Source organism: Giraffa tippelskirchi, chromosome X (genome assembly GCF_054371585.1).
Source record: "Giraffa tippelskirchi isolate mGirTip1 chromosome X, T2T-mGirTip1v1.2.pri, whole genome shotgun sequence".
Classification (NCBI taxonomy): Eukaryota; Metazoa; Chordata; class Mammalia; order Artiodactyla; family Giraffidae; genus Giraffa; species Giraffa tippelskirchi.
The window spans coordinates 129322217-129394305 of record NC_137289.1 but is presented as its reverse complement, the minus strand read 5'-3'; positions in this window follow the sequence as shown (position 1 = coordinate 129394305).

Sequence of the window (72089 nt, the reverse complement as noted above, 5' to 3'; positions counted from 1 at the left end):
CCTAAGATGTGAGTACAGATTCAAATTAAAAGAGGTCCATGGACTGCATCTTTCAGGATAAAATAAGACAATCTGGAAACTCCAGCACAAAAGAGAAACATCATCATTGGTTGAGTTAACCACTAGGTCCTTCCCATAACAGATCAATTTCTCAGTTTCCCTCTTAATGCAATCAGGATAAAATCCTCTCTTCCTGACTGCCAATCACAGTGGTACAATTTCTGAACAGATATTAATTTAGTCCTTACTGTGTTCCAGGTCTCTGTGAAGATCACAGGACGGTCACAGAAACCGATGACTAGAAAAGAATCCCATACTAAAGGGTGTTTTTGGGACTTCCCTGGTAGTCCAGTGGTTAAGAATCTGCCTTCCAATGCAGGGGAAGTGAGTTTGATCCCTGGTTGGGGAACTAAGAGCCCACAGGCCTCAGGGCAAGTAAGCCTGCCACAACTAGAGAGCAGCCTGAGCGGCAAGAAGGCCCAGTACAGCCAAAAGTTGAAAAGAAAACTTTTAAAATGGTGTTAATGGTTCTAAAGGAGCAAGGCTAGAGGAGAGGGGGGAAATAGAGAGCAATATAGGGAGATAGATGAACACACTAAACCCCAAGCAACCGTCAATGGTTCCCCATTCTGAGGGTGCCAGGGCCCAGTAACGAAGAAGTAATTAATCATGTTAAAAAAAAAATCTTCGGAGCAATTGCTTTTCTGTAAATATAATAACACATATAAAACAGGATTTTTGTAAGTTTGCTTAATCATGTTAGAAATTAGAAATAGGATTAAAAAAAAAAAACAATCTCTTAGGTGGTATTTAAATCTCCAATTGCTGCCTACCTTTCTAAAGAAGCAAAAGGGAATTTCAAAGAGGCAAGTGAATCTAGAAAGCAAAGGATCGCAAAACAGGTTAGCAATGGCTAGAGTTCATGATTATTTTTCTAAAAATGGCGACTTGTATTTTAGAAATACACAAAGGGCAACTTAAGAGGCTTTTTTAAAAATAATAAAATACATGTCAAGCCCACATTGCAAACCAGATTTAAACTCAGTGAAGTGATCTTTCATACATTATACAGTGGCAATTACCATGTAAATAGATTTTAAATAAAGTGATGTATTATTTAAAACCTCAGTGTTATATAAAGCAAGCATGGGGAAATGCTTGATGTCTATTTTATTTTCAAATCAGCAACCCCTTTCTACATACAGAGAAGGGGCAACAATTGCACTACATAATTTTAATTATATTTCTCATAATAAAGTTCTGTAGCCCCTATGATTATAGATTTCCCCAGCATTTGTGGGAAACATGATAATATCCCCTATATAATCATAAGTCTGACATTTTTCCCATTTGAGGGCATTCTCCTTTCAGAAAATTTTTAATGAGAACTCCTAAAGAACACATTTAATTCAGACTGTTATAAATGACCTAAAATAATAAAAATCATGATGAATGAGAGCAAAAATTTCCTCCCATATTAGAGAAATTTTTCAAGGTGTCCTTGCAGGAGCCAGTTGGAACAACGGAGAGGAAGGGAAGGGAAAGGACTTAGGGAGGGTTGCATGGGCTCTACAGAGGAGTCTGGATCAGAGAGACCAAGGCCAGGGTCAGAGTCTGCTGAAAACCAGGCCTCCTGCCAAATGGGTACCATTTGTACCAGCATCTGAGAGTCACATGGGAGTTGCGTAAGTTACATTCAGGCTCACCAGGTCTCTACCTAAGTAGGAGCTGTGCATGCATTCTTCTCTCCCCGCACCTCTTCCTCTGTGTTCCTGACTCTGGGCTCATTACCCATTGGCCTTACCCCATTTAGGCCACGCCCATAAATGGAGAGCGAGAGAAGGTGGGGACAGATGGGTCCCTAAACACCAACTGAGTTGACAGTGATGTGGGAGGGAGGATTCCCACGCTTTCCCTGAGGATACCTAGCTTGAGATTCACCTCTTCTACTCACTTCCCCTCACTCGAGAGTCAGAGCCAAGGAAAAACACATTCTGGAACATATTGTACATTTCTCAACTCAATGATCTCGTCCTGTCAAAGCAAAAAATACTCTACTTATTACTTGGAAATTGGGAACATAAGTCTCTAAGATGTGTTCAATTGATATTTATCTTCTAATAACTCCCGAATTCTCCTTGTCTCTTTCTTTTCCTACTCATCATCTAAATTTTCAATTGGATTACATCTGTTTTTGTTCCCAATGGTACCCTCCTGTCCATTTTGTATCAGATTACTTTAATAGCCCACTATCCATTTCCCTGATACCAAATGGCCTTTTGCTCAACAAACATATCTGAGCTCCTCCTATGGAGATCTTGCAGAATGAAGAAGATGGAGTAGGATCGTATTCTCAGAGTTTCTCATAGTTTTCATCCCTGCATATATGACCAAAGTTCTAATCCATCTTCCTAATGTCATCTTTCAACTTAGTTTAACTCTACAGTGCTTTTTAAAGAACAGATACCTGTATATGTATAACTGAATCACTTTGCTGTACACCTGAAACTAACAGTAACATTGTTAATCAAGTGCACCCCAATATAAAATAAAATTTTTTCAATATATAAGTAGATCAAATGGAAACACTTCATCCTTGGCAATCAAATCATCATGTCCTTATCTCTATCTCTAAACACTAGCAAATTGTAGTTCAGTTTAAAGAGTGTCAGACCAGGGTATGAATTCACACTGTTGCCCTGGACACAGGACTTAACTTCTCTGTGATTCAGTTTCCCAATTTCTAAACTGGAGGTAACAATTCCTCCTTTACAAAATTTTTGAAAAACTGCATGCCGTGATGTCAATAAAAATTATTTTGCAATGGTAAAGGGCCATATCAAGATAAGTTATTATTTTAAACTATCTTTCACATTTAATGTTCCCTACCAACACCAGACCTAAACTGTATTGGAACTATGACTGCGTGCCCTTTTCTTTCTACCCAATCTAATGCAATCTAGTGTAAATTTAATGATAGCTTCAAAGTCTATTTCAAGTTCTATTCCTCAGCATTTACAACAGCAATAATAGATTATCCCTACTGCAAGTTTACTACGTGCTATAAATAAAGGACTTGTAATGTATTATCTTATTTCTTCTTTTTAACAACCTTAGGAGGTGATACTATTAGAATCACCATTGTATATGAAGAGAGTGAGCATTAGCTAACTTCAGGAACTTGATCACAGCAGCACAACTAAAATACAATAGACTCATGAGTCAAGTGAGTCGGAGTCTTTAAGAGTCCAGTATCATAGCCAGTACATTATATTTTACTTCTATGGCCTTCTATCAAATCCCTCTCTTGTACTTCATACTTTTCCACTTCTGGATTTCCATAGCAAAGACTTTTTATTCAATTTTTCACTTTATACAGCCTGTATATAGTCAGCTTTATTTCTCTATAATAGTTATCAACTCCTAAAGGAAAGGGGCCATGGATTCACTTTCATTGATGTTTTGCTCCACAGATCCTATTATATCCCTGCATGGAAAGCAAAAAAATTAATAAATAGTCCATGCCTTTACTTGACATTATAAAGAGACTAGATAAAAGAGAGAAAGATGTATACAATAAAGAATAATGAAATAACAACACCTAATATTGAAATAATTTAAGAATTAAAATCCAAAGACTTTTTAGTTTATTTTCCTTTACTCATTTATGGTTGAGGATTTCTTTATATTTGAAAGATATCACCCTGCAAATAAGCCAGGTCTCCAGTAGTGTATGTTTTTTGCCTCTTCTGGCTTGCATAAGCAGTATACCTTTTGAGTTTGTTGGTAGTGGCCCACTTAAGCTAAAATCCTTTTTAGTGTCATGTTAAGGAGACTTGATGAGTACTTGTTGAATATGTTAGTGAAGTTATAATCTGTCACGCCGTTTAAATGCCTGATTTTGTAGTGTGTGTTTGCATGTTTGTGTGTGACAATGATCTATGTGAAGTTGTTCAAAATTGAGTTAGTTATCACTGAAGAAAGGATTACTGGTACCCTTGAGGAAAAGCAGGGAAATAATTTTGATTGTTTTCTTCATTAGGCCTGGGAGATTTAGTAAGAAACATCTGTTTGTTTGATGTGAATGTTATACTCATAAAAGGAAAATTTTGCATAATATATTTATTTCTAAGTCTTCTTGAACACATATTTATTTAGATACAAACATACACATAGCAACTTTATCTCTTAATTAAAAGATGTGTGCAATCTAACCAAGCACAATAAATGAAAGAAAGCACCCTATTATGCATACCTTAACCTCTCTGTCAATATTCTCAACTTTAAAAAGTAGATGTTAAATTCCACCTCACAAGACCATCACAAGAATTCTGTGAGATAAGAAAACACAATGATTGGCATGCATTAAACATTCAGTAAATGTGAATTTCTCAGTTCCTATGACCAATCCTCTCCCACAACATAAAACTGTTTTTAAATCTCTCATATCATGACAAATGATGAAAATCACACATAACAATTACTTCCCCCTAGAAAAGTGAAGAACAAGGAAAGAAATTAATACACACATACATGACCTTTACCAGTAATCTTCCATGAAAATATGGCTATCCTTCACAATCTAGCAGTCATTGATGACCTCTCTAGGGAACAGATGGGAAAGACGGTGTTTAATGGAGCAAACCAAAGGGAACAACCTATAAGATGAGATCCTTAGAGTCAGCAGATAGGTTCTCTGTTCATTTGACTTTATTCCTTCTCCTTTGTCCCACCATGAATCATGAGAAGTAAATACTAGGAATGGACACTCAGAATCAAAATACACACATAAAGACCAACATACATATTACAAATGTCACTATGTGATCATTTTTACTTATCAAATTTTCTTAGTCTCCAGGCTATGACTAAGAAAGTGGGGCATTAACTAATAGTCAAAAGACCTTTTCAGTGAGTACTTGACCTGTATTAATAATCACCCTAAGCACTGTGAGGCATAGAGAAGGATAAGCCAGAGTTAAACCCAACAAATTTCCACTCAGCTCAACGTACATGCAGGGAGACAGTTGTAAAGTATTCCACAGGAGATCCAAAGATAAACCAAGACATTGCCCTTGGCCTCAAGAAGTATTTGGCCCAATAATGGATTATAGGAATGCTATTTGGCATACATTATAAGGGTTACAGATTTTGAAAAGAGAAAACTAACACTGAGTTCAAATGGGATTTTGCAATATTTCATTACGTAAATGATAATTTAGTTTTATCTTGAAAGATGGTATCATTTGAATGGATGAAGTAGACATAGGGCATGGTAATAGGTCATCATGGAAGAGTGGACAAGAAGAAAGGATTTGCTGGGACCTTCCTAACTGCTGACAACTCTTTCCAGAAAGATTGTATGGGAATGCTTAGTGATTTGATAGAAATTGTGAACCATGAGGTGGTTGTCTTTTAGTAGCTAGATCCCAGGGGCCAAAGAGTAGTGTTTGTCCACAATTGCCATGAAGACCTGTGGTTAGACAATCTAAGTATCTATAAAAGAAAACTACCTATATGTTCCAATATCTGAGTCCAGAGATGACTCTTTATCAGAGGATTTATCACTTAAATTGGTCATCCATCTTTCAGAATACAACCACGTAGATGAGTTAAAATGCCTACAGTTGAGCCTGGAACAACATGGGTTTGAACTGTACGGGTTCATTTATATTTGGATATTTTTCAGTAATAAATACTACAATACTACATCGTCCATGGTTAGTTGAATCTGCAGATGTGGAGGGAACCCCAAATACAGATGGCTAGGCAGCCTACTATAAATTTTACCCAGATTAACCCCCATCTTATTCAAAGATCAAATGTATATGATTTACGGACAATGGCCAGTTTTCAAGGCCGCAGAAAAAAATATGGCTTTAATGTTTGATTATATATGTGCATATTCTGACTCTCACTTCTCTACAACCATTTACAGAGAAATATTTTGCTTTCATAGGAAAGCACAGTGCAGATTTTAAACAACCATAAATACAGACGATCTCTATATTTACTCTTAATTATATTTTCAAACAGGGCAAGTTCTTGGCAAATCTTTCAATAGTGAACAATAAAAGGCTGGATATAAAGAACTTGACACTATAATTATAAACTCAAATTTCTTGTAGACATTTTTAATGCAGGTCATGTGGGAAGTACCAAGAGATCTGTCCCCAAAAAAGGGACAGTCACATGGAAACAGATGAAGACCACCCAGAGGAGAATAAGTAAACATTATTTATTCAGAGCTTGCTCTATCAAGGGAATTAGCTCAAATCATTTGGATTTGGCAGAATCCAAGGCAAGCAGTGGAGTGGGAAAGCTTTATAGTGGAAAAAATGGAAGTCTTTAGGTATCCCCTGATTGTGGCTAATAACATGGGGAAATTGGAGATGAGCTAACTAAGCAGGACATTTTTGGAGATAGGACATGGGAACATATTTAGCATTCTCTGCTTGGTTCTAAGTGGGGACAAAAATTAGGGAAGCAAGTGGTTACTGACCAAGTCCTGACCATTTGGGGCCAATTGCTGCAGATGTTGTGATTTTGCTTCTTGGACTGCTTGCTCTATAGATTGTGGGTCAGAGATCTGTATTTATACATGGTCTGGCCATAGTCCTTTTGAATATCCAGCCTCTCAACCATTAGTCTCCAATTATTTGGACTTAATGTTATAAAACAGGCTTTTACTTGGGTGAAAAAAAAAGTGTGACAACTCATCATGACACAAATTTCTTCTTCTTTTATTCAATAAATTCAACAGTTATAAGCCCATACCTCGTGAAAGGTAAATCTAAATAGTTACTAAACCTTCCCAGGTGGCTCAGTGATAATCTGCCTGCCAGTGCAGGAGACGCAAGAGACATGGGTTTATCCCTGGGTTGGGAAGATACCCTGGAGGAGGGCCTGGCAACCCACTCCTGTTTTCTTACCTGGGAAACCCTATGGACAGAGGAACCCAGTGGGCTACAGTCCATGGGGTTGCAAAGAGTTGGACATGACTTAGCGACTGAGCAAACACACAGAGAGAAGGGGAATGAGGGATTAAGAATACAGAGAAGTTTTGGAAGAGGTAAGTCTACATAATCAAAATCAATCAAAACTTTTCACAGAGGGCTTTTTCAAGAAATATCTTATTCCAAGTCTGAATCAAAGAAAAAAAAACCATCTAGAATACTTTTTGTGGCAGAGTGTAAGACAATTATCAAAGAATGATGAGAATAAGTCAAAAAGAAGCTACCCATTTTTCTAAAATATATTATAAAAGTGGTCAGTATTCTTTTTTATTGAACTACAGTTGGTTTACAATACTGTGTTAGTTTCAAGTATATAGCAGTGATTAAGTTATATACAATTTTCTATTATAGTCTATTATAAAATATTGCATATAGTTCTGCGTTCTATACAGTAGATCTTTGTTGTTTATTTTATATACAGTGGTGTATATCTGTTAATTTGTCACTTGGGAAGCAAAGAGATCAAACCAGTCAATCTTAAAGGAAGTCAACCTTGACTCTTCATTGGAAAGACTGATGAAGCTGAAGCTTCAATACTTTGGCCACCTAATGCAAACAACTGACTCATTGGAAAAGACCCTGATGCTGGGAAAGATGAAGGCAGAAGGAGAAGAGGGTAACAGAGGATAAGACAGTGGGATGGCATCACCAATTCACTAGACATGAACTTGGGCTAACTCTAGGAGATGGTGAGAAACAGAGAAGCCTGGCTTGCTTCAGTCCATGGGGTCACAAAGAGTCTAACATGACTTGGTGACGACAACAACAACAACATCTGTTAATCCCACACTCCTAACTTATCTTACCCTCTCTTTCCCCTTTGGCAACTGTAAGTTTGTTTTCTATGTTTGTGAATCTGTTTATGTTTTATAAATAAGCTCACTTGTATTATTTTTAGATTCCACACATAAGTGTTATCATATAATATTTACACTTCTTTGTCTGGCTTACCTCACTCAATATGATAAACTTTAGGTCCATCATCTTGCCTCAGTTCGGTTCAGTCACTCAGTCATGTCCGACTCTTTGCGACCCCACGAATCGCAGCACACCAGGCCTCCCTGTCCATCACCAACTCCTGGAGTTTACTTAAACCCATGTCCATCGAGTCGGTGATGCCATCCAACCATCTCATCCTCTGTCGTCCCCTTCTCCTCCTGCCCCCAATTCTTCCCAGCATTAGGGTCTTTTCCAATGAGTCAGCTCTTCGCATGAGGTGGCCAAAGTATTGGAGTTTCAGCTTCAACATCAGTCCTTCCAATGAACACCCAGGACTGATCTCCTTTAGGATGGACTGGTTGGATCTTCTTGCAGTCCAAGGGACTCTCAAGAGTCGTCTCCAACACCACAGTTCAAAAGCATCAGTTCTTCGGTGCTCAGCTTTCTTCACCATCCAACTCTCACATCCATACATGACCACTGGAAAAACCATAGCCTTGACTAGACAGACCTTTGTTGGCAAAGTAATGTCTCTGCTTTTAAATATGCTATCTAGGTTGGTCATAACCTTCCTTCCAAGGAGTAAGCATCTTTTACTTTCATGGCTGCAATCACCATCTGCAGTGATTTTGGAGCCCAAAAAAATAAAGTCTGACACTGTTTCCACTGTTTCCCCATCTATTTCCCATGAAGTAATGGGACCAGATGCCATGATCTTAGTCTTCTGAACGTTGAGCTTTAAGCCAACTTTTTCACTCTCCTCTTTCACTTTCATCAAGAGGCTCTTTAGTTCTTCTTCACTTTCTGCCGTAAGGTGGTGTCATCTGCATATCTGAGGTTATTGATATTTCTCTCGGCAATCTTGATTCCAGCTTGTGTTTCTTCCAGCCCAGCGTTTCTCATGATGTACTCTGCATATAAGTTAAATAAGCAGGGTGACGATATACAGCCTTGACATACTCCTTTTCCTATTTGGAACCAGTCTGTTGTTCCATGTCCAGTTCTAACTGTTGCTTCCTGACCTGCATACACGTTTCTCAAGAGACAGGTCAGATGGTCTGGTATTCCCATCTCTTTCAGAATTTTCCACAGTTTATTGCGATCCACACAGTCAATAGCAATATTTCAATTATTTTGTATAGCTGAATGATATTCCATTCTGTGTGTGTATATGTATACACACAATTTAGCATTATTAATAATAAAGATCCAACAACAACACGAATATATTATAACATTTTATTTTTAAAATTAAAAAAAAATGCTTTTGGCCACACTCTGTGGCATGTGGAATCTAGTTCCTTGACCAGGGATCAAACCGGCACACTCTGCATTGGGAGTATGGAGTTTTAACTACTGGACTACAAAGGGAAGTCGCTATAATCTTTTTAATAAAATAAGTAGTTATGGGTCTATAATTATAGTAGAGAGAGAAAGAAAGGTACAGCACCTCCTTATGTCAGAATATCAACTAATAAGTATATGAGGAATGATGGAGTAAAAGTTAATATTTGGGGGCAGTTTTAAGTATTCAATATTCAACTAAAATATCAATGGATGCTAAAATTAATGAATGAAATTTTGAGAGATAACAGGACACACAGATATCTTTAAAAGTCTCTCCCATATTACTTAGTAACTACAAATGAGGAAACAGTAACAATATCATAGAGAAACCTGGCAGGAATCACCATATTTAAGTGATCAAAATCAACATGAGCAGTAATTAAACCAATATCATGTGCCTCCTCATATAATGCACTAGCAAAACACAACTCACATATAGTATGCCTGTCAAAAATCCAGATTCTAAATATAATCAGGAGGAAAATTTAGACAACTGAATATTGAAGGACACTCTACAAAATACCTGGTCTTAACTCTGCAAAATGTCAGTATCATGAAAGATAAAGTAAGCCTTAGGAACTGTGCAAATTAAAAGAACCAAAGAAACATGACAATTGAATACAAAATCTGATCTAGGATTGGATAGTGGACAGGAGAAAAAAAAGCTGTTATAAAGGACATTATTGAAACAATTGGGGTAATTTTAATATGAATGCAGTTAGATGACAGGACAGTATCAGTGTTATATATCCCAATTTTGATCATTATACTGTGATTATATAAGATGATATTTTTGTTTATAGTGAAATGTGAAATGTTTAGGGAAAATGAGGAATGATGTCTATAAACAGCAAATCATTATCCATATACAGATATAAAGACACAGAGAGAGACAGAGGGAGAGAGGAAGCATGAGTGGCAAATGATTGATAGTGAACCTGGGTGAAGATGAGGTATAGATAAGAGTTATTTGTACTAATATTACCACTTTTAAATTGCTTGAAATTATTTCAATTTTAAAACATTAAAAGTTGGAGTAATAACAAAGTTGCAAGATAAAAACTTTTTCACAGCCAAGTTAATCTGCTAGTAGAGCTCCTGAATCTTATTAAGCTAAAAAAGTTTTTCCCCCTTCTCCAACCATAAGATTGTTTAAAAATGGAGTCTTTCTTTCAAACCATTGCTATCCTGTGGATTCTAAAGACTTGGGAGAGATGTCAGTTAGTCAGTTCAGTCGCTCAGTTGTGTCTGACTCTTTGCGACCCCATGGACTGCAGCACGCCAGGTCTCCCTGTTCACCACCAACTCCCGGAGTTTACTCAAACTCATGTCCATTGAGTCGGTGATGCCATCCAACTATCTCATCCTCTGCCGTCCCCTTCTCCTCCTGCCTTCAATCTTTCCCAGATGCAGGGTCTTTTCCAATGAGTCAGTTTTTCACATCAGGTGGCCAAAGTATTGGAGTTTCAGCTTCAGCATCAGTCCTTCCAATGAATATTCAGGACTGATTTCCTGGGAGAGATGACTGGATCCTAAAGTGATGCACAGAAACATTCTCCAAGATCTCTATTTGTAAACAGATTAACAAGAAAACTGCACTACTCTTTTCTTCTACCAGAGGGACACAGCACTGGGGTTAGTGAACTAGGCCAATAATGGTAATTTACCTGAGCTATAATTAACTTATTTTCCTACCACTCTGAGAGCTAGTCCTCTAAACCAGGAGTCTCCAACCTCCAAGATCTAATGCCTGATGATCTGAGGTGGAGTTGAAATAAAGTTCACAGTAAATGCAATGCTCTTGAATCATCCCAAAACCATTCTCCAATCCCAGTCCATGGAAAAATTGTCTTCCGCGAAACTGCTCCCTCGTGCCAAAAAGCTTGGGGACCACTGCTCTAAACTCATGATTCTCTCTTTCATATCTATTAGTATGTATTTCCTGTGTATCTAATCTTAATGATTGGACATTCATCATTTCATCTCTTTCTCAGACACATCTCACATGAAAAACAGACCAAAATCATCTTGGTCATTCAGCAAGCATAAGGGTGCTTTATTCAACTTCCTTACTACTTCCATACTATCTGATATAACAATAAAATCAAGTCTTAGAACTAATGTTGCTCTTGGTACAAAACTTTACTTACAAGCAGGCATGGGGTCTGTTTTGTAGCTAAGAAAAGGCCCACTCCTCTGGACAGTAGCTCAAACTGATGGCATTAGGATAGTGCACTGACTATAATCTCATTGTTTTCATAAAAGGGTGTTGACCTGTGTAATATTGCCAACTACCAACCACCTATCTTGAACTATTTCTCTCTTTCTCTCTCTCAAACATACACACACACACACACACACCTATATATCTGTGTATAGTGGGAGAAGGGGAGGGAAGGAAGTGGTTCTTAGAAAACAAAACCAAAAAAAAAAAAAACTAGGTTAAAACATTTGGGACTTCCCTGGCAGTACAGTAGCTAAGACTCCACACTCCCAATGCAGGGGGCACAGGTTTGATCCCTGGCCAGGGAACTGAGATAAGCACATGCTGCACAGCATGACCAAATAAATAAATAAATATTTTAAAACCACAAAAAACATTCAACAGTGATGCAGTGATGCAGATTGCTCCCTCTGGGCCCAGGCCAGCACTTATATTTCCCCTTAGAGCAGCGCTGTGCAAACGTTTTCTGGAAAGGATCAGAGAGTAAATAGTTTAGGTTTCATGGGTCCTCTGGCTTTTGTTGCTACAACTCAACTCTTGCCCCTGCAGTGCAAAAGCAGCCATAGACAATACAGAAACAAAAATGGCAGGGCTATACTCCAGAAAAACTGCATTTATAAAACAGGCAGCAGGCTCCAGCTTGCTGTCCCCTGTACTGGCGTAATAAAGCAAATTCATACACTGTGAAAATTTTAGTGATGGCCTGAAATACCATGGGTTTCCTCACAGTTTTCTCTCAGGCTCCTCATCTTTTTTAAACTTATCCTATTGTGCCTTTTCTATTTGTTTTTTCTTTCTTAATCTTAAAAAAAAAAAAACAACAAACTTCTTTATTTGGCTGCACCAGGTCTTAGTTGCAGCACACAGGATCATTAGTTGCAGCATGCAAACTCTTAGTTGCAGCATGTGGTATCTACTTCCCTGGCCAGGGATTGAACCCTGGCCCCTTGCATTGGGAGCACAGAGTGTTAGCCACTGGACCACTAGGGAAGTCCCTATCTCACTGTGCTTTTGCCTTTTCTTGCTTTTCTGTTCTTGTAAATGTCATGTCCCCTCTCCAAAACTAAACCATAACAGAGCACTTCAGAATGCACAGGGAGGGACATGCAAGTAGGCGATCTACAGAAATGAATTTGCTTTCCTTCCCTAGCCTGATCAAAAAGGTTGCTCTTGTCTATAGACTGTGTATTGAATAAATTATCCCCTTCCTTATCAGAGTTAAATATTGATAGAGTCTCTTTACAAAATAGAAAACACCTTTATGTGTAAGCTATTTTTATTGAGGCCCACAGCTTAACTTCCTTAATAATTGAAATGCTGCCAATATGTATATTTCACAGTTGGCAAAGTTTTTTTTTTTTCCCCACACACATAACAACTTTGTGTGGTAGACAAGGTTGGTACCATTGTTCTTTAAAAGATTAGAAAATTGAGGCCTGCAGACATTCAGAAATCTGCCCAGTCTCTAAAATTAGAAACCTATCCTGTCTTCAGCTGTTTCTGCTATAACATAGAGCACTGCAAAGCTCACTCCAGGGACTAAAGATAAGCTCAACAGAAATTCAAAAGTTTAGAACCTTTCATTCTCCAGAACCATGATGAAATCGGAAGTCAGAAGAGAAAATGTCAAAGACCAAGCCTGGGAAGAGTTGAAGACACAAAGTCTAATTGTTGTTCCTTATTTGCAAAAACATAACTTGCCTTCCGTCATTCAAGGCAACAGCTCCAGAGTTTTGCTCATGAAAAATATTCCCCTTAGAAAAGAACAGGATACTGTGCTCATGAAAAGTCTCAATCCTTATTCCCCAAAGAAAAGAATTAATACAAAAGAGAAACTGAGTTAAAAACCAAAAAAGAAGCAAACAGTTACTGCTGCTGTGATGGTAATATTCCAAATGCTACTAAAAAGTTGAAAGACAAAAGAGATATCACTGTAGTTTAGCTAAGAAAAAATAAGTTTGAAGGAAAATATTTTATAATTTGCTTCAATAATGCAGTGATACTCTTCAAAGATCATAGGGATTCAACTGTTCTCTTCCAAAAAAATGTTTATAAAGTAAGTAAGTCAGAAAGATATTCAAGAATTTAGTTTCTATACATCTATTAGGGCCTAAAGAGATTCAAGCCAGTAAACCACAGATTTGCAATTCATTAATAAAATCTCAAACTGTATTCATTAAAGGAGTAGTGTTCACTACAGGAAGGTGATCTTTATTCAACTATTTTCCATTTAAAGAATTTAATTAAAAATGCTATATAAAAGGTTATCCTTCCATCATCCAGAAAATGTATTATTATTGTAGATCTCATTAACTAAGCATATCAAGTATCTTCAGCCAACAGCTCACTTGGTTCACTATTCGTATCACTCAAAGATTGGAAACTATCAATTAGCAGACATTTTGACAATTAGATGTACACATTCATTCTCTCAATAAGTCAGATCATTACTCTCATGTTTTTCTTCAGCTTTCTTACCAAATTTTCTTTATGAATTTATTGCACTTGTGTTGGGTTCTTACTCAGATAACCTGGATTTCAGTCTAGCACAAACATTGCTCTTTGCTTCATTGGTAACATACTATATTTCTTGACTTGATAATCTGTTTAGGACTGAAATGCATGGATTCCAGCTGGGAATTTTGGCACAATGGTTTATTTTCCCCAACACGAACTTGCATTGGATCAAGATTTTTTAAAGAAAGAAGTATCATAAAAGCCATAAGAGGTCAAAAATTCCTTCCATTCAATTTTAGATAGATCTCTTACCTTTTAGCTGCAATAAAGGCATTTTAAACAAAAGAAAGACAAAAAAGTGGACTGTCATAAAGAAAAACTGTGAATTTTATCTAGTAAAAAAAAAGTTTCTCAAAATAACCTTTATGAGCCACATCACCTAAAAAGTATATTTCATTCAAATACTTGAGTGTCTTATGATTTACAACTGTTTTATCTACATTTTCTCATTTGACTCTTGCAGCAACCCTGTACTGTTAGATTCTTTTACCAAGTGAGAAACTGAGGTTCAGAATGGTAAAAACTATCTCTGAGAGAAAAACAAAATTAGCAAAGCCCTGAGCTGAAATTGGATGGTGGAAGATCCATTTAGCTTGAGTTGTGTGGTTAAATTGAACATGAAAAAGGTCAGGCATATTAAAGCTGCCTGAAAAGCAAGAGCAACAAGCAGGTTAATTCTGATGTGCTAACTCTGATTGAATCATGGTAGCTCTCCAGACCTGGGGTCAACAAGCGGTGGCCTAAAGGCTGGCCACCAGGTTCTCTAAATATTTTATTTTATTGGAATGCAGTCATGCCCATTTGTTCATAAAGTGTCTATGTCTGCATTTGTGCTACAAAATGCACTACGATGGCAGAGATGAGGAGTTCCAACAGATACTGTGCTGTCCACCAACATAAAATATACACTATGTGACCATTTAACAAAACGTTTGCTGTTCTAGATCATCCTGGTAAGAAGAATTCCAAAGTTGTACTTAGTTTTCATGACTGATTATCGTTGTCCACCATGGACAAGGGAAGAAAGAAATTGCCTGTTATCTTTAAACTTTTAGCTACTGTGAATAATGCTGCTATGAACATGGGTATACAAATATATTTTTGAGCTCCTGTTTTCAGTTCTTTGAAATACATATTCAGAAGTGGAATTGCTGGCTCATATGAGAAGTCTTGGAGAAGGGAATGGCAACCCACTCCAGTATTCTTGCCTGGAAAATTCCATGGACAGAGGAGCCTGGTGGGCTACAGTCCAGGGGGTCACCAAGAATCAGACACGACAGATTTTCATACTGATTTCCACAGTGGCTGCATCATTTTACATTCCCAAACAGTAATACACAAGGGTAAGGAATTTTCTCCCATTCTGTGGGTTTCCTTTTCACTCCATTGATAAGAGACCTTTGAAATACTCATTTTTTAAAAATTTTTGATGTAGTTCAATTTATCTATTTTTAATTTTGTTGTTTGTGTTTTTGGTGTCTTCACTTAACATTTTAACCCCAATGCCTATTTCACAAGAGACACTTGATTAATATTTATTTAATTGAAGATATAGAAAGATTGATAAGAGCCAGAGATATGGATATAATCGATCCCCATTATTTGTATTAGTTATGAGCTGTAAAGTCCCCATAAGTAATGAGTTACAAAATACTCTTAGCATTCTCTTAAGGGAAATCCAGGGTTAGGGTCTTACAAGCCTCTGTTTACAGCATTTCGTAAACCAATCAATTCATAACCTTGGTTTATGTGTTTTTCTGTTCAAAGACAATTTATTTAATATATATTGTTGACTCATTAACATTGGACTTAAGGCACCATCACAGCTTTCTCATATTTAGAAGCACTAACCTGTACTTCAGCTCTATGCATGGGGGCCATTTTGAGCAGCAAAATCACCAAGAAAAAAAGTAAAAATTACCCAAAAAGGCACTAAATAGACTGTGAAAAGAACACATTTACACCATGAGAGTTGAAACAAGAACACAATATCACCTTGCCTGATCTCTGCAGGGAACATGTGTGTAGCATGACTTTAATTTTCTCACTACTTTTTACATGTCCCCAAATGATCACAAAAGCACTGCAGGTATTGATTTGGGAGTTACAAACGAATTTCATCAAGTGGTGAATTTACAAATGTAGAATCCATGAATAATGAAGCTCCAGTATATTTATGTAGATATATCAAGTCAGGAAGCAACAGTTAGAACTGGACATGGAACAACAGACTGGTTCCAAATAGGAAAAGGAGTATGTTAAGGCTGTATATTGTCACCCTGCTTATTTAACTTATATGCAGGGTACATCATGAGAAATGCTGGGCTGGAAGAAGCACAAGCTGGAATCAAGATTGCTGGGAGAAATATCAATAATCTCAGATATGCAGATGATACTACCCTTATGGCAGAAAGTGAAGAAGAACTAAAAAGCCTCTTGATGAAAGTGAAAGAGGAGAGTGAAAAAGTTGGCTTAAAGCTCAACATTCAGAAAACTAAGATCATGGCATCCAGTCCCATCACTTCATGGCAAATAGATGGGGAAACAGTGGAAACAGTGGCTGACTTTATTTTTGGGGGCTCCAAAATCACTGCAGATGGTGACTGCAGCCATGAAATTAAAAGACGCTTACTCCTTGGAAGGAAAGTTATGACCAACCCTAGACAGCATATTAAAAAGCAGAGACATTATTTTGTCAACAAAGGTCGGTCTAGTCAAGGCTATGGTTTTTCCAGTGGTCATGTATGGATGTGAGAGTTGGACTACAAAGAAAGCTGAGTGCCAAAGAATTGATGCTTTTGAACTGTGGTGTTGGAGAAGACTCTTGAGAGTCCCTTGGACTGCAAGGAGATCCAACCAGTCCATCCTAAAGGAGATCAGTCCTGGGTGTTCATTGGAAGGACTGATGTTGAAGCTGAAACTTCAATACTTTGGCACCTGATGCGAAGAGCTGACTCATTTGAAAAGACCCTGATGCTGGGAAAGATTGAGGGCAGGAGGAGAAGGGGACGACAGAGGATGAGATGGTTGGATGGCATCACCGACTCAATGGACATGGGTTTGGGTGGACTCCGGGAGATGGTGATGGACAGGGAGGCCTGGCGTGCTGCGGTTCATGGGGTCGCAAAGAGTTGGACACGACTGAGCGACTGAACTGAACTGAACTGAACTGATCAGCAAAGACATAGTCACAGACATATATAGATATCAACATAATCATACACGAACATAATATATGAATACAGCTATAGCCATTCCACAGACACAGATACTAACACATATAGACACAGACTTCAATACACATGTACATATATCTACTTATCAAACTGAAAAGATTGATAATATATAATATTGGATGAAATGATTAATTAACAACTTCTTTCATGCAATCTTAATTTGAATACAAATTACTACCAACATTGGAAAGGGTATGTTGAAATAGCTATCAAAAATTTAAAAGTGCATATCCTTCATCAAAAAATCCACTTTTAGAAATCTATCCTATAAGTGTTGTTGTTGTTCAGTTGCTCAGTCATGTCTGACTCTTTGCAACCCCATGGACTGCAACATGCCAGGCTTCCCTGTCCTTCACCATCTCCCAGAGCTTGCTCATACTCATGTCCATTGAGTTGGTGATGCAGCAATTTTACAAGTATCTTTGATCTGGCACTGTTTGCAATCATGAAAAATTAAAATTAATCCAAATGACCCTTGAGGAGAGCTGGTTAAATACATTATAGTCCGTCTACACAATGGAACATTAAGCAGTTGTTAAAAATAATGATCTGCACGTGGCAATGTGGAATGATGCCTATAATACGTATGAAAGAGAAAAAGGAAACTGCATTATAGTGTGTAAAGTGTGAAGTAACTTGTCGAATCCGAAATATATGTTTATATGTTATTCATTTAGTGTAAACATTTTATTTTATTTATGCATATAAGGTAGCTGAATTGACGTCAACACTGGTAAGTCTCTGAGTTGTGGGCTGGCTTTTTGCTCTTGGATCCTTCCTCCACATCTCTCTGTCCTTCTCTGCATTACAAGGAACTACATATCTTTGTATCTCTTTTCCTCTGTCTCCAAAATATGTTCAACATTGGAAGCAATGTTGCAAGATGAGACGGTGGAAGGAGGGGAGAAGCCAGGTTCTTCCCTCCCCTTACTGTCTGCTTTGGGCCACGTAGCAGCAGTAGCTCCTCTGCTCCACCTCTGAAGTCTAGTGAGGCTTTCCCTTGTGGCTCCATTTCCCACCAGGCTGACCTATTATAGTTCTGGCTTTCAGCATCAGCATCTCATCTTTAATATCAGTGGGCCCTCTCTTTATCCTGTCAGCCTCAATGTGGCAGCACTTTCTGCTTCCGCTAAGGTCTAGATTGCCTTATGCTCCCTCTTTAGATGCCCAGTTCATCAATGGCCCTCTAAGTGAGTCTTTGTATGAAATTGTATCTGTTTAAAATACTTACAGTGGTTTCTCTTCTAACTGGAACATGATTGACACAGGTGATTGGACAAGGAGGAGGGAAAATACTTTCAATGTTGTATGTTTGACAAAATGACACAATACCAGGGGGAAAGCGTCATTTAAATTTTTTTCCTTCCAAAGAATGAAAATCTGAGGAAACTTCATGTTTTAGAGTGATCACAGTGTAATAAAAGGAATTCCCTTCCAATCATAAACATTATGCAACAAATGACTACTGTAATCCATGATCCTTCACCACCCTAAATAATAAACTTCCCTTAACATTCATCACTGTTTCAATTCAAACCAGAAACAAATCAGACCTTCCACTCTTTGGTCCTGTTTTCTGAGGCACCATGTTTTCATGTGGCATGTTGTTCTGTCTCCCAATTTGGTTGATGTGCTGACTTTAGGGGAAAGACCTACCCAGCTATCCCTGGAGGGTCACCTCAGATTGGCCAGAATTAAAATGATGGATAATGTCCAATGTGGGTCAAGGTAGGAGAATACCTGGACTTAAATACTTTCATCTGGCATCTTGCAAGATTTTCCTTAGTCATGGCTATACTATAGATTTTTAGAGAGCAAGGATTATTTCTTTTCTTTCGTAAACTCAATTTATAGCACACTATCTTGGACTTAACCAGGTGTTCCAAAAGACACTGTCTGCGTGTGCTCTGTATTTCACTAAGATACCATTCCACTCTTGACCAGGAAAGGGATCACATTTTTCCTCTGCTACCTTTAGGGCTTAAATAAGCATCATCAAAATTAAAATGGACTGGAATGGGGATACTATCCTCAGTCTTAGATACTCTTCATCACATCCTGAAATATTGAAATATCACTTGATTTCCAGGTTCAGCTTATATTCTACTTACTTCATGAAATATTGCTGATTATCTTGGCCAAAACTGATCGTTCTATCTTCAATCTAAATTATTTTTATAGAACTTATCATTCATTATCTACTTTAAATAATTTATACACTTCTCTTCCTTACTGAATTATAGGATATTCCTGACACTTAATAAAGACAGGAAGCAGGTCTAATACATTATGAGACCTTCCAAGTACAAGTACACTATTTGTTAATATAATTTATTTGCGAGATGAAAAAATGAATGAATGAATGACCAAAAGAGGCATAGATTAGTCCAGACAAAAAGAGTTCAAAATCTGAAAGATAAAAGATCTGTTATGTTTAATTCAAACTTATGCAACATTTTTAATAAGTAAAATATTTAATCATTTTGGTAGCACGTTTTTCATAATTGCATGAATTTTCACATCTTTTTAATGCTGTTAACTTTTTGAAAATATTTTTAGTATCATTATGAAAATGTCACAAAGTGAAAATTGTTATTGCCTCCCACACCTATAATTTCTAAACATGGTTAAAATTATAATAACAGGAGTTTCACTGAATTTGGATTATAGTTTGTAACAATTAAAACATAATTTCTATAATAAAATGCATTTTATATCTGGAGTTGAATACTTTGCAAGCATTCTTCTGTGATTTTATAGCAATGATGAAAATTTTAATATATTTGTTGTCATTAAAAACACTTTATCTGATTAACCATTAATCAACATGAGTCATTAGCCTGGAAATAAAGAGTACATCACAGACATCACTTATCTAACTCTAACCTGGTATTTCTTAAGATTTCTCATGCTATTGTTCTAGGCAAGATGAATGAACACAGGCTGGATGAAAATACAGATAAGTTGAATTTATAGTGGTTGGACAACCAGATCCAAGAGGTATCAATTTCTGGACTGGTCACCATGGAGAGAGATCTCTGGTGGTCTGTCCAATCCACTCTGTTTCATCAGTGTGCTTGATGAATACATTGACAGAATGCATATTGGTTTATAGATTAATTCTAAACTGTTGATACAAAAGGAAAAACAATTCCTGGTTCAAAAGTTTTTAGAAGAATAGAATTAGTAGTGCACATGGTATGTAGTGATCCCATGGTAAAGGAAATGGCAAAACACTCCAGTATTCTTGCCTGGAGAATCCCTTGGATAGAGGAGCCCACTAGGCTCCACAAGGTCACAAAGAGTCGGACACGACTGAGCAATTTCACTTTCATGGTATGTAGTAGGCATTCATTAATGGTACTATAATTATTGCTGTAGTGCAAAAATAAATCTAAACAAAATGAAAGGTAGTTAGAGCCCAGTTCAATGGATGTGATATACGCTGGCCTGATCACATCTGGAAAATTTTGCCCCATCCTAGACACCACATGTCTGAAGGAATCCTAGAGAATATCCAGAGAAAATCTAGATATATCCATTTACATAAAGAACTTTTGAGGAAAATGGGTATTTTTGCCTTGAGAGGAAAGCCTAAAGAAACATGATAGCTGTCTCCAAATATTTTGAAGTACTATGTTGTGGAGGAAGTAGTATTTTTAGTCACTGTTACTCCAAGAGGCAGAAGAAAGACCAATACTTGGAAGTTTTAGGGAAATTAATTTTGTTATGATCTAAGGACCTCTCAATGATGACATCTGTTCACCAATGAAGCAGGCTGCTTCAACACACACCATGCTCCCCTTCTTTTAAATATCAAGGAAATTATAAATAAAATTCATGGTTCAACTGGGGAGGCATTTTTCAGTTCAGTTCAGTCGCTCAGTCATGTCCGACTCTTTGCAACCCCATGAATTGCAGCACGACAGGCCTCCCTGTCCATCACCAACTCCCGGAGTCTACCCAAACCCATGCCCATCGAGTCGGTGATGCCATCCAACCATCTCATCCTCTGTCGTCCCCTTCTCCTCCTGCCCCCAATCCTTCCCAGCATTAACGTCTTTTCCAATGAGTCAACTCTTCGCATGAGGTGGCCAAAGTATTGGAGTTTCAGCTTCAACATCAGTCCTTCCAATGAACATCCAGGATTGATCTCCTTTAGGATAATCAGATTGATTATATTCTTTGCAGCCAAAGATGGAGAAGCTCTATACAGTCGGCAAAACAAGACCGGGAGCAAACTGTGGCTCAGATCATGAACTCCTTATTGCCAAATTCAGACTTAAATTGAAGAAAGTAGGGAAAACCACTAGACCATTCAGGTATGACCTAAATCATATCCCTTATGATTATACAGTGGAAGTGACAAATAGATTTAAGGGACTAGATCTGATAGACAGAGTGCCTGATGAACTATGGACGGAAGTTCGTGACATTGTACAGGAGACAGGGATTAAGACCATCCCCATGGAAAAGAAATGCAAAAAAGCAAAATGGCTGTCTGAGGAGGCCTTACAAATAGCTGTGAAAAGAAGAAGCATTTTTAGATGTGTTTTATTACTTAAACTGCTTATTAACCCTGTAAGTCGTGTATCATTCTTTTCCCCATTTTCAGATGACAGACTATGTTTGACTTGTCCCCAAATCACACTGAAAAATAAGCATCAGGTTCATATTTTCAGAGTTCCTAATCTGTGCTTATTTCAGACTATAAATGTGACTGAGCGATTTATAAGCTGGATGTGAATCTGTTAAAGAAGACATCTACAGTCTTAAGAATCATGAATTAATCATCAATATATTTAAGTTTTCAAGCCACATCCAGTCTGATTCCACTCCAGTCTACGAGCAGTTCTCCCTTTATGTCTACTATGCATAGAGCATGGAACATTTATTATTTCCTTTGATTTGTACAGCAGCCCTGTGAGGAAATAGAGCAGGTATTATTGATGCTTTATGTGTAAAGAAACCAAAATTGTGAGAAGCTAAATGATTTAATCAAGATCACAGAGCTCACTAATGACAAAGAGAGGGAGAAACTAGAACTTTTGACTCTGTACATACTGTGCTTTCCACTATACCACTTACCATAAAATTAGGTAAAGATTCAAGACTTCTATGATGGACTAGGATGTGTGGGTACAGATCGTTGCTGCAAAAAACTAATGAGGAACAAACACCTTAACCTAAAATTATTTTTGTCAATAAATTCTTTATATGCAATATACTTTACAAAATTTCAGTGTTATAGAACTGCAAGGTAATTTTTCAATTAAATAGAAAGCTACATAAATGTTTCTTTAAATTTTATTAGATGACACAATGGATCTGATTAACATATTCAGTATTTCACAACTCTTAGAGTCAGGAAATGCTTCCTAATTTATGACCCAAATTCCTGCTGCTCCAGTTTCCATCACATTCCCTCATGGCCTGCCCTCTGTGGAAAAAGACACAAACAAAAAAGCTTCTTGTACATTTCCTTTCATCTCTATAATCATCACTAAATTATTGAAAGAAGCCTTCACTATGCTAAATCTTGCTTTCATATTCTGACATTGTCACCTACTCTGCTTAGATCTCTCTTTATAAAAATAATATCTTTATTTGCTCCATTCTTTCATTACCTAAAACACAAGGTCATTTGGACCAAATTTTTAATTACATGCTTTCTTTTCCCAAGTAACTTATTTTCCCAAATAACTTCAGCTCCCCTGTATGATTGAAAATGTTTGAGTAAGGGGTAGAGATTTTTAGAGCTCAGGTAAGAACCTTTGCTATAACTGAAAGCCACAGAGTCACGGTTTACTTCCTAGAATTTTAACTCAAGATGCCCAAAAGAAACAAAGAGTGAAGAACTATATTGCATTATTATGATTGTGTAACAAATCACTCCAGAGTATGGTGGGGTAAAACACCATGTATTATGCTTAAAATTTTATAGATCTGAAATTTGGATGGAGAAGAAGAGGGAGAAGATGTTTTTGCTCTACAATGTGGAGCTGGAAGACATGGAATTTGGGGACTGGTATCATCTGAAGGCTCACTCAGTCAAATGTCTGGCTTTGATGCTGTTGGTTGGGAGCCTCAAGTGGTCTCTCCATCTACATGGCTAGTTTGTGCTTTCTTACAGCATGGAGGCTGAGAACCAAAGATAAATTTCCCAAGAGTGAGAAAGGGCCAGGATATGCTGTAAAACCTTCTAACCCAGTCTTCAAAGTCCCACAGTATTACTTTTCAGTTCAGTTCACTTCAGTCGCTAGGTCATGTCCGACTCTTCATGACCCCATGGACTGCAGCACGCCAGGCCTCCCTGTCCATCACCAACTCCCGGAGTTTGCTCAAACTCATGTCCATTGAGTCGGTGATGCCATCCCACCATCTCATCCTCTGTCATCCCCTTCTCCTTCCACCTTCAATCTTTCCCAGCATCAGGGTCTTTTCAAATGAGTCAGTTCTTCGCATCAAGTGGCCAAAGTAATCGAGTTTCAGCTTCAACATCAGTCCTTCCAATGACTATTCAGGACTGATTTCCTTTACAATGGATTGGTCAGATTCCCTTGCAATCCAAGGGACTCTCAAGAGTCTTCTCCAACACCACAGTCCAAAAGCATCAATTCTTCGGCACTCAGCTGTTTTTATAGTCCAACTCTCACATCCATACATGACCACTGAAAAAACCATAGCTTTGACTAGATGCACCTTTGTTGGCAAAGTACTGTCTCTGCTTTTTAATATGCTGTCTAGGTTGGTCATAGCTTTTCTTCCAAGGAGCAAGCATATTCTATTAACTGGAGCAGTTACCAGTCCCAGATTCATGGGGAAGAAATATTTGTTTCCACCTCTTCAGGTGGAATGTTGGTCACATCGTAAGAGAGCATATGGAAAGTATGTCTGCATACATGCTGCTATACATGGAAAGTATCATCCGCCACAGTGAACACTCTGGCCATAACATTTTGCACCTCACCCACGTGCAATATACATTCATATATTGCCAAAAGATGTCCCGTGACAATATCAGAGCCAAGTTCAAGGTCCAGAATCTCACTATCTAGATCAGGACCAGGTGTGGATGAGATGCCTCAGGTATGGTTCATCTAGTGCAGATCCTCTAGTACTGTTTCTCTCAGTTTGAGGAACTATAAACCAAAACCAATTTATCTGCCCCCCTCCATATACCCAATATGCATTAAGTGGACAAGTTTAGGAGCATCACTACAGACCCATCAGGTCAAAAAGAGGAGAAATTGGAGGCACACTGGAGTCACAGGTCCATAGCAATTCTGAAATCCAGCCAAGCACATTACTAGTTCCTCAGTTAGTTAGGTCTTGGTCCTACTGCCTGGGAGTGATTCTTGGTGCATGCCTGTGTGCTAAGTCACTTCAGTCATGTCAGATGCTTTGTGACCCTATGGACTGTAGCCCACCAGGATTCTCTGTCCATGGGATTCTCCAGGCAAGAAAACTGGGATGGGTTGACATACCCTAGTCCAGGGGATCTTCCCAATCCAGGGATCGGACCTGCATCTCTTATGTCTCCTGCACTGTTGGACAGGTTTTTTGGTTTTTGTTTTTTACCACTAGCACCATCTGGGAAGCCCAATGATTCTTGGTTCTGCCCTCTAAATTCTTGGTTTCACCTTTTCAGCCCCCAAGTTATCCTTCCTTCTCTATATAAAAAGGTACCCTGGGTTTGCAGTTTGTAGTTTTTGCATCTTGTTTCCTACCTGTAGATATTTGGAGATCAAATGGTCTTTTCATTTAGTGCTTTCTTTGTCCCTTTGAGTCCAAACTGATATATATATTTTTTTAAATTGTACATTTCTTGTCAATCAATTTACAATCTTCCCAACAAAACCATACTCAGTAAATCTCTTCAAGAGAAGCCCTCTCTACTTTGGTGAGGAACAACGCCCTAAAGATTGTGAGACACTTCACTGTTACTCTTCCTGTGTGAACTCCATGAATACAAGAGGCCCTTCTCCACTTTTGTTTGCTCTTGTAGTCAGATGCCCACCAATCAGAGTCTTAAATATATTGTAGACACTAAATAAATAATTCTGTGGAAAAAAAAAGATTGTGAGACTCTTAGTCCTATTATTTAACAGAGAGACAGAATGGTCCTCAAAGGTACCACCTTAAATCTTTCTGAGCTCTTAACAAAGTGTCTTATAGTCTCATTTTGGATATAGTCTGCTCTGAAATCTTTTCTTAATTTAAGAATCTTAGAGTGAGAGCCTTTTTTTCAAACTTAATAATTACTAGCTCTTTTATATTTAATAGTAGTTCCTTTAGTTTACCTGTTACATTTTACTGTAAGTATCAAAAAGAAGTCAAGTAGTGCATTCAATATTCTGTCTGGAAATCTCTTTAGCTATATCATCCAATTCATTAGCTGCGTTTTTGACTTTTCATGTTATCATAGGTGATGGCACAAAATTTGCTACCACTACATAACAAGGATCACTGCTAGAAGAAAGGAACCTCTTTCCCCTAACTTATAGCAATGTTTTCCTCACTTTCCCTTAAGGTCTCACTGGCAGGGTTCCTCAGGCCCTTATTAATCTTCTCAAGGTTCTTGCAACTTCTGCCTGTCTTCTTGTTCCAAATCCACTGCCACATTTTAGGGTTTTGTTGTATCAGCATCTCACTGCCAGGTATCAAACCCTGTTGCAATTATCTACTGGTATAATACGAATTATTCCAAAATTTAGTGGTGTGAAACAATCACTGATTGTGCCACAGTGTCTGTATATAAAGAATTTTATCAGGGCTCTAAAGGGCATTTCTTCCTCAGGGTTTCTCAGGCAGCTGCAGTTAGATACTGGTTAGGGTTGCCTTCACCTGAAGGTTCAGCCAGAACTGGAAGGCCTAGTTCTAAGATGGCTCACTCACTCCCAGGGCTAGCAATGTTGAAGGGGACCCCAGTTTTTCTCCACATGGGTCTGTCCATGGGCCTGCTTTGGTGTTATCACAGTATGGCAGCCGGCTTTCCCAGGAGCAAGGGGTCTAAGTGGCCAAATCAGAAAATGCATTATTTTTTATTACTTAATCTTGTAGTCAATGCTATGGTTTTTCCAGTAGTCATGTATGAATGCGAGAGTTGGAATATAAAGAAGGCTAAGTGCTGAGGAATTGATGCTTTTGAACTGTGGTGTTGGAGAAGATTCTTGAGAGTCCCTTGGACTGCAAAGAGATCAAACCAGTCAATCCTAAAAGAAATTAGTCCTGAATATTCATTGGAAGGGCTGATGCTGAAACTGAAACTCCAATACTTTGGCCATCTGATGCAAAGAATTGACTCATTGGAAAAAAACCCCGATGCTGGGAAAGACTGAAGGCAAGAGAAAGGGGTGACAGAGGATGAGATGGTTGGATGGCATCACTGACTCAATGACATGAGTTTGAGCAAACTCTAGGAGACAGTGAAGGACAGGGAAGCCTGGCATGCTACAGTCCATGGTGTCACAGAGTCAGACATGACTTAGCGACTGAACAACAACCTTGAAACTAGCACCATCATTTCCATTGTGGTCGTGATTCAGTGTGCGAGGAGATTACATAAGGATCCAAATACCAGGAGGTACAGATCACTGGCAATCCACTTGGAGGTTGCCTACCACAAATCGAAAGTGACTCCAATAAAAATAAATAAATAAATAAAAAAGAAAAAAAAAGGGAGAAGACATATATATATATATATATATATATATATATACCTATGACTGATTCGTGTTGCTATATGGCAGAAACCATTACAACATTGTAAAGCAATTATCCTCCAATTAAAAATAAATAAATTTAAATAAATATGATCCTCTGCACCCTCCAACATACTAAGACATCTTTGGATTCTTTGCATCATTCAATATTCTGACTCTCTCCCATCTCTCCTTCCTTTGAGCCCTCTTTCCTGAGTCTTATTTCCCTGTGTTCTCAAATCTGTTCTAACATCTGATCTTACAACTAATATTAATGTGTAGCCAGAATTGAGAATCATTGTTCTAAACCAGTGCTTCTAAAATATAAACCACTCAAGTCTCAAGTGTCTTGTGAAAATGGTAGACTCTGAATGAGGAGGTCTGGGGATTCGGCTAAAATTCTACATTTCTAAAAGGTTCCCAGTTGATATGGATGTTGCTTGCCACAGATCACATTTTTTCTTGCAGGACTGTAGACTGGTGGTTCACTACCTTGGTTGCATCTTTGAATCACCTCAGGAGTTTTAAAAAATACTGATGTCTTGGAGTCCCATCTGCAAATCTCCAGAGATCCTGATTTAACTGTTTGGAAGTTAAGGCCAGGCATCAGGCTTTCTTATATCTTCCCATATGATTGCAGTTTGGAAGCAAGGTTGCAAATCACTACACCAGTCTAAAATTAGATCACGCATTTGAGGAGAAGCTGAAGAATACTAGTTAATAAGAATTCCCAGAAACCAAGAACTGACTGTGGTGGCAGGTCCTAAAAGAGGAAAAACCTCCACCCAGGAAGACTCAGGTCCCCTGAGATGAGTTCTGCTCATGTTCCCAGGGAAACAGTAGTGCTGAATCATTAGGCTATGTTATACCAACCATTCCTCTAGTCAGCATTCATTGATGACGACTTTGCCTGGTCAGTATTCTGCACATTGCCAGGGGACTTCAAAAAGACTGCTTTCATTCTAAGGCTTGGCCTTGCTGTTTTTGTTTTAGTTGCTAAGTCGTGTCCGACTCTTTGCAACCCCATGGGCTGTAGCCCGCCAGGCTACTATGTCCATGGTTTCCAGGTAAGAATACCGGGCGATTTTCCTACTATAGGTGATCTTCCTGATCCAGGGATTGAACCTGGGTTTCCTACATTGACAAGGGGATTCTTTACCACTGAGCCACCAGGAAAGACTTTACCTGGTCCCTCCCTAATCACCCTGAGTGGAAACACCCTCTCATATACCAAATATAATGTAAGAACATCTAAGACCAAGAGAAAGGGATAAGACTCAGAACATTTTCTGCAATGGAAAGGGTCAAACTTAGTAAGTACACAATTTCCTGAACAGGTTACTTGCTATGTACTGGTACTATGCTATGCTAATTTTTTCTATGTATCATCTCACTCATTCCTCACCAAAACCCTGTAGGATGTGGGTTATCCTATTTTACTGACAAGGAAACTGAAATTCAGGTAGGTTACTAATAGGACTACAGTGGTAAAATCGTCATTTCTATCTGATTTCAGAATCTAGTTTCTCAACCTTTGTTATAATGTGTCTGTCTCATATTTAAGTGAATATTTGTTTGGCAGCTCTAAGTAAAGATAGATGAATTTTATATTCAACATGAAAACTACAGACGTGACTGATATGATATAATTGTGATTCATAGAAAAATGTCTACTATCATGTCCCACTTCCCTTGTAGCTCAGTCTGTAAAGAATCTGTCTGCAATGACCCGGGTTCCGTTTCTGGGTTGGGAAGATCTCCTGGAACAGGAAATAGCAACCCACTCCAGTATTCTTGCCTGGAGAATCCCATGGACAGAGGAACCTGGCGGGCTACAGCCCATAGGGTCACAAGAGTCGGACAGACTTAGTGACTAAACCACAATGTCCCAGGTTCTATCTTGAGAATTGTTTAGATAGAGGTTTTTGTTAAATGAAGTTCAAGTTGAAGAAAGGTTCAAACTGGGAAGAGAAGGAGTTTCATTTGTTACACCTTGAGTTTGAGGTGTTGAATTGTCATACACGGTGGAAGATACCTACCAGTCAATAGCACGTTTGGACCCAGATCTTTTATACTGTGGTTGAAAATAAAATGTGGATGAATATCCTGGGAGAAGCTACTTGGCCCTAAAAACTAAGTGCTCCTCAGAGGGAATACAAACCAGATCTTCCAAACTTAAAGGCAGGCAGGAAAAAAGGAATCAGCCAAGTGACACTATAATTCAAAGAAAAAATTGGGTGTCGTGACATGGGAGCAGAAAAAGTATGCATGTGTTTGAAGATGGAGTGAACTGTGCTGGTTAACTGCCTGGTGTCCAAGTAAGTTCAGAGATGGAGAGGGTTTGCCTTTGAGAAGGAGGTTCAAGTTTAAATGGGGGGAGGGGTGACACAAATATTATAAGCACTTCAGAGAGTTATGTGAAGTGCTGGGTCCCTTGCAATGTGTCCCCTAGATTTGAGCTAGGGATTATAAACACCCATATAACAGAGCAAGAAACAGGCACCGTGATGGAGTACTTGACACAGTCATACATCTGAGACACAGCAAAATCTGGATGTGAATTCAGATCAGTCAGGTTCTAAGATACTTGCTCTTTTTGGTAGAGTTTTTTTGTTGAGATAAAATTTATATAACATAAAACTCACCACTTAAGCTATATTTATGTGTACAATTTAATGGGTTTTAGTATATTCACAATGTTAGGCAACCATCACCACTAACTCTAGAACATTTTCATCACCCAAGAGAGCAACTCTACACTCATTAAGTAATTACTCCCCTTATCTCTTCACCCCAGCCCCTGCAAGCTCTAATCTATTTTCTATCTTTAGGGGCTTGCCTATTCTAGGTATTTTATATAAATTGTATCATACAATATGTGATGTTTTATGTCTGCCATCTTTCATGTACCATTATGGTTTCCAGGTTCATCTATGCTGCAGCATGTATCAGCACTTCGTTGCTTTTTACAGCTAAACAATATTTCATTGCATGGATATATCACATTTTATTTGTCCATTCACTCATCGATGGACGCTGGATTGTTTCTGCTTTTAGCTATTGTGAGTATCCTGCTATGAGCATTCGCATACACAGTTCTCTGTGAACACTTGTTTTCAATTCTCCGGGGTATACACCTAAAAGTTGAATTCCTGGGTCATATGGTAGGTAGCCTTATGTTTACCTTTTTGAGGAACTGCCAGAATGTTTTCCAAAGTGGCTCCACTATTGCATCCCACCAGCAATATATGAGAAATTGAATTTCTCCACATCCTCGCCAATACTTCCTATTGTTTCAGCTATAGTCATCCTAGTGGGTGTGAAGTGGTATTTCATTATGTTTTTTGTTTGCATTTCACTAATGACTAACAATGTTGAGCATCTTTTCAGGAGCTTATTGGCCATTTGTATATAGGCTTGAAGAAATATCTATTCAAATCCCATGTCCTTTTGAAATATCCCAATTTTGTAAAAACCATATTCTTGCTTTCTGGCAAAATGAAATGCCCCAGTTTCACTTTATAATTCACCTCCCCCAGAGTTGAGAATTAGGAGTTTTTCCAATGAGCCTTAGCTCCTTTTATGGGGAAAAGTTATTCAGAAACAACAACGTATGTTTAGTATTACTAGAATGACATTACTTCTAAACCCTTTCAATGAGCAGAGTTACAAAAATGTTTAAACCATTGTTCAGACTGATACCTCCTATTCACATGTAATAACACAGGCTTTTCCTTCTTTTCCTCTACTTCATCTTCTTCTTCCCACAATGGTAAACCTGTTTCCCAATAAGTTCTATATATTTATTCACTTGCTTTGTCCTACAATAAGCACAAAATACTTGCAGATTTACTATACCAATTCCATCATTAATAAAAACATACTAAGTTCAAGAATCTATAGCACTGAGTTTCTACAGTTAGAATCCTTAATCAAAAGTTACTTCAAATAAGTCTTTTCTTTTTCCCCAGTGTGGTAGTAAACAATTTTACATAGATACATTCATATTTTTTAGTTTGGATGTAAATTTAGTGTTTGACTCTTTACAGCCCTTTAAAATTTTTTATTTCACTTTTTGTATAGAGGGGTTTTTCAATACTTTAAAAATGGGCTCTCCAACAATGTTGACAATGACCAAAACAGGAAATCAAAAAATGATGAAAAACATCTCCCCAGTTTAGACTGGGTAACATAAGAGGTATCATGCACCACTCAGGAAACCTAAAATGTCAGGTCCACTTGGTGAGTTGCTATGTCCTATTTAAACTAACAGAAACCTTGAATTGTCCACCTGTCAGTTAGTGAATTTTAAGATTTACATATACTGTTTTCAATTATATTTATATATATAGACACACAGAGACACGGAGAGAGAGAGAAACACACACACACACACACACACACACACACATATATAGACACACACACAAATACATATATGCAAAAATCTCACTACTTATGCTGCTTACTGGAATCACCTCGGAGATTTTAAAAGTCACCAGTATCTTGGAGTTCCATTTTCAAAGACCCCAATGTAATTGTTCTGCAGTAAACCCCAGGCATCAGGAGTTCTTAAATCTCCCGGGTGCTTGTAGTTATAGAAGCAAGGTTGAAAGTCACTGCTCCAGTCTAAAATTAGGTCAGGAATTAGAGGAGTACTGGTTAATGAGAGTCCCCAGAAGCCAGGAGCTTAGTGTGGTGACATGTCCTAAAAAGGTGACTGTCTCTGCCCAGGGAAGACCCAGGTCCCCTGGGATGAGTTCTGTTCATGTTCCCAGGGAAACAGTAAAGCAGAGTCACTGAATCTACTAGCTATTCCCCTAGTCAGCAACCATTGACAACTCTGTATGGCCAGTTGATTCTGTATGGCCAGTTGCAGGGGAGCACATTTGATTCCCACTTTTTGGCTGCACAAAGACACTATCAAAGCCTTGAAATGGCCATATCCTTTTATAATCATCAGGTGAATGTCTTAGGCCAGATATCACCTAATCCCTATAAGCAGAAGGGAGACGAAATGAAGCTTTAGTCTTTGTTGCAGGACCAGTGTTGTTGAGAGGCTCTGTCAGTCACGTATATGTGACATTCAGCAGACAGACAAATATGTAAAAATCACGAATACACAATATAAATTGAAAATAAAGTTTTCAAACTCAGGACAATTCTTATTAGCAAAAAACACATGAAATGTTTTCTGATTCAAGTGGAAATAGATGCCATATAACAAGAATAAATTAGGTGGGTAAGCAATTTTTATGTTAATAACAACGTGACTTAAAAAGAATATCTTCTGGATGCAAATAATTATTTTAAAATAATGAGCCCATGATAACAATCTGCATTAGGAATGTATATTTTAACTACAGAATACATTTTGCTTTCACAAATTTACCTGTCTTAATTAATTTACTATTATTTCTGACCTATTTTATTTTATTTAACTGAAAGGTGCTATTGAAAACAGAATTGCAAGTTCCTGTATATGTCTCCATTTCATATGAGAAAGATTATCTATGGATATCATTTGAATAAAATAAGAAAACTTTTCAAGGAAACTCAAAACCAAAGATGATTTTCAGCATCTACACATTTAAATGTGATCTGATGTCTACTTTAACTACAGAGATAATCCTTATGATATTAACCTCTATATTCCATAGGCCAAGACTTCATTAATCAAATAAATAAATGATAATGCTGAGAAAAATATATTGATAGGCATGTAGCTCTGTGGTAAATATGGTCCCAGCAGGCTACAAATCAACATACAAAAATCACTTGTGGTTCTACACACTAAAAACAAATTCTTAAAGAGAAATAGAGAAAGCAATCTCATTTTCAATAGCACCAAAAATTATAATAATTAGGAATAAATTTACCAAGAAGGTGAAAGATCTGTACATTGAAAACCATAATACACTGATGAAAGAAGCTGAAAAAGACACACAAAAAATGGAAAGATCTCATGTTCTTGGATTGGAAGAATTCACATTGTTACAACATCAATATGACCCAAAGTGATCTACAGATTTAATGAAATCACTATCAAAATTACAAAGGCATATTTCACAGAAATAGAAAAAACAATCCTAAAATTTGTATGAAATCACAAAAGACCCCAAATAGCCAAAGCAATCTTGAGAAAGAAGAAAAGTGGAGGCATCAGACATCCTGATCTCAAACTATATTACAAGGCTATAGTAATCAAAACATAACTAATAAAACATAGTAATGGGATAAAAACAGACACATAGACCAGTGGAGCAGAATAGAGAGCCCAGAAATATATATATACTCACACATGGTCAACTAGGGCTTCCCTGGTAGCTCAGCTGGTAAAGAATCCACCTGCAATGCAGGATGCCCCAGTTCGATTCCTGGATGGGGAAGATCCCCTGGAGAAGGGATAGGCTACCCACTCCAGTATTCTTGGGCTTCTCTGGTGCCTCAGATGGTAAAGAATCTTCCTGCAATGCGGGAGACCTGGGTTTGATCTCTGGGTTGGGAATATACCCTGGAGGAGGACATGGCAACCCACTCCAGTATTCTTGCCTGGAGAATCCCATGGACAGAGGAGTCTGCTGGGCTACAGTCCATGGGGTTGCAAATAGTCGGACAGGACTGAGAGACTAAGCACAGAACAGCATGGTCAACTAATCTTTGACAGGGGTGCTAATAATAAACAGTGAGGAAAGAATATTCTATTGAATTAACTGTGCTGAAGATCAGATATCCATATGCAAAAGAATGAAACTGGACTCTGTCTTACACCATTCACAAAGCTTAACTGAAAATGGATTAAAGACTGAAATATAAGACCCCAAACCATAAAACCCCTAGAAGAAAATACAGGAGAAGGCTCCTTGACATTGATCTTGGCAATGATTCTTTTTGATATGATATCAAACACACAGGTAATAACAGCAAAAATTAATAAGTAGGACTACATCAAACTAAAAACTTTCTATACAGCAAAAGAAAAAATCAACAAAATGAGATGGCAATGTATGGGATGGGAGAAAACATCTACAACCCATATATCTGATAAGGCGTTAACCCTGAAAATATACAGTTGACCTTTGAACTCTGTAGGTCCACTTATACACAGACTTTTTAAAAAATGTATATATATTTACATATGTAAATATATATATACAGTCAGCTCTTCATATCTGCAGAACCCACAGATATGGAGGGATGACTGTAAGCAACTTGAGAATCTTCAGATTTTGTATCTGTGGGGGTTCCTGAAACCCATCCCCCATGGTACCAAGGGACAACAGTATAAGGAATCCATACAACCCCATAGCATAAAAACAATCTGATTTTACTTTGGGCAGAGGACAAGAATAACATATTTTCCAAAGAAGACATAGAAATGGCCAAAAAGTACATGAAAAGAACTCACACTCATGAGTGTGCTCAACAACACTCATTATCAGGGGGAGGCAAATCACAACCACAATGAGATATCACCTCACAACTCTTAGTATGTTGTAATATGTAAAAACTTTTCCCCCCAAAAGGCAAATTCATAGAAAAGATTCTAAAATGGTGGTTGCCAGGAGCTTGGGGGCAGGAGAAATTTGTAAATGTGGGGCAAAGGGTAAAACATTTCAGTTATAAAGTGAATTCTGAGGCTCTAATAAACCTCAGTAAAGTTGGGGGAAAAACATGGCTACAAATTCTTTGATCTTCTTTCATTGAGAGGTGAGGTCTATACCCCCTTCCCTTGAATCTGGGTGAATCTGGGGAGCTCTTGGCTGCTTGGAACAATAGAATAGTGCAGAAGTATTGCTGTGCCAGAGTGTGGGCTCAGGCATCAAAAGACTGGGCAATGTCCATTTCCTGCTTCTCAAAACCACACCCGGAGGCAAATCAGCTGGCATATAAGGAGTTCAACTACCCTGAGACTGCCAGGTCTTCTACAAGCCCAAGCCACAATAAAAGGCCATGGAAAATGAGATCCCAGTAGAGACAGTGAGAGACAAGGAGCCCCAAGGCTCTAAGTTTGTGAATGACAAACTCATCCTGGTCCAAACCCTCCCTGCGGAAACCATGGGGATCAGAGAAAATGTTTCAGTCAAGACCTTCCTGAATTCCTTACCAACAAAACAGTAAGCAAATAAAATGATTGTGTTAAGCCACTAAATATGGGAGTCATTTGTTAAATAGAAATAAATGCAGCAAGCTCAGCTGCTTTCTGATTGCCTAGCAGAGATGTAACAAAGAGCATTAATTTGGACTTATCAAGGGTATATGTTATCACATCCACCTGAAGAGGGAGTGGAGTACCTTTAGGTATTTTTGGTATCTGCATAGTTATCCATAAAAGTGTGCCTCAGAAAATAAGAGTATGATCACTGGGACTATCTTTTTCATATCTTTAACTTTCTTGGTGACCTATTCCATTTACCTGATCCTAAATGCCCTTAGAAACCCAGTTTCCAACTTTATGTTTATGGTCCACGCTCATATTCATGGTGGTTATACATCTATTTGTCCAACTTTCATCCTGTGAATGAAAAAATGGTTAACACGAATAATTATGAATATATATAGCATGCTTCTAAGTGCCAGGCAATATGATAAGCACTCTGTGCTGGCCTTCCCTGGTGACTCAGTGATAAAGAATCTGCCTGCCAATGCAGAAGATGCGGATTCGATCCCTGGTCTGGCAAGATCCCTCATGCCACAGAGCAAGGAAGCCCATGCACCGCAACTATTGAGTCTGTGCTCTAGAGCCCAGGAGCCACAATTACTGAGCCCATGTGCCACAACTACTGAAGCCTGTGTACCCTAGAGCCCGTGCTCCACAACAAGAGAAGCCACTGCCTTGAGAAACCCATGCGCCAAACTAGAGAGTAGCCCCTAGAGAAAAGCCTGTGCAGCAACTAAGACCCAGCAGAGCCAAAAATTAATTAATTAATAATAAAAAACGCTTTGTGCTATCTCATTAAAAACTCTCAAATATCCCATGTGATAAGTTCTATTTCTATTTCCATTACATAGATGAGGAAACTAAGGCTCAGAGACAGATAGAGACTTGCCTGAATTCAATGAACTATTAAGTGGTGGAAGAGGGATTTGAACCCAAGCAGGTTTACTCTAGGACAGAAAACACAACAATACTATTCAGTGTCTTTGAATAGCTACTATTCATCTATTAGTTTTGCGGCCTGCAAGAAATGGATCTCATTCATGAATTCCCTCTCAGAGTTGGGTGGAGAGGAGTCAGAGTAAAAATTTTGGACAAATGTGTACTGCTAGACTTTGATCTAAGAGATAACCATCTTCTGAGTGCATTTCATTTTCTTCTACCCCAGATTACATAAAGTTTAGCTTCAACTTTGTGATTTATCAAGAGATCATTAACTGCATGTGATAGGACAAATATCCCCTCTCGATGTGGACATTAGTAGCTTGCTTTATGATTGTTAATTCCAATCAGTTTACATTCCATTGAACTGTCAAGTTCACCAGTATAAGGTAATGTATCTCCAAAATAAATGCTGCTTCAGGGAAGCTTTTCTGTCAATCACTATATTCTTCACAGAATCTTAAATGAGCCAACCAGACTCACAGAAAATTGCCCAGACAGATATATCAAGTAGATCCTTCCACATTTGCAAGCTAGTCAATTAATTCAAAACATTATTAGCCCAGTCAAGAATTATAGCTAGAAATAGTGATTGTTTCTAATGTAAGAGTGTCGAGTAGGTTGATTTTCACAAACAGTTGCCCAAAGTAAAGGTCTTTAAGTATTAGTAAGTATCTGGATGAAGAATGATATTTGACATGAATCAAGCTTAAGTTTTGCCATTTTCTTACAAATGCTATGGGACTCAACATGAAAAAATATGGTTTAATTGTGTAAGGTTCCTAATATTGTCATTAATGGCTGTGTTCTTACATATGCTGTATCTGAATAAATGAAACAAATTATGTGAAAATTGACCATTTTACATTACAAGTGTTTATGTATGGTTCTATCTCCAATAAGCTTTCTGAGGTTCAGACCTGTTTCTTATTTATTTCTGCATGCGTCAGAGCACTCCCAAACCAGTGCCTGGCACAGTTGCTCAAAAAGATAGGATTTGAGTAGAACTGAATTTGAATGTGTTTTTTTTAAAATAACCATTTTTATATATACACAAAAGTCAAGCAGGTATTCAAAATGGACTAACCTAGTCTACTACATTAATATTACATTTAGCTTTGCTGAGACATTTTTACATACCATAAATTTCACCTATTTAAAGCATATAATTCAATGGCTTTTAGTATATTTACAGAGTTGTGCAACCATCAATCACCTCAATCAATTTCAGAACATTTTTATCACTCTTGAAAGAAATTCTGTACCCATTAGCAGTCATTCCTCATTCTTCCCACCTACAGCCTCAGGAAACCACTAATCTACTTCTTATTTTCTTATTCTGGACATTTCATAGAAATGGAATGATACAATATGTGGCTTTTTATAGCTGTCTTCCTTAACTCAGCATAATGTTTCTGAGACGCAGCTATGTTGTATCATGCATATATCAGTACTCCAGCCATTTTGCTTATCCTTTCATCTGTTGATGGACATTTGGGTTGTTTTCACTTTGGGGCCACTATGAATAGTGATGCTATGAATATCTATTTACAAATATTTGTGTGGACATAAGTTTCCATTCCTCTCAGGCATTTACCTAAGAGTGGAATTGCTGGATCATACAGTGGTAACTCTATGCTTTGAATGAGTACATTCTTTTCTTTAAACATTTTATTTTGTATTGGAGTACAGCCAATTGACAATGTGATAGCTTCAGGCAGACACCAAAGGGATTCAACCATACACATATATGTATCCTTGAATGAGTGAATTCTAATAATTTCTGCATAAATTCACTAATTCTACCCCTCTGTCATCTCCACTAATGAGCCATCCACTGAGTATTTTATTTTGATTATTATATTTTTAGTTCTATGATTTACATTCAGTTATTTTTAATAAATTCTATTTATTTGTTGAAATTTCCTATTTTCCTTTGTTTTATGAGAATTTGTAACTGCTTATTTATACATCTGTATGATGACTGGTTTAAAATCTTTGTCTGAGTGAAATGAGCCAGATATGGAAAGGCAAATACTGTGAGCTCACTTATGTATGAAATCTTTAAAATAAAAACTTTAATTCATATAACTTGAGAATAGAATGGTGGCTGTCAGGGGCTGGGGAAATGGGGGACTAGGAGATGTTGGTCAAAGGGTACAAACTTTCAGTTATAAAATGAATAAGTTCTGGGATCTAATGTACAACATGGTGGCTACAGTTAAAATTACTATATTGTATACTTGAAATTTGCCAAGAGAGTAAATCTTAAGTTTTCTCATCACACAAACACAATAATAACTGTAAAATCCTTGTCAGATAACGTCAAGATCTGATTTATCTTGGTGTTATTATCGGTTGTCTTTTTTCATTTATGCTGTGACTTTTATGGTTCTACTACAATGAGTAATTTTCTGTTTTATTCTGGACATTTTGGAAATGTTCAAGTTTAGTGTAAGAATAGTTTGCTGTGCATGTTTTGCTCCTCACTGGATCCCAACAACCATCGTGGCAGCAATATACACTGCCTCATTGCAGACAAGCGTGATGGAGGCTCAGCTCCCACCTTGGCTGTGTTGACACTCTCCTGATGCAAGTTGGGGGGCATCAACTCACACTATCTCATTACCTCTACAGTGAAAGCTCAGCTTCCGGTTGGGCCCTGCTGACACGGATAAGGGAGGAAGTTGACTTATTCATCATAGCACTTTGATACTGCAGGGTGAGGGCAGAAGCTCACTCTTCCTAATGGACTCCTCCAACACCAGGAAAGCAGAGGGAAGGAAGTAGAACGCCATCTAGCCCCACCTCTTCCCATCTCACTCGGCCTCACTGATTCCAGGTTGAGGTAGAGGCACAGCTCAGAAATGACACCACCCTGGCTGAGAAATCAGAGCACCACATGCGACTTCTAGGCAGGGGATGGAACACCAGGTCCCAGCTCAGCCTCACTAACACTATCCCTGCAGTGCAACTGGAGCACTTGTTGGTTGCGAATGGAACGCAACCTCCTGGCGAATGGAAGAGCAGCTCCCTTGAACAACCTCTGTTCACTCAGCAGGAGAATTGAAAAAAAAAATTTTTTTTTAATTTTTTAGCTGTACCATATGTGGAAATCTCAGTTCCTGAACCAGGGATCAAACCCACATCCCCTATGTTGGAAGCATGAAGTCTTAACCACTGGGCCACCAGGGAAGTCTCTTACTCAGTAGGGGAATCAGAGTGTGTCCTGCTTCCACCAGGCGGGAATTGGGAGATAAGCTTCCCACTCAGCTATTAGGACCTTGCCTAGCTCCAGCTCCAAAGGAAGGAGAGAATCAGAGTGCTACTACGAGCTTCTGTCGGGTGAGGTACAGCACGGAAGATTAAATCCCCACTCAGCCCCATTGTAATCCTGGAGGTGGGAGGCATTTTTCCAATTGATGTTTGGCTGAAGTACAGTGGGTATTTCCAAAAAATTTGTTATTGTTAAACTACCCTTCTCTGGGTCCTCTGGATAGGGAAAAGGATGCTTTTCCCCCCTTTTATCTTTGTCTATTGGAAATTTTGGATTAGAGCCTTCTGGAGAACCCTGTTCAGGATACATGGGAGGTAATAAGGAAACCCAAAGAATTTACCACCATACTATGTCTCAAATCCCAAGGTCTCTAGGCAGTTCCCCTCTTTCTTCCCATCTTTTAGTGTCTGTGCTTATTTGCTGTGTTCTGTCCAGGGATATGAGAAAATATGTAAGATCCGAAATGCTAGTAAATTGTCAACTTGCATCATTGGAATTAATTTTTATTCTAGATAACATTTAGGCCCTCTTAAAAGTCAAGTTGACAGTAAAGAGCCTATTGTGTGGGTAAACTTGATACAAAAGGTCAGCATTGCAAACACGTTCCCTGGAAAATCCCATAGGAATATCAAAACATTTCTCCTTTCCCCCTCCATATCTTGCAAACCTTTTTAATGCCTGTAAGAACTGATTTGGCAGAACTTTTTTAAAGTGAATAGTCATCTAAAAATAGCTCTGATTCCATGAACTAGAAAATAAAGAGAACCACAATGAATCTAAGCAAGTAGATAAATAGGTAGACTTTTGCTAGGAAAAAAAAATAAGAGAGTATCATACAGCTGACTTTAAAGTATTATGAGATTAAAAATCTGTACAGCAAGAAAAATTAAATCGGCAAATTAAAATGATACAAAAATATCATTAAAAATGAAAACAAAAGCCCTACACATTACAATTGGAGGTCTTGAAATCATACCCATAAAAAATGGAAGCATCATGGAAATTAACAGAAATAAGAGGGTATGGAATTCACCTTTGGATTCTCTGCTTACCATAATTCCCTTTATTGGTTTTAGGGCAAAGAAAGAGGCAAACATATTGTTATAGGCACAATTCTTAACCATGAACTCATGTGATATTTTTGTCTGTAAAATGTGTGTGTGTGTATGTGTGAGTCGCTCAGTCGTGTCCAACTCTTTGTGACTCCATGGAATATAGCCTGCCAGGCTCCTCTGTCCATGGAATTCTCCAGTCAAGATTACTGGAGTGGGTGGCCACTCCTTTCTCCAAGGGATCTTCCCAACCCAAGGATCGAACCCAGGTCTCCCGCATTGCAGGCAGATTCTTTACTATCTTCAGTTCAGTCACTCAGTCGTGTCCAATTCTTTGTGACCCTATGGACTGCAGCACACCAGGCTTCCCTGTCCACCACCAACTCCCAGAGTTTACTCAAATTCATGTCCATTGAGTCAGTGATTCCAGTCAGCCATCTCATCCTCTGTCATCCCCTTCTCCTCTCACCTTCAATCTTTCCCAGCATCAGGGTGTTTTCAAATGAGTCAGTTCTTCACATCAGGTGGCCAAAGTATTGGAGTTTCAGCTTCAGGAACAGTCCTTTAAATGAATATTCAGGGCTGATTTCCTTGAGGATAGACTGATTGGATCCCCTTGCAGTCCAAGGGACTCTCAAGAGTCTTCTCCAACACCACAGTTCAAAAGCATCAATTCTTTGGCACTCAGCTTTCTTTATAGTCCAACTCTCACATCCACACATGACTACTGGAAAAACCATAGCTTTGAGTAGACGGACCTTTGTTGGCAAAGTAATGCCTCTGCTTTTTAATATGCTGTCTAGGTTGGTCATAGCTTTTCTTCCAAGGAGCAAGCGTCTTTTAATTTCATGGCTGCAGTCACCATCTGCAGTGATTTTGGAGCCTCCCAAAATAAAATCTGTCACTGTTTCCATTGTTTCCCCATCTATTTGCCATGAAGTGATGGGACCAGAAGCCATGATGTTCGTTTTCTGAATGTTGAGTTTTAAGCAAACTTTTTCACTCTCTTCTTTCACTTTCAAGAGGTTCTTGAGTTCTTCTTCGCTTTCTACCTTAAGGGTGGTGTCATGTGCGTATCTGAGGTTATTGATATTTCTCCCGGCAATTTTGATTTCAGCTTGTGCTTCATCCAGCCCAGCATTTCGCATGATGTACTCTGCATAGAAGTTAAATGAGCAGAGGGAAAATATACAGCCTTGACATACTCCTTTCCCGATTTAGAACCAGTCTATTGTTCCATGTCCAGTTCTAACTGCTTATTGATCTGCATACAGATTTCTCAGGAGGCAGGTCAAGTGGTCTGGTATTCCCATCTCTTTCAGAATTTTCCAGTTTTTTGTGATCCACACAGTCAAAGGCTTTGGCATAGTCAATGAAGCAGAAGTAGATGTTTTTCTGGAACTCTCTTGCTTTTTTGGTGATCTGACAGATGATGCAATTTGATCTTGGGTCCCTCTGCCTTTTCTAAATCCAGCTTGAACATCTGGAAGTTCATGGTTCACATTCTGTTGAAGCCTGGCTTGGAGAATTTTGAGCACTACTTTGCTAGCGTGTAACTGTAATTGTGCGGTGGTAGTTCGAGCATTCTTTGGCATTGCCTTTCTTTGGGATTGGAATGAAAATAGATCTTTTCCAGTCCTGTAGCCACCGCTGAGTTTTCCAAATTTGCTGGCATATCGAGTGCAGCACTTTCACAGCATCATCTTTTAGGATTTGAAATAGCTCAACTGGAATTCCATCACCTCCACTAGCTTTGTTTGTAGTGGTACTTCCTAAGGCCCACTTGATTTCGCACTCCAGGATGTCTGGCTCTAGGTGAGTGATCACACCATCGTGGTTATCTGGGTTGTGAAGATCTTTTTTGTACAGTTCTTCTGTGTATTCTTGCCACCTCTTCTTTATATCTTCTGCTTCTGTTAGGTCCATACCATTTCTGTCCTTTATTTTTCCCATCTTTGCATGAAATGTTCCCTTGGTATCTCTAATTTTCTTGACGAGATCTCTAGTCTTTTCCATTCCACCGTCTTAGCTCTGTAAAATAGTACACCTAAAAATGCTAAATGTCTGACAAAAAAGCTGTTAGTTACCTTTGCCACCTTCCTCCTTGGTGATTATTGTTGAAAAAGTTTGTTAAGAAACACAACAAAATCAAAACTGACACCACAATGGTTTTGGTTTCCATTGGTCTGTGTAAGTTTCATTGGTTTGTGTATTGGTCTCTGTACACAGAAGACAACGGAAATGAAAGAAAGAGGCAGACCCTCTATACTGGTAGGTGGCAGGTTTAGTAAGTAAGGGAATTTACCCATGAGGCCTGTCTTGGGTGCCACAAAACAAGTAGATCTCCACTCCCACCTGCCAGAATCTTAAAAGTTTATACAGAGGCCTTAAGTGGGTTCAGTCCAGATGGTCTCAACAACACATTGTTCACTCTCTCAAAGCTGCATCCTTGATAATGACTCCCACTGTTAAGAACAATGGGCAGAATGTACATTCAGAGGTCAGGGGAGGGGGGGAGGTGCCTCCATCTGCCTGGGTCGAGCCCGAGGGTCTACCAGCAGTCACATCCTCTCAACAACCTCCTCTAACAGTTTTCAGCCCAAGACAGCTCCAGAGGAAGCAGTTTCTCACATAAGAATTTGTGCCTCCCTGGAATTTTCCTACTTCTCAATTAATTCCATTCGGTGTTTATAAAAACAGTGCATGAGAATAATATTAATTAATTTTCAGCACAATTATATAAATACAATCTTTTGCATTTCTACAATGCATAATGCATTTCTACAAGCATTCTGAAGCTTAGCTGTAGTTAGATCTAATTCCAAACTTTTCATAAATCCAATCATATTATAAGGGAACAACGATAAGATATGGGGTTGAAGCAGCACTTTTCATCTGGTTGGAGTATAATCTCTAACCTTTAATTAAGTTTATTCACTTCTTCATCCAAGATGTAAACAACTCTCCCATCTAGGTCTAGGACAAATATGTCACTTCCCCAAATCTATTTCTGTGCACATGACCCAGGCTAGGAAAAAGGAAGCACGCAGCAGAGACTGCAAAATGTAATTACCTGAAGAAACATCATGTCCCTTGCTGAGTGAAATCTGACCAACGCAGTTTATTAGCAAGTTCACTAAGTCCTGATCAACAATGGGATGAAACTTTTGAAATCAAAGTATGAAAAGTTTCTGCTTGCTTTAATAATTACTAAAATAAAAAGGGTGAGCAGCAACTTACAGCTTGCTACAGGAAGGCTCGATGGAAACTGTGATTCTAAAAGGACGTCTGACTCACTAGAATCATTCCAGGCATATAGAGCAAGATGAGGAGGGAGGCAAAAGGAAAAAAAAAATCTACCCTGGAAAGGTATTAAGAAAAGAAATATGTTTAGTCATAGCGAGAGGAGGGAGGGAAGTAGCTAAGGGCCCGGAGGAAGCAGGAGAAGCAATAAAAATGGGACAAGGGATTAAAGGGCTGAGTGTGGGGGCAGGTCTGGATTAGTTTGAAAGGCAATGAGACCAGGTTAAGCGATTTTACTAAAGGTCCCCTCCTGAGTGACTGGCAGTTCTACTTCCATCCCTCCTATTTTGGGTTTCCTCTTTAGTTCCTTGTCTCTACACCGAAATAGACATTCTATGTGATTTTTCTCTCATTGCAAATCTTTTATACTTTAACTCCGAAAGCCGTGTTTAGAGGACTGTGTAGGCGGTTGTTTTTAATGTTGAATTTTTTTTCCCCTCTTCTTTGGGAAAACTGCTGGTATAGAAAGCTTCCTTGACTCAGTATTGAGACAAATAAAAGACAAATGTGTTATTCTACTGAGACTGTTGAAATGAAAGTTTGCTTTGAAGTAAGGTACTAGAATACATATGAGAGAATACTGTTCTTGTCATAAAAACTGGCAGCTGAGGCTTCTTTGCCCTGTCAGAGAGAATGACAATCTAACGGGGCCAAAGTCAGACTGAGGGAAGAGATTTTTTTTTTTTCCTTAATCACTAGTCAGCCCATGACCAGAAAAGGACAGATATTAGAGATCACAGATAAATCCCGAATCTGGAGAACATGGCCAATAATCACAACATTCATGTAACTCAGTTTCAAGAATTCAAATTCTAATTGTCTATGGACAGGGATATTAACAGTATTAGTGACTATTTCTAAGTATTTTGGAACAAGTTATTGACTTAGTCCTGTAACTTTGACATAATACAATCTGATTCAACAGAAATCTTTCTATCTTTAGAATGTAACAGCTTAAATCCATCCATCTGGAGTCTGATGTTTGAAACAGTTATTTGTAGAAGTCTCTGATGATACAAATCAAAATAATTTATAACACAAAGCCTTAAGAATGACAACAAATACATTCTTAGGTTTTTCTCTCTAGAATTAATTTTGCCTTTAATTTCATACTTGAATTCTTAGCACCATACCTATTTCTTAAAATGTGAATTAGCCTAGTATACAATGTTCAAAGAAAAATATTAAATTTAAAGAGAAAACTGAAGAGATATTTGCTTAGTCAACATATTTTTCTGCGGTTCTATTCCTCTCGGTGATTAAAAAGTCAAATTTAAGTGAAAATGTGTTCGTTTAAAATTTGTTGAAATGTTCTTATTAATTAAAAAGTTTCCCCAGCTTTATTGAGATATTATTGACATATATGTACGTTTAATGTTTACAACTTGCTGATTTGATACACATATATATTACAAAATGATGACCACAATAAAGTTAGTTAACATGTCATCCCCTCATCACATATTTGGAGAGATAACATGACAACTTTCAAGTATATTGTGTAGTATGTTTAATCATAGTCACCATGATCCCTGGATCTTACTCATATGATAGCTGAAAGTTCATATTCTTGACCAATATCTCCCCATCTCTCCCAGGCTTCAGCCACTGTCAACTAACATTCTAACCTCTCTTTCTCTGAATTGGAGTTTCTAGATTTCACACATAAAGGAGAATATACAGTATCTACCTTTCTCTGTCTGATTCGTTTCACCTAGCATAATGCCTTCCAGTTCCATGCATGTTACAAAAGGCAGGATTTCCTTTTTTATGGCTGAATAATATTCCTCTCTCTCTCTCTCTCTCTCTCTCTCTCTCTCTCTCTCTCTCTGTGTGTGTGTGTGTGTGTGTGAGAGAGAGAGAGAGAGACAGACAGAGACAGAGACAGAGACAGAGATGTTGTCTTTATCCATTCATCCATCAATGAACACAAATTGTTTCCATGTCTCAGCTATCATGAATAATGCCACAAAGAACATGTGGGTATAGGTATCTCTTCAAGATAGTGATTCCATTTCATTCAGATATGTACCCCGAAGTGGGATTTCTGGATCATTTGGTGACTCTACTTTTACTTTTGGGGGGAACCTCCATACTGCTGTACCAATTTACATTCCAACCAACAGTTAGCTTCCCTCTTCTCCACAGCCTCACCAACACTTGTTATCTCTTGCCCTTTTGATAACAGACATTGTAACAGGTATGAGGTGATGTCTCACGGTGGTTTTGATTTGGATTTCCCTGATGATTAGTGATGTTGAGCATCTTTTCATGTACCAGTTGGTCATTTGTATGTCTTCCTTGGGGAAAAAAAATGTTTATTCCGGTCCTCTACTGAGTTTCTAATTGGATTGTCTGGGTTTTTTCACTACAGAATTGTATGATTTCCTTATACATTTTGCATATTAACCCTTTATTGGATACATGATTTGCAAATATATTCTCTCCTTTCATAGGCTGCTTTTTCATTCTGCTTGTCTTTTATTTTTCTATGCAAATGGTTTTTAGTTTGAAGTAGTTCCATTTGTTTATTGCTCCTTTTCTTGCTTGAGCTTTTGGTGTCATATCTAACAAATCACTGCTGAGACCAATGTCAAGGAGCTTTTCTCCTGTTTTCTTCTAGCAGTTTAATAGTTTCAGGTATTATATTTAAGACTTTAATCCATTTGAGTTGATTTTAATGACAGTGTAAGATAAGGTCCAATTTTACTCTTTTGCATGTGGCTATCCAGTTTTCCTTCTTTCCTCATTGAGTATTCCTGGCCCTCTTGTCAAATACTAGTTGACCGTGTATACATTAATTTATTCCATTCAGTTCCATTGGTCTCTTTATGTTTTCATGCCAGTACCATATTGTTTTAAAATCAGGAAGTATAATGCCTCCAGCTTTGTTCTTCCCCCTAGGGATTGCTTTGGCTACTCAAAGTCTTTTATGGTTCCACACAAATTTTAGGTTTTTTTCTATTTCTGTGAAAATTGTCATTAGAATTTTGATAGAAATTGCATTGTATTTATATATGGCTTTGGTTAGTATGCACATTTTAACAATAATAATTCTTCCAATGCATGAATTTCAGATACTTATTTTTGTGTGTCTTCTTTGACTGCATCAGTGTCTTGTCATTTTCAGTGTACAGACTTTTACCTCCTAGGTTTAATTTATTTCTAAGTATTTTATTGTTTTTGCTACCACTATAATTGTGATTATTTTCTTTATTCCTTTTTTCAGATATATCATTGCTAATGTATAAACTGAAACTGATTTTTATATGTCAATTTTTTGTATCCCACAATTTTACTGAACTTGTTTATTGTAATAGTTTTTTTTTGGTCAGGTCTTTAGGATTGTCTATGTATAAAATCACATCATCCCCAAACAGAGAAAATTATACTTCTTCCTTGCCAATTTGGATTATTTCTTTTGGATGCCTAATGGTTCTGGCTAAAAGTTCCACTACTACGTTGGATAGGAGCGGTGAGTGAACACCCTTGTCTTGTTCCTGACCTTAATGGGAATTCTTTCAGTCATTTACCAAGGGATATGATGTTAGCTGTGGCTTTGTCATGTAAGGCCTCCCTTATGCTCAGCTCCTTCTATATCCAATTTGTTGAGAGTTTGATCATGAAAGATGTTGAATTTTGTCAAATGTTTTTCTACATCTACTGTGATGATCATATGATTTTTATCTTTCATTCTGTTAATGTGATGTATCAAGTTTTTTGATTTGCATAAACTGAATCACCTTTGCACCCCAGGGATAAATACCACTTGATCATGGTGTATGATCCTTTTAATGTGCTGTGGAGTTCAGTTTGCTAGCATATTGTTGAGAAGTTTACATCTATATTCATCAGGAATAGTGGCCTGCATACCTCTTTTCTGGTAGTGTCCTTATCTGGCTTTGATATCAGGGAAACATAGCCTCATAAAACGAGTTTGGGATATTTCTTCCTCTTCAACTTTTTGGCAGAATTTTGGAAGAATTAGTGTTACCTCTTTTAAAAAATGTTTCATAGAATTCACCAGTAAAACACCTGTTTCTGGACTTTTCTTTGGGGGGGGGCAGTTGGCTACTGATTCAATCTACATACTTGTTATTGGTCTGCTGAAAATTTATATTTCTTCATGATGCAGTCTTAAGATGTATGTTTCTAGAAAGTTATCCATTTCTTCTAGGTTATTCAATTTGTTGACATATAATAGTTTATACAATCCTTTGTATTTCTGTGGTGTTAGTTGTAATGTCTCTTCCTTAATTTCTGATTTTATTAGTCTTCTCTTTTTTAATTAGTCTAGCTAAAAGTTTGTCAATTTTGTTTATGTTTTCAAAGAGCCAGCTCTTAGTTTTGTTGATCTTTTCTGTTTTTTCTCTGGTTTCTATTTTATTTATTTCTGCTTTGACTTTTGTTAATTCCTTCCTTTGGTTAACTTTGGACTTCGTTTGTTCTTTTCTAGTTTCTTGACATGTAAAGTTAGGTTATTTATTTGAGCCTTTTTTTCCTTAGTGTAGGCATTTATTGCTATAAACCTGCCTCTTAGAACTCCTTTTGCTGTATCATGTAAGTTTTGGTATGTTTTGTTTATCTCAAGATATTTTTAATTTCTTTTTTGACCCATTTTGTTCCAGAGGGTGTTGTTTAATTTCCATAAATTTGTCAATTTTCCAGTTTTCCTCCTGGTATTGATTTCTAATTTTATATCATTGTGGTCAGAAAACAAACCTATGATTTCAATCTTCTTGCACTTGCTAAGGCTTATTTTGTGACATAACATATGATCTATCCTGGAAAATGTTCCATGTGCACTGAGAAGACTGTGTATTCTGTTACTGTTGGGTAGAAAGTTCTGCATAGAGTAGCTCCCCCATTATCTGTAAGGGATGTGTTCCAAGACCCACAGTGGATGCCTGAAACCACAGATTACACTGATCCCTATATATATTATGTTTTCCCCACACATATATACCTATCATCAAATGTAATTTATAACTTAGGCTTATTAGAATATTTGGATAGCCAGCATCACTTCATTTGCACTTTGGGACCATTATTAAGTAAAATAAAGAGTTACTTGAACACAAGCACTGCAATACTGTGACAATCTGATAACTGAGACGGCTACTAATTGCCTAACAGGTGGGTAGTATATACAGTGTGGATACACTGGACAAAGGGATGATTTACATCCCAAGTGGGATGAAGCAGGATGGTGCAATATTTCATCATGTTACTTAGAATCACATACAACTGAAAATGTATGAATTATTTAGTTCTGGCATTTTCTGTTTAATATTTTCAGACTCTGGTTGACCTCAGGTAACTTAAACTGTAGAAAGTGAAACCACAGATGACAGGGGCACTTCTGTATGACACCATGAGAGTCAGCTGTCCCTGGGACGTGCTGAGAGCCTGGTGCTGCAGGAACCACCTGGGGCTGCTGGAGTCAGTAGGTGACACTGGGGGCCCTGGATTTGGGGGAATACCATCCCATAAGGAATCACCTGGAGCTTAGGGAGTCATCCTAGTTCTAAGGCAGGCTGGCTCTAGGGTCTATGTGAAGATAGGTGCTCACTTTACACTCCTTCTCCCATGAGGAGGTCTTTCCATGTTGGGCTACCTGGGCTTGGGAGATGAGTAATACAGTTAGGGTGACTATCTTTTCTACCCTTTTCTTATTTCTGTGCTTTATCCAGGTACTGCATTCCCTTACTGGAATCATTAGACCCTGTGAAGGTACTTTTGAGCATGGGTAGTTGTTCAAATTGTTATTTCTTGGAAGTACAAGAACTAAGAATTCACACGTTGCTATTTTTCTGACATCAGTCCCCAAAAATCTTTTTTATTAATAGGTCATTAAAAGAAAGCTCATTGAAAAAAAATCCAGTATTTAAATACTAGAAGGAAAAGAATTCAGGTCAGTGGTTGCCAAGCCAACCCGCAACAATTGTCCTTCATGCTAGAGATGCTAGAAGACAGAAAACGATAGAAGAACTGTTTCTGGTGATTGCTTCTCTATAAACTTGCAGAGTCGAAAGATATGTTTAACAGGAGATTTTTGAAAAATCATCACTTCAGCCCAAGAAATAGGAAATACTAAAGATAAGTCTCTAATGTTGACATCAAGACATGCCAGTGAAGTCACCCCATATTATTTCCACAGACATGAACCACATTAGACTTGGATTCTTAGTGTCTATATATATATATCCTCCTTTAGGACTCTCTGTGGTTGCCCCAAAGAAATTTCCATAGCCCCTTTAGGTCATGGCCTCAGTTTATTCCCTGATTCCTGCTGACTGCTCTTAACATATATTTTATCTGGGCATATATATTTTCTAAAAGAAAAAATTCAAAACACAAGTTATGCACTATTTCTATTGGTTGGTTTTACTCTGCAATCTACAGCATCCAGACACTTTGGGGATTAATGATGCCTGAAGCTGGGAGTCAGAACCTCTTGGTTCAAATTCTGATACCACCATTACCTTTTCCCGTATCTTGGGCATATCAGTTATGTTCTTACTATTTCCCTATCTAGATTTGAGCATGATCATATCTCTTTAGTGAACCAGAAAATGTGGTGGAGAAGGGAAAAATACAATATCTTGAATATTTCTCAGTAGAAAAGTGGTAGATAAGATTATCATTGTTACCATTTTCATTAATAGTATATAAAGTTCTCCTCTAGAAAATAGTGAGACATTGCCATACCCTAAATGGAGAACCAGCCATAAAAGTCACAGTGCTCAGTGCAAAATGAATATGTGGAGCCTCTTTTCAATATTACTAAGAAGGCCAAGACAGTGACAGCAGAGCATTTAGCAAATATAAAATCCTTCTGAGTACAAGGCACTACGCTCCGCACTCATGGAACATACCTTGCTTAAAGCACAGCTCTTAGCAAGAAGCAAATAGAAATAAAAATTCATAAGGTTTGTAAACTTGAGTTTGAGCCTGATGCTGTACCTCAAATGAGGTGCAACGATAAATCATTTTGTAAACAAAACTTTTATTATCCTCTTTACTCTTTCATGTCTCTAGTAAGATGAGCCTTCCTGCCTTCACCATGAGTTTAGTCACAGGCCAGAAAACAGAAATCCATTGTAGAGAAGAGAAATGAATTAAAAATACACTATTATTTAAGTACTTGTTCAGTTTGCTATCACTTCCCAAATGTAAAGACTACTAAAGCAGGCAACGTCCTAAAGAACACCATGCTGGTTCATTTCTGTTTCTTCCACCTCTTTCCAACCCAGGTTCCTTCCCTACCTGTTTTTCCTGTTCTGTTCCCTGGAAAGCTGATTCCCATGGACCACATCACTACACTCCTTTGTTGGCTAGCTTCTTATTGGCAGAAGATTAGAGGCTGGGAGAAGAAAAAAGTTCTAGGCATTTCTTCCTTACTCCATCTAGCTCTGTGCTGATTCCCTGGTAGCAACCGCAACCCTCCCATCAGACAGACCTTCCTCCAAGAGGCCTCTTAGTCCTTTGAGGGGACCTGATTTTCTGCAGCTGCTATTCTTTGGATGCCTCTATTTTCTTTCAGTTTTCATTCCCCTAAATTTGCCCATTCCTCAGGAAGTTGTCCCTCTGTTGACATATCTTTACTTAAACCTTTGGAGAGAAATCTGTTTCTTGTGAGAACCTGATACATAGGATTACAGTCAATGTTACTTTAATGCCCTCACTCTTTTCTAGGGAAAGTATCTGCAGTTATCACCACAAAGGCATCTGTGGCCCCCAAAATAGTTAATATCACTGCTCTGTAAGCACTTTGTCTGCTAGGAATAGCTTGTTACTAGAGTCAATTCTGTCTAGTATTATTTTGACTTGTTTCGTGAGTTTCCATCTAGTCTCCAAAATAAGACTATAAAGTGCTTGAATAGAGAAACTGTTCCATATAACACTGTCATATTTCCTGAGCTCTCCTAAATCCAGTGGCAAGCAAAGAATTAAAAAAAAAAAAATTAGTGGGTATCCAACAACTTATCTCTTGTGCAGGTATGATTTAAAAAAAAAAAAGACAAAGTAGATCCCATGAATCCAAACTTCTCAAAGAAATTTGTTTCATTTGAAAATCCTACATAAAGTTGTTAGATTTGACAGACAACGAGCTTACTTATTATCTTAGTTGTACAACCAGTTCTACAAGACAATGCAACCTCTCAAGCTGAAACAATCCCCATGTATGGACCATATAGCAAGAATATTATGAATCAGAGGATATTTAACATATATGGGACGTGGGGCAGAAGAGAGCAAAGAGTACAAATATACTGAGGGAACACATCAATACAGAAAGGGAAAATGATAGAAATCAATTTTGAAAAACTGAAAATTATCTAGATAAAAATAGAATTAAACTTTAAAACTGAACAGCATAAAAATATAAATAAATTAAAATATATAATATGATTTTGTTAGAAATTTTTATATTATATACAGTATAAGTCTTTTCTATATTCATCCATAAATGCAGTGTAAGCCTAATTAAAATAACAATAGGATTTGTGGGGGGTACTTTCACAATTCCTTTACTTTTTCAGCAAATATATATTGAATATTTATTTTATGCCAAGTATTGCACTACTCCTTAGAAAATCCCATGAAATTTAAACATGATCAAATGCAATTCAGTTCGTACGGAAAGGATTGCTTTTTCAATAAATGGTACTGGAACAACTAACTAATATTTTGAGGAAAAAAAATTGTTGTACCCCTCATGCAACCCTTAAAAGTAAATTTGACACATATCAAAATATAAAAAAGTTAAAACTTTACAAAACACCAAAAAAATAGGAATAGTTTTTATATTTCTATTATGCACTTACTTGTGTAAACAATTATATAAAATCTTGGACTAGGGAAAATATAGCTCAGTTGGTAAAGAATCTGTCTGCAATGCAGGAGACCTGGGTTCGATCCCTGGGGTGAGAAGATGTCCTGGAGAAGGGATAGACTACCCACTCTAGAGTTCTTGGGCTTCCCTTGTGGCTCAGCTGGTAAAGAATCCGCCTGCAATGCGGGAGACTGGGTTCCTTCCCCGGGTTGGGAAGATCCCCTGGAGAAGGGAAAGGCTACCCACTCCAGTATTCTGGCCTGGAGATTTCTCTGGACAGTTCATGGGGTCGCAAAGAGTCGGACACAACTGAGCAACTTTCACTTTCCAATTAAGGCACAAACTCTGGAAGCCATAAGGGTACAGACCAATTATTTACTAAGTAAATATTTACCAGATCTCCATGGCAAAATGTAGCATCAAAAAGATAAAAAATAAGAGAAACCAAAAATAAGTAAAAATACAGCAACATACATAACAAACTAAGTATAAATTTCCCTGAAGTGAAGTGAAAGTCGTTCAGTCGTGTCTGACTCTTTGCAACCCCATGGACTATACAGTCCATGGAATTTTCCAGGACAGAATACTGGAGTGGGTAGCTGTTCCCTTTTTCAGGGGATCTTCTCAACCTAGGGATTGAACCCAGGTCTCCCACATTGCAGGCCAATTCTTTACCAGCTGAGCCACCAGGGAAGCCCAAGAATACTGGAGTGAGTATTCTATCCCTTCTCCAGCGGATCTTCCAGACTCAGGAATCAAACCTGGTCTCCTGCATTGCCAGCGGATTCTTTCTCAGCTGAGCTACTAGGGAAGCCCCCATAAATTCACCTGATATATTTAAATCAGTAAGAAAAGAAAAAGACAATAGTAGAAAAATAGGAAAAAGGAAGTATCAGGAAGTTTTCAGAAAAAGAAATATAAATTGTTTGGAAGAAAAGTTTAACTTTTCTTAATTTAAAAAATGTAAACCAGCTTTCTTCCACTACTCCCTCCCACTCTCCGTTTCTTTCTTCATTTTCCCTCTCTCCCTTCCCCCTCTCTCCTCCCTTTTTTTTCTTTTCCTCCTATCCTGCCTGTTAAACAGTTCTCTCTTTTTCTTTTAATTTTTTTCATTAAAAAAATTTTAAATAAAAATTCTTTAAAAAAAATAAATAAAATAAAAAATGTAAACCAAAACAAGTATCATTTAAAATAATCAAAAAACAAATATTTCAAAATGTTGAAAATATGCAGGATTAATGAAGATGTAAGGAGATCATAAATGTGGTGGAATCATAAATTTATGCTAACTTTTTGTAGAACAATTTATAACTATCACAAATTTAAAATGTACATAACTTTTCATCCCAAAACATCTAGCTAAATATTTTATTCATGTCTCCTTATACATGCAAGTTACATGTATCAGGATTCATTTCAAATGCTTATAACAGAAAACAAAGCAAAGCCAAGAAAAGTAATCTAAAAATGATAGAAATTAATTACTCCATCATATAAAAGAAGTTTCAGGTTTGGAAGCCAAGAGCTGTTATGGTCATCATAGACTCAAGCTTTTTATATTTTTCTTTTTTATCATAATTAATACACAGTTTCCATTTTCAAAGTTACTTCATGGACCAAAATGTTTGCTGTGATCCAACCATCCCATTGGGCTTCCCTGGTGGCTCAGATGGTAAAGAATCTGCCCCCGATGCAGAAGACCCAGGTTTGATCCCTGGATCTGAAAGATCCCCTGGAGAAGGAAATGGCAACCCACTCCAGTATTCTTGCCTCGAGAATCACAAGGAGAGAGGAGCCTGGTGGGCTACAGTCCATGGGATCACAAAGAGTCGGATGTGACTGAGTGACTAACAGTTTCACTTTCAACCATCCCATTTGCCTTTAACTACAGGAAGAAGAAGGAAGAAGATATCAAAACAATTGGGTCATCCAACTGAGGCAGCTATCTTAAATCAAAATCAATCAAGATACTTTCCAATACACTTAATAGAACATTGGACTTAGCATTGCTTAGACAAAAGGTTTGCTTTTCTTACACGAGAAAAAAATGAGGACTAGCTGAGCTCAGAGTTTGTCCAATAGTTCAGTGATATCATCTAGGTCCCAGGGATCTTTCAGTTGTTGGCAGATTCCATTTCCCAGTGTACCTTCCATGTTTTTCCATCATACTTACAAGATGGCTGTTGCAGCTCCAAACCTCTTGTCCTCACTAGTCAGCTTCCAAAGCATGGAGAAATTGTTCCTCACATGCTACCATCTTATCAGTGAGGACTGTCTTTTGCAAAAGACTCAGCAGCTTTGTCATCAGGCTTTCCCTCCACCATATGAGAGGCTGGGAAATAGTTCATCTGGGTATTCTGAGTCTTTAACATGGAGGAATGGTAAAACCAACAAAAAAGAAAGAGAAATCAAAGTTATTGGTGGGCAGCCAATAGTGTCTGCCACATATGATGAGAAAGTAAAGAACTAATAGAGAGATTAAATAAATACTAGAGAAGAAAGTGATTGTAGATCAACATCTCAGAGGAGAGAGGCTAGGATTCTATCTAGATTCTAGAGCACTGGTGAAGAAACAGCTCATCTTTTGAAACAAAGAGGAAAGAAAGAAAGATGTGTAAGTAAGTAGGGGTCAGTGTAGGAAGATGGGGGTATTTTCACCTGAGATGACCAAGTAGGAAAACAGAGATAGGGAACTTAATTCTGCTAGGAAAAGTCCTGCAAAGCAACATTCTGAATGCAGCCACAGAGAAAAGTTCCATGCAACACAGACTCTTCTCTAGAACTCTCTCTTTCTGAGCAAGCCTCTCTCTACCCTGAGGGCCAGCCAGGCATCCTTTCTCATCCCACTTCCAAACAGGTCACTTCTGTAAGACATATGCCTCAGTAACTGAGTGACAATTTTGGACATTTCTACAGCCCAAGTATATACCTCGGAGAACACAAACACACTACCATTCATTTCAGAAAACCCACTTTTCATCTGCTATTTTTAAATGAGAAAGAAAGTAATATATAACTTTGATCTTATAAATTGTATGAGATCAAAAATTGTTCAGGGGAGTGCAAGTAATTAACTTAGCTATTATCCTCTGAATTTTCCATTGCAAAACTCTATATTTGTTTTTTTTCTGCTACCAAGATAGCATCTGATACACCTCTCCTTTTATTTGGTTGCTTGGGATCCATTAATGTTTGAAAAAGTTAATGTTAGTTTATGAACACCATAATTATGATATAGAGAAGTGTTGTATAGAAGTACTGAATGTTAAAAGCATTTAACATAAAAAAAAAACAAATGCTTTGAAATCATTCCCTGGTGTTTGAAATTTTTTGCATAGCTGTATCATAATCACAGGCTAATACATTATCTATTACAAGCTTTCAATGTGGGGTTTAATGTTTGAAATCCTCTTCATTCAAATGATGGTTTTCTTCTTAAGTCAAAAATGATGTAGCTAGACATTTAAAGTGAAGTCGCTGAGATTACTGCTTAACATGTAGTCGCCTCATGAGAAGAAAAAAGTCCAAGGGCCCATTTATTCTTGGATCTAGGGTAATGGGTCTGTTATCCTTTTAGAGCTTATTTTGGGAATTAAACACAGTAAAAGTAAAGCTTCTTGGTTAATTCGTGGTCTGACTAATTGTTCCATGGTATTATGAGTTCAGTGTTTTGCTGAATAGGAATACAGCCAAATACTTTTCAGAAACTACTTGCTTATAGCTTTTAGAGCATTTATTGTAGGTGGGTCCCTGTGGACTAGTGAACAGAATAAGATTTTTGACATTTATCATTTGAAGATGGTCAGTGCAAATTGACCTCATCAATCCTCATCCTATTAGTGTTAGCTGAAGCCTCATTTCTACTGAAACTTTCACAGTGATAGCAATGACTTTATAAGGAGGATGCGGTAGGAGGATATTTAATATTTACAACTATATAGTTGGGATAAATCCACTTTAAGTAATCTAATTTTCATCTGTTAATAGACAACTGTATTATGTCTGTTTCACAGACAGAGGAATTAGAAAAGAAAGAATTTGTGTATTATGATAATAACTAAATGGAATCCTCTAATTTTATAGCTGAGTGTCATTTCATCATTTCAAAAGTTTATCATTCTCAGGTAGTAAGACTTTAAATTACTGAGAAATATTATTTTCATCATTATATGAATATATAATAACACACAAAAAAGAAAATCAATTACACAGCTATATATTTGAGGGTTTTTTCTCCCTTTCCAATAGCAGCAATACATTTCCATGAAGTCATCCTTGGAGTCTTGACTTATTCTAATTAAAATGCCATATCTGGGCTTAGAGATACAATCAGTTGCTATAAAACAGGTTTTCTCTGTCTGAAGATAACTAAAGGCTTTGAGGTTGACTATTAGGTCAGCTGAACTTTTCAAGTTGTTGCAAGAATGAAGATATGCTCATGTAGTTGTAAGAATGTGCAGGAAAAACAGGAAAAAGAAAAAAAAAGATGCCATCTCAGAAATAGGCCCAAAGAGAACAGAAGCCTTTGAGCTTCAAGAATTCAAGTCAAATTCAGAGCCTGGGACAACTTAGGCTATTCTCCAGCAGGCCTGCAATAACCTCCAGTCTAGTGATACACCAGGAATGCTGATCTAGCTCCTGCTCATGCTACTTCTGCCCTCTCCACTCCCAAGGACGTCCCTTGACTCTTTGGTCCACATCTTGGCATTTTCTGTCTCAGAGATTCATACATTTTGTGCCAACTGCCAACTCTGTGTCTCTCTTTATGTCACACAATCAAACCCTCAGAGCAACAATCTGATATTTACAGTCACTCTCTCATATTAAAAATTCATGCCTAACAGAATACTTTTTTTGGCTTTCTCACTTTGTTGATCCAGCTATCATTCAATAAACCATGCAGTAGACAGATGACCAGCTTTATCAAAGAGGATCTGGTTAGTATAAATGCCCATGGTCGATAAAATCATCTTCAAAATACACTTCGGTAAATCATCTTCAGTATTGTTTTATGTAACAACTGAGTTACATAACAACTGAGTTACATTCCAGGTTCAGGGACACGTGATAATTTCAAAACAAAGTCATCTGTCTACCATCTTTTACATCTATGGGGGAATGCACTGCTGTTTGAGGCTTTCACATTTCTTTAACATCTAGGTATTCCAGTACATACCTAGGGACTCCTGAAAGTCCCCTGGATGCAAGGAGGTCAAACCAGTCAATCTTAAGGGAAATCAACCCTGAATACTCATTGGAAGCACTGATGCTAAAGCTGAAGCTCCAGTATTTCGGTCATCTGATGTGAACAGCTGACTCATTGGAAAAGTCCTCGATGCTGGGAAAGATTGAGGGCAGAAGGAGAAGAGGGCAACAGAGGATGAGATGGTTGGATGGCATCACTGATGCAATGGACATAAACTTGGGCAAACTCTGGGAGATGGTAAGGGACAGGGAGGCCTGGTGTGGTGCAGTCCATGGGATCTCAAAGAATCAAACATGACTGGGTGACTGAACAACAATTCCAGTATAATCCTCTAAATGAAGATTTAAACAAAATGCAGTTGAAGTCTCTCTGAATCTATTCAGGTATAATCAAATTAGGTCTGCCAAAAACTAAAAAATAAGGACTTCCCTGGTGGTCCAGTGGTTAAGACTCCATGCTTCCAGTGCAGGGGGTATGAGTTCAATCCCTGGTCGATGAACTAAGATCCCACATGCCACGTGGGCATATGTGCTAACCAGATCCTCTTTGAGAAAACTGGCCATCTATCTACTCCATGGTTTATTGAATGATAATTGGGATCAACAAAATGAGAAAGCCAAAAAAACCCACCTAAAATATATTTTAAATCAATTAAAACATCCATCAATATCTCTTCTTCTCCTAGACAAAAGTAGTCTTTCACTGTATTCCAGCACTTACTTTCTTTCCACTTTTAGTAAGCCTCTTTATCAGACTGATTGGTACCTCAGTGGATTGCCAGATTAAGGATGAAAGGAGGAATCTCAAACTACAAATAACCATTTCAGTCAAGCAGTTCAAATATGAGGCATGAGTTTCAGTGTTGTTCCGTCTAAAGCTATTTCTTGTCTTGTGTGTATCTTTTGGATTGGTTTTGAGGAGATAGAGGATAACAAATTAATGTACTTTTTGAATGGGTAATACATAGGCACTATACACCATTTAAAAAGTACAGAAGCTTTACATTAGAAGTAAGTCTAATGGTTATATTTGTTGGGTATTGATGCAAGCATGGTCTACAACAAACCACCCCAAAACTTTGTGACTTACATCAACAGGAATTGATTTCTCCTACTCACAAGTCCACAGATTGGCAGGAGCACCTCTGCTTCAGATTGTGGGCTGTGAGGCTTTGGTTCTAGGCTTTGGGTCATGTCTAGGGATAATTCATACATGTCATTCAGAGTCATGGGCTGAAGAGACAGTGGCTACCTAGATTATGCTATTCTCATGGCAATCACAGAAGCACATGGCTAAGCCAGAAGTGCTCAAGGTCACACCTGTAAAGGAGAAAGGGCATGTGTGTGAATACGTGCTGAGGAGTAAGCCAACCCCCTTTATTCCCAAGGCACAGAGTTTCCCTCTGGATACAAGACTTGTTATTCATTTCTTGTGTATTCATCCAGAGAAATTCTGTGCAAATATAAGTATACTCAAAAATAAGTCTTTTAGTGACATGGTACCATTCTATACACACAGTTTTATTCCTTATCCCCCTCCCCCACTTAAAGATATATCTCAGGAAGTATTACATGTCAGTACACAGGGTTGCCTCATTCCACTTAACACAACTTTATACTGTTACATAAAATGGGTATACTATATCACTTAATAAGTGCTCTATTGGTGGACATTTAGTTGTTTCTGATGTTTTATCATTTTAATCAATACTGTGATGACTATCATTGTGTCTGTTACTGCAAATGTCTATGAAATATATTCCCTGAAGGGATATTACTAGTTTTAAAGTTCCTGCATTTTGTTTTGATAGCTCTTTCTAAATTTTCTTAAATAAAAATTACCCAAGTTAACTTACCATGAGCAATGTCAAGGGCTGCCTGACTACCTACACCCTTGCCAACACAAATCAAACCATTTCATCTTTGCCAAGCTGATAAATTAGAAAACAATCTCTTGTAATTTAAGTTTGTATTTCACTATCTCACCTTTACCGACAAAGGTCCATCTAGTCAAAACTATGGTTTTCCCAGTAGTCGTGTACGGATGTGACAGTTGGACTGTAAAGAAAGCTGAGTGCCAAAGAATTGATGCTTTTGAGCTGTGGTGCTGGAGAAGACTCTTGAGAGTCCCTTGGACTGCAAGGAGATCCAACCAGTCCATCCTAAAGGAGATCAGCCCTGGGTGTTCATTGGAAGGACTGATGTTGAAGCTGAAACTCCAATACTTTGGCCACCTGATGCAAAGAGCTGATTCATTTGAAAAGACCCTGATGCTGGGAAAGATTGAAGGCAAGAAAGGAGGGTGACAGAGGATGAGATGGTTGAATAGTATCACCGACTGAACAGACTTGAATTTGAGCAAACTTTGGGAGGACAGAGGAGCCTGGTGTGCTACAGTCCATGGGGTCACAGACAGTCTTACACAACTTAAAGACTGAACAGCAACAACTCAGTACAATGTTCTACAGAGCTGAAAAATAATAATTCTTAATCCTCTGAAGCAGCATTAGCTACCTCAGCTGATAAAGACAACAACCAAGCAACTCCTTTTGACCAAAACTGCAGAGCAACCTACAAATGCTATGAACAGCAAATGACAAATCCTAGTAACCAATCCTATTCACAAGGTTCACATGGTCAGAATTATAATAACACTGAGGACAATGAGGAAAGCAGAGCAGGGTTCAGTTTCCAAAAACCTTTGTGCTCCTGAAAGATTCTTCATAAATAGAAGTACTAAAATTAACTATGTACTGACCAGGCATATTCAGTTAAATGCAGGGTGACCCTCCCAGGTAACAGTTTTTCTTCAAGAAAATTTTATAGACACATTAACGTTTTTATTCATAACAACTTGAAATTACCCATTGACACACTAAATAAGAGCTGAGATTATGAGTTTGAAAGACTCTGCTGGAGTTGAAGTTACAGCAGAAGCTACTGCGGTGGATAAAAAAGTTAGACTATAGCCAATTATGTTTAACCTTTAATGCAACAATTGTAAAACTTACTATGACTCACTAGTGGCTGATTAAGAGGTTCGGATGTCAGTGCCAGATAAGAAGTGTCTAATCTCTCCCAACATTAGAGATACAGTATTCTAACCACTTTACAAATAGCTTCTGCAATTCACTAGGCAATCATTATTGAAGGTACCAAAACCTTGCTAGAATATTCTCTTTAGGGATAGCGTCATGTCTCTTTGCAGATGAACAGTCTTTAAATGGGAGTCTTTGGTGACCGTGACAATTCAACCAGACTGTCGTGGATAGATGCCAAGAAAGATCTGCTTGTAGTAAATTCTTCTCTATGAAAAGTACCAGTACTATGTGATTTCAACGTGTTCATGGCGTTCCTCTTTCATTCTTCTTCCAGGTTGATATCATCCAAACTGTTAAATCTCTGGCAGATCTCCCTCAGAGACTTAGGAGCCTTGCTTCTGAAATTCAAGGCCATTGCCTCTACGTGTCACTTCTTTCCTCAAACAGTAAAGACTTAGCAGACCAAGCGGACCTCCAAGACCATTACTTTTTCTTTTCTAATTAATTAAATCTTAAAATATAAATCAGTATTCATATCAGGAATAACTTAGATGGATGTGCCAATGGAAAGAATGTAAATCACTAGAAAATGCTAGAATATTTTTCAGCATGCTATCGCTGTGGTAAGTTGACTTGTTTTAGCCTAGAATTAGGCCTATCTTCCCCTTATATCTGCAGTTCATTAAAGACACTTCTTGTCCCAATGGTGGTCATAACCTGCTGACCCAGAGGCTTGAGAGGAAAGCATCAGAATGTAGACCCAGCAGAGTGTCAAATGTCCGATTAAATTAGTATCAATTCTTATGCTATCTCTTCTTGAGATAGTTCATGTTCAAGAGAACATACACTATGGCATCGAAATCAAACTGACCTAAACTCTAAGGAAAGAGTCTGTCATACAGAGTGAAGTAAGACAGAAAGAGAAAACCAAATATTGTATAGTAATGCACGTATGTGGAATCTAGAAAAATGGTCGAGGTGAACGTATTTGCAGGGCAGCAATAGAAATGCAGATATAGGGAATGGATACGCATACATGGTGAGGGGGATAAATTGGAGATTGGGACTGACAAAAATATATCCACTACCATGTGTAAAATAAATAGCTAGCGGGAAGCTTTAGTGTATAGTGTATAGCACAGGGAGCTCAGTTGAGAACTCTGGGATGACCAAGCGAGGTGGGATTGGGGGTAGGAGAGAGGCTCAAAAATGAAGGAATCTATGTATACATATGAGTGATGCGTGTTGTTGTACAGCAGAGACTAACTCAACATTGTAGAGCAACTATACCCCAATTTAAAAAAAGACAGTGTATTTATCTCAAACTTCTTCTCTCATCCTCATCAAAATTCTAATCCTAATGACTAATATGTTAAATCAAAAGAGTAGGGACACAAAAATGTAATGTGTCACTCAACACCATCTTCCACCCATCCACGCGGTAAATGAAGTTCCTTGTGTTATCCATCTCTATATGGCTTTATCATTTGCTCCTGCATGCACCCCTTCCCAAGGGTCAAGTACTATATTTAATCTCTGGGTAGGAATTTTCTCTGACTGCTCTGTTGTCTTTGAAGCTATCAGAGATATCTAGCTCCTCTGTACTCCAGCTCATTTTGTGCTTTCAGAAAGTGACCTTTTCCACTCAGCTCTTTTAAACAGCATCACTCTTTTATTTATTCTAACATAGAAAACACAGTCTTTAAAATGTAGGCTTGAGTTTCTTCTCATGCTAATGAACTGAATGGGTTTGCTGCTATTGATACAGAAACTGATATTAATTTCTGATTCTAATTAATTTCACAAATTAATAGCAAAGGTAAATAAATGCTGGAAGGAAATCACTAGTTCTTATTTTATGATATTTACATATTACTTATGTAATACATATTAATTACATATTATTCCCATATTTACAAACATACATGCTTTCAGTGTGATCTTGCTTAATATTATTGATTCATAGATACATCCTAACTCAGACATCAACCATACTGTTAATTATCCTGGCACAGTCATTTTAGAAAACTGTAAATAATATCTAAAGATAATAACTAAATTATAACTATTATAATATTATTACTATTATAGCTATTGTAATATAATATTATTATAACTATTATTATAATTATTATAATAACTATAAATAGAGTAGCTTTGACTTCAATTCTGAAGATAATACCAGGTAGTTTATACAACCTATGAAGAATATAGACCAAGCAGAAAGCATGAAACAAAAATATGACTTTCTTATTGACAGTGGTATAAGCCTAAATGGACTTCCCAGGTGGCTCAGTGGTAAAGAATCTACTTGCCAATGCAGGAGACATGGACTCGATCCCTGGGTAGAGATGGAGGAGGAAATGGCAACCCACTCCAGTATTCTTGCCTGGGAAATCCCATGGACAGAGGAGCCTGGTGGGCTAGAGTCCATGGGATTTCAAGAGTCAGACATGACTGAACAACTAAACAACAACAAGCCTAAAAACATGTAAAGAATTTAAAATATAATCATCAATATTTACAAGACTCTTATGATATAAACAGTATCCGTATTCTACAGATAATGAAAAATCAAGCTTAGTAAAGTAAGTTACTTTCCCAACATCATATAAACAGTAAGTGGCTGGGCTAGATTGTGCAGTAATGACCACACCCCCACGCCCAAGTACTTCGCCTTATATCAGGGATGCCCAGTTTATCTATTTTTTTTTTCTTTTGTTGCTTGTGTTTTTGATCTCATATCTAAGGAACCATTGTCTAACCCAATGTCAAAAAGATTTAGTCCTATTTTTCTTCTAATTTTTTTAATCATTTCAGTTCTTACATTTAGGTCTTTGATTCATTTGGAGTTAATTTTTGTAGATAGTGTGAATTCAGGATTCAACTTCAACTTATACATGTGGATTTCCTCTGTTGTTGCTGTTGTTGCTGTTGTTATTTAGTCACTATGTTGTGTCTGACTCTTTTCAGAGTCTGTGGACTGAATACTAGAGTGGCTTGCCATTTCCTACTTTAGGGGATCTTCCCGACCTAGGGATTGAACCCTCGTCTCCTGCGTGGCAGGCGGATTATCTGCCACTGAGCCACAGGGGATGAGTTGGGGATACCCTGTATCAGTTACCTTTTGATGCATATAACCAACTAATACATAGTGGTTTAAAACAAGCATTTGTTGCTTCTCCTAATTCTGTGGACCTGCTGGGCAATTCTGGTCCAGGTTGGCTGATCTGATCTCTGCTAGAGGCTTTGTTGAAACTGAAACTGGATGGTCTGGGATGGCTTCATTCGTGTGTCTGTTGGTTGTCAGGCTGGTTCTCGTAGTGAGCCTCAGCTGGAGTTCCTCATCTCTGCAACATGCTTTTCCATGTGACGCTCATGGTTTGTCCACATGGTAGACTTGAGGTTGCAGGAGAAGACAAGCCCCAGTGAACAAGCACCTTTCAAACCTCTGTTTGTGTCCTATTGCTAATAACCCATCAGATACTGCAAGACATGCGCCCCCGAGCCAGCGTTTATACGGGCACCTCTGCTACAACCCTGGGAACCATACAGTCATACCCCAAATTCTGATGTTACCAATGCTTACCTCCACAACTACCACTGTTATTCTTTAGCACCAGATACAAAATAATGTTTAGGAAAGCAATTCCTCATATCAGTACCACTGCTAATGTCTTGTTCTCAGCTACATATCTAGCACCTACTGGTGAGTGCTACAGTGCAGACACTAGATGAACATCAATTGAGTGAATGAATTTATAGGGAAATTGAGGGAGCAAAATTGGGATCTGGTTTTCATATATTAATGAGTGACTTACTTTAAGCCTACGCCACATACTTATACCAAATGTGCATTGTTCCTATCTACTTCATGAGTTAAAGATTAAAAATAGATGCTGGATAATCCAGCCTATGTCACTTATTTTTGTAGCTTTCCCTTTGATTTTCTTTCTAGTTTTATTATAATTATCTTTAGTGCTAAGGTTTTCATCATGTACCTTGTGGCTGCATTCTACCATGTAATAAAATGTGATTTAGGAAACAATTTTGTCACATCTTACAGTGAGGCTTCTTTTCTCTGTTACAGTCACTTCAAAGGTTCAGCTAACACTCGGGTGGCATTAAGCATCAACGTAAGAAAGGGAAATGTTAAGAGCCTCGTGTTTCAAGACTTTTAAAAATGTGCATCCTGGCTAGGAGAACTGGAGGATTAGAAAATTTGAAGGCACTTAAGATATTTGGTCCAATTTTCTGATTTCACCTAGTACTCTTATTATACCCAGACCAAAAAGTGATGAGCCCAAGAAAAAAAACGTGGGCCATGAGCCCATGTAGATAATCACTTCTTTACCCCTGTTAGTCTGAGATATGACAGTACATTGGATATTCAGGCAATTTACACTTTAAGGGTATACCGAGGATCAGCCACAGTGTAGTACTGGGTAGGGCAAAAGGTTCACTCAGTTTTTTTCCACGTTACAGAAAACCCAAACAAACTTTTTGGCCAACCCAATGGAACATCCCCATAAATGAAAAGAAAGAATTTGAGAAGGGCAAATGTCCCAGAATTCTGCAGCTGTCAATGACAGGGTGGCTCAGCTGGACATCATCTAACATTATAAAGGAAAGTGGTCTAAACCTTAGGTGAAGTCTTTGATCATTCACAATTATAGCCATCCCTGATTTTTTGTAGCACTACACAGTGAGCAAAGCATTTTCCTGTGAATCATCCCAAACTCAGTTTATAATTACCAGCTAACATGAGATTGGTTTCTGGAGACTTTCTTTTCATGGGCTATCACCTTTCTTCTTCATGTTCTTCATAGACAGTTCAGTCCTTGTCACCCAATAGATAGCTGGGTATCACGCAGTCTCAACAATATTTGGTATAATGCTTTCAGAATCTTTCGGAAGCAAATGCCTTGGGCTATTCATCATTTCACAGCTATCTTAGATCCATCCTGACACATAACTAAGAAAGACATTCTGTTATAGTTCTCAGAAATTATTGTCATTTAATAGCTTACTTGCATCAGCACCACCTGTGCCTCACCCACATCAACAGCACCCACAGATCAAAAATTTGAGTGGTAAAGAAATGACTTCTAAGGTTCTGTTCTACACATTCTAAAGAATGTTTCTTATATGGGTGGAGTACTTTACAACTTATAAGTGATTTCACGTATATAACCTCATTGGGTATATCTGCTTTGAGAGATACAATTGTAAATATATTGTAAATTACATCACTTCCCCAACCCTCTCAGGGTCTCCCAGCATAGCATCCTAAAACTGTTACGCTATATAAGGTGTGTGTGCTCAGTCACATCCGACTCTTCACTACCCCACGGACTGTAGCCCGCCAGGCTCCTCTGTCCATGAAATTTCCCAGGCAAGACTGCTGGAATGGGTTGCCATTTCCTTCTCTAGGGGATCTTCCCGACCCAGGGATCAAACCCACATCTCCTGCATTAGCAGGCGGATTCTTTACCACTAGCACCACCTAGGAAGCCCACTATATAAGGTACTACACCATATTGTTAAGAAGAGGATTTGATTTTTCTTTAAGTATGTGATTATTCTGTGATAAAATGTGATATTCTAAATAGCTACTGGAATTTTAAAAGTGTGGATCCTGGAACGGCTATATCAGAATCTTAAGAACAACTATTTATGTTAAGGTTAGAAATGCAGATTCCTGGATTTATTCCCCAAGCTAATAAATCAGAAACTCTAGAAGTGAGGTCATGGAATCTGAACTTTGACCCACCTAAGGTTTGCTGTACATCCCTCAAATCTGAGAACTACTGCCTAACAACGAACTTGATTTTCTTAGGGTTCTCACTGCAACTTAGAAGAAAGTTCTGTGCCTTTAGAAACTTGCAAGAACTCTTGAAGGCAATTAGCATACCATTTAGCAAGTAATTCAAATTTAAGGAAAAAGAACAATGGGATTTCAATTACCATCAAAACATACTTCTGTGCAGTGCCCTGTACTTGGTGCTGTAAAAACTGTAGAAATTGATACAATTTCATAATAAATATTCAATCTGTAATGATGAGCTCTGTCAATCTTAGAAAAGATAAATGTAGAGTTTAATTAGAAAATAGATGTCTCTCTGAATGTGAGGTGAAAGCTGGATAAAAATGCATTTCTGTCTGCTTCAGAAGGTACTATTCAAGATATGTCATTGTTATAATTTGAAAAGTATTACTCAGAAAGAAGACAGATTTCAGTTCAGTAGCTTTGACTGTAAGAAGACCAAGAAATAAAAGCCAAATGGATGAAAGCTAAGTCATGGATGAGTGAATTTAAAAATTATCACATATCTTTAAAGTTAGCTGAAGAATTATAGCCGAATCCCAATTTGCCTCTCAACAAAATGATAGGTCCAGAGATCTTTACAATGAGATATTTCTCATGATGTAAACTGAAGTAAGGAAATTTCTTATTCCATGGTGCTTGGCTTGTGTTGCTTCTTTATGAATTATGTTCTGATATTTTTAGATGACTGAGAATGTCAAAATAATATTGAGTCAGATGTATTGTCTTCATGTCTTTCATGAGCTTAAAACAGCCCATTCTCTAGAATGGCAATCAGCTGACATCAATCTGACTCTGAAAGGAAAGCATTTTGTCTGAAAGCAAAGCTACAGGAATGGCACTGCAAAAATTACCTGTAAATCTAGCATACAAGTTTAGGTCAGACCCTTTCAGCGGGAGGCGGTAAGAAGCAAAGACTTGGACCAGGTTTGGAGAAGCCTGGACCAGACAACTATAGAAGTTTAGATTTCTTAATTCACTGTACATACATAGACATCGATTAGTTCTTGCCACAGTAACACTTTATAGCAAACACCATAAAACCTCAGTAGCCTACACATGTCTGTTCACATGTCTGGAATTACCTGCTGACCTTGTCTGAGGATCAGCTGGTTATCAGTTGATCTAAACTCTTTCCAGTTTGGATAACTGGAGGAACTAGGCATAGTCTGCATTTCTCTCATCATCTAGAAGGTTAATACAGGCATATTCTTATGACAATGGCTAAGGTACAAAAGAGAACAAGTGGTAATATGCAAAGGCTCTAGAGACTTAAGCTCAGAACTGGTCCATAATTACTTTCAGCATATACTATGGACTGATCAAGATTTAATCAGTATAGATTCAAGGGGTGGGACTATGCATCTTTAGTAAGAGGAACTCCATGTTCTCATGGTAAAGGGCATGAATGTAAGGGAGGAATGAAGAATTCAAGTCAGCATTGCAGTTTCCCATTGCATATAGCACTGAGTTCCTAGTCTCTGTAGATATCATGCTATGCAATGTCGGTTATAAAAAGCCTAAGATCCGAGAGTGATTTCCAAACACATAGGGCTTGTTAGAACACACATTACTGGACCCATCTCCCGGGAATTCAGTTGAGGTGGGGACCTGAGAATTTGCCTTTCTAGTGAGTACTCAGGTGACACTGATGTTGCTCGTCCAGGGACCACACTTTGAGAGCCACTGTTCTATGGATTTGGAATTAATATGAACTTTTAGGGATACTAAGACAACTGAGGGGCACTGATATTTATGGGAAAGGCAATGTGAAGTGAAGCGGGAGAATCTGAGTGAGATCATTCTCCACATATCCAAGAGTTCATTCAGAACAGCAGATTAATCAAGGGTCTTTGCTGCCATCTTAACATGATCTGATGTAATTGATCCAGGTAGCCAGGCAAACAGCATAGAGCTGAGAATGACTGCTTCATCTAGTGCCTGATGAAAGTCACACACAAGACTCTATGTCGGCAAACAAATTTGGCAAGCATCACTTTCTTGGAAAAATTAAATAAAATAAAGGTTTGAGACACCCATCACACTTTGAGCAGATCAGTAAAAGCACCCCACTTTTTCTAAGGTCAGATTAGCTGCAAGTTGGGGGACAAACATAAGCATGAAGAAGTGAGTTTCTCTGTGAGCTTTTCCTATTTAAGCCCTGATCTCTGCTGGGACATGATAATAATAGGTAAGGGGTTGTTTCTGAAGGAAGAGAAATCACAATGAAGCAATGAATAAATGAGACCTTAATTTGGGGGAGAATAGGAAAATGCAGTTAAATTATTTTCAGGGAATCTGTGCACTACAACCAGGAAAGGTAATGTGATAAAATGTGAAATTTTTCATATTGAGATCTATGTGAGGCTTAGTTTAGCCTGACACCATGGTTAAGTACTGAGCAGAAAGAAAGAGTTCCTAAGCTATTATTAGGCAAATAAAAAGCATATTACATTTTAGCAAAAAAAAAATGCTATTTCTAAAAGTGTGCAGGCAAATATCAAAAGTGAATCAGTATTTCAAGATCCCTATCTTTGGAGGCATCTTTAACTAGTACTCATTGCAACCAAAAAAATGAGAAGGTGTAAAGAGCATATGAACTCACTCAGGATCAATTTTATTAGTGTCTCTAAATGCTCATTTCAAAATTGAAATTAATAGAGAAGGGACCAAAAAAAAAAAAACAGGCATGTTTTCAAGCTTCTAAACCTTTTCTTTATTGATCCCAAGTCCTTCTATTTAATCTTAATGAAAAAAAATTTATGTAAATAACTAAACTAAAGGGCAACAACGATTTTTTTTGGAATAAATACACATCTGTTATGCTAATACAGATTTGAATGAAGCATTTTGCAAATTTCTTTAATAAATAATATTATATTAGCATGAATTTAATAATATAAGGATCATTAAGTGTTATTTATGCAATAAATATACATTTACATGCTTTAGTTCAAATGTGAACAAAAATCTTGGAAAACGGTGGTTTTGCCACTGAGAGAGATGTCTCTCTCTTTATCATTATTAATTCCCTAGACCACACAGACACACTGAGAAGTGAATTCCAATTTAACTGAAATGATAAGACAGATATTATAATTTCACACTGAGGTTATTTTTATCTTTTTATCTATTTAAGTGTTTTCTCTATGAAGGTCCCCCCTTTCACCTCCATCTACGACTGCATGCAGTGAAAATGTCCCCTAAAACCCAGGAGAATTAATAGATTAGGATTATCACACGATCATAGCTCCTCGTTTGTTTTTTCATGTTAACCAAAAAGAAAAGCTGCATGAGAGCATCGCTAAAGATAGCAAGTGGCTTTTTAGTTATCTGTGAAACCTCGCTTTAAATATAAGGAGAAGGAAATCACTGGAAGTTAAGGAAAGAAAATGTGCAGAGAAAAAGACTTATCAATTGAGAAATATATATACACATACCATGTCCTTCTCATCTACCAGAATAGGAAGATGGATTTCATTTGAGTTGGGCATGGGGATAAGAGGCAGAAATGCAAATAAAGGAAACCAAATTTAGGCAAGTTTCTTGAGTATCTTTTCCCAGTGATTTAGCAATATGCTGCTAAGTCACTTCAGTCGTGTCCGACTCTGTGCAACCCCATAGACGGCAGCCCACCAGGCTCCCTCGTCCCTGGGGCTAGCAGTATGAGTGTTCAGATAAATACAGAATCTTACTAAAGGGTAAAGATAAAACTCACTTTCTTACCTAAATTCTTTTGACCTCAGAAGCAAGAATTTCAGTAAGTGGTGGGATTAAGTTCGAGGGTTAAGTTGCTGATGTCTAGACAACTTGGAATTGGATTCAAATAAAAATCAGAGCCCTCATGGATGAAAAATTTATCAAACTGGTTCCATCTTTAAAAAGACTGTTAGAGTCATATAACTAAATGCATTTTTGCTTCCAAAGAAGATAAGTTACCTATTTGTAGCATGTGAATTCCAGAGTGCAGTGCCTTGATTTAATGCATCCAGTGTACCAGTGAACCAAATTTCACCAAAATCCAACAGAAATCTAAGCTTAGTGAGAAGAATGATTCTCCTGAGTATGCATTCCAGAATCTATTTAAATTTAGCCCAAAGTGTGCCACATTTCTCTGGGTGGATGAATTAGATTCTATCAAAAAGAAGCTGACCCCGAATTCTCCCCTAGTAATTTGGTTGTACTGCAGAGTTATACTACCATTGAAAACATGTAAGACTCTATTCCCAGTTTCTGTCAATAGTCATTAGCATTGTCATTAGCACTGTCAAATCCCTCTTGTGGCCACTTAGACAGGAGTAGACCCTCTGGCGGAGAAGGCAACGGCACCCCACTCCAGTACTCTTGCCTGGAAAATCCCATGGACGGAGGAGCCTGGTAGGCTGCAGTCCATGGGGTCGCTAAGAGTCGGACACGACTGAGCGACTTCACTTTCACTTTTCACTTTCATGCACTGGAGAAGGAAATGGCAACCCACTCCAGTGTTCTTGCCTGGAGAATCCCAGGGACGGCGGAGCCTGGTGGGCTGCCGTCTATGGGGTCGCACAGAGTCGGACACGACTGAAGCGACTTAGCAGCAGCAGCAGCAGACCCTCTGGAGCCCACTATGGATGCAACAATGTTCTTCAAGGGTCCCAGGCTGAACTGGCCTCTGGCCTCAAGGAGATGTTGATATCAGAGGCCAGTTCAGCCTGGGCCCCCTCAGAGAAGACATTTTCATCTGAAACTAATTCCAGGTTCAAACTTCATTTCCCACTACTTTACGTAACAGAACCATAGAATAATGCACTTTTGGCAGGAATGCTTTGAAGCTCATAAGCAGGGCAGATCAATTAAGTCTCTGAAGAAACAGAGTGATGGACAACAGGCTTTCCCCAATAATAATAATGGTGAAGGTTTATTGTGGGTTTATTACATTCTGGGTGTTGTAAACTTGCATATTTCATTCAGTTCTCACAAGAATTACATGACGTACGTTCTGTTACTATTTTCATTTCACAAAAGCTAATGATGATTAGAGAAAATAAGCAAATTTTGTTGTCCTTCCTAATAAGTAAATGAACCCAAAAACATGGGTGATTTTCCTTTCCAAAAATGTGTGTCATATTTTCCTTAAAGCTGTCAATGACAGGGAGGAGGAAATGACAACCCACTGCAGTATTCTTGCCTGGAGAATCCCAGGAACAGAGGAGCCTGGTGGGCTGCCGTCTATGGGGTCGCACGGAGTCGGACACGGCTGAAGTGCTTAGCAGCAGCAGCAGTCAAGGAAAGAGATGGGGAGAAAGGATATAAAGGACTGGGGAAGGAAAAGAAGGAGGGAGAGAGGAAGAGACAGAAAAAACTGAATTTGGCTAAAGGTTGAGTTGCTTTGCTTTGTGTCTCTTCTCTCAGACAATACTTGAGGAGAATCCTGATGTCAGCTAATGAAAGCAAAAAAAATATATATATATATATATATATAT